We start from the raw sequence: 72,089 nt of genomic DNA, 5'->3' as shown, positions 1-72,089 counted from the left end.
GTGAGGTCATATGATACTTGTCTTTCTCTGATTGACTTATTACGCTCAGCATAATACACTCCAGTTCCATCCATGTCGTTGCAAATGGCAAGATTTCATTCATTTTGATGGCTGCATAATATTCCATTGTGTATATATATATATATATATATATATATATATATGTATATATATATATATATATATATATATCTTCTTTATCCATTCATCTGTCGTTGGACATCTTGGCTCTTTCCACAGTTTGGCTATTGTGGACATTGCTGCTATAAACATTGGGATGCATGTACCCCTTTGGATTGCTACATTTTTTCTTTGGGGTAAATACCCAGTAGTGCAATTACTGGATCATATGGTAGTTCTATTTTCAATTTTTTGAAGAACTTCCATACTGTTTTCCGGAGTGGCTGCACCAGCTTGTATTCCCACCAACAGTACAGGAGGGTTCCCCTTTCTCTGCATCCCCGCCAACATCTGTCATTTCCTGACTTTTTAAATTTTAGCCATTCTGAATAGTGTGATGTGATAGCTCATTGAGGTTTTGATTTGCATTTCCCTAATGCTGAGCTATGTTGAGCACTTTTTCATGTGTCTGTTGGCTGTTAGGATGTCTTCTTTGGAAAAATATCTGTTCATGTCTTCTGCCCATTTCTTGATTGGATTATTTGTTCTTTGGGTGTTGAGCTTAAGAAGTTCTTTATAGATTTTGGATACTAGGCCTTTATCTGATATGTCATTTGCAAATATTTTCTCCCATTCTGTCGGTTGTCTTTTGGTTTTGTTGACTGTTTCTTGTGTTGTGCAAAAGCTTTTTATCTTGATGAGGTTCCAATAGTTCATTTTTGCCCTTGCTTCCCTTGCCTTTGGGTTTGTTTCTAGGAAGAAGTTGCTGCGGCTGAGGTCGAAGAGGTTGCTACCTGTGTTCTTCTTTAGGATTTTGATGGACTCCTGCCTCACATTTAGGTCTTTCAGCCATATGGAGTCTCTTTTTGTGTGTGGTGTAAGGAAATTGTCTAGTTTCATTCTTCTGCATGTGGCTGTCCAATTTTTCCAACACCATTTGTTGAAGAGACTGTCTTTTTTCCATTGGACATTCTTTCCTGCTTTGTCAAAGATTAGTTGACCATAGAGTTGAGGGTCTATTTCTGGGCTCTCTATTCTGTTCCATTGATCTATGTGTCTGTTTTTGTGCCAGAACCATACTGTCTTGATGATGACAGCTTTGTAATAGAGCTTGAAGTCTGGAATGGTGATGCCACCAGATTTGCTTTTCTTTTTCAACATTCCTCTGGCTATTCGGGGTCTCTTCTGGTTCCATACAAATTTTAGGATGATTTGTTCCATTTCTTTGAAAAAAGTGGATGGTATTTTGATGGGGATTGCATTGAATGTGTTGATCACTCTAGATAGGATTGACATCTTCACAATATTTTTTCTTCCAATCCATGAGCATGGAACATTTTTCCATTTCTTTTTGTCTTCCTCAATTTCTTTCATGAGTATTTTATAGTTTTCTGAGTATAGATTCTTTGCCTCTTTGGTTCAATTTCTTCCTAGGTCTCCTATGGTTTTGGGTACAATTGTAAATGGGATCGACTCCTTAATTTCTCTTTCTTCTGTTTTGTTGGTGTATAGGAATGCCACTGATTTCTGTGCATTGATTTTATATCAATGTGCATTTGATTTTATATTGATTTTATATCCTGCCACTTGAATGAATTCCTGTATGAGTTTAGCAGTTTCGGGGTGGGGTCCTTTGGGTTTTCAATATAAAGTATCATATCATCTGCAATAGTGAGAGTTTGAATTCTTCTTTGCTGATTCGGATTCCTTTTATTTCTTTTTGTTGTATGATTGCTGTGGTTAGGACTTCTAATACTATGTTGAATAATGGACATCCCTGCCGTGTTTCTGAACTTAGGGGGAAAGCTCTCAGTTTTTCCCCATTGAGAATGATATTTGCTGTGGGTTTTTCATAGATGGCTTTTATGATATTGAGGTATGTACCCTCTATGCCTATACTCTGAAGAGTTTTGATCAAGAAAGGATGCTGTACTTCGTGAAATGCTTTTTCTGCATCTATTGAGAGGATCATATGGTTCTTGCTCTTTCTTTTATTAATCTGTTGTATCACATTGATTGATTTGCAGATGGTGAACAACCCTTGCAGCCCAGGGATAAATCCCACTTGGTCATGGTGAATAATCCTTTTAAATCTACTGTTGGATACTATTGACTAGTATTTTGGTGAGAATTTTTGCCTCTGTGTTCATCAAGGATATTGGTCTGTAATTCTCCTTTTTGATGGGGTCTTTGTCTGGTTTGGGGATCAAGGAAATGGTGGCCTCATAAAACAAATTTGAAAGTATTCCTTCCATTTCTATTTTTTGGAACAATTTCAGAAGAATAGGTTAATTCTTCTTTAAATATCTGGTAGAATTCCCCTGGGGAAGCCACCTGGCCCTGGGCTTTTGTTTTTGGGAGATTTTTGATAACTGCTCCAATTACCTTAGTGGTTATATGTCTGTTCAGGTTTTCTATTTCTTCCTGGTTCAGTTTTGGTAGTTGATATATCTCTAGAAATGCGTCCATTTCTTCCAGGTTATCTAATTTGCTGGCATAGAGTTGCTCATAATATGTTCTTATAATTGTTTGTATTTCTATGGTGTTGGTTGTGATCTCTCCTCTTTCATTCATGATTTTGTTGATTTGGGTCATTTCTCTTTTCTTTTTGATAAGTCTGGTCAGGGGTTTAACCAATCATGTTAATTCTTTCAAAGAACCAGCTCCTAGTTTCGTTGATCTGTTCTTCTGTTCTTTTGGTTTCTATTTCATTGATTTCTGCTCTGGTCTTTATTATTTCTCTTCTCCTGCTGGGTTTAGGCTGTATTTGCTGTTCTCTCTCCAGCTCCTTTAGGTGTAGGGTTAGGTTGTGTATTTGAGACTTTCTTGTTTCTTGAGAAAGGCTTGTATTCCTATATAATTTCCTCTTAGGACTGCCTTTGCTCCATCCCATATTTTTTGAACAGTTGTTTTCATTTTCTTTTGTTTCCATGAATTTTTTAAACTCTTTAATTTCCTGGTTGGCCCATTCATTCTTTAGAAGGATGCTCTTTAGCCTCCATGTATTTGAGTTCTTTCCAATTTTCCTCTTGTGATTGAATTCTAGTTTCAAAGCATTGTGGTCTGAAAATGTGCAGGGAATGATCCCAATCTTTTGGTACCAGTTGAGACCTGATTTGTGACCTAGGATGTGATCTATTCTGGAGAATGTTCCATGGGCACTAGAGAAGAATGTGTATTCTTTTGCTTTGGAATGGAATGTTCTGAATATATCTGTGAAGTCCATTTGGTCCAGTGTGTCATTTAAAGTCTTTATTTCCTTGTTGATCTTTGCTTAGATGATCTGTCCATTTCAGGGAGGAGGGTGTTAAAGTCCCCCACTATTATTGTATTGTTGTTGATGTGTTTCTTTGCTTTTTTTATTAATTGCCTTATATAATTGGCTGCTCCCATGTTCGGGGCATAGATATTTACAATTGTTAGATCTTCTTGTTGGATAGACCCTTTAAGTAGGATCTAGTGTCTTTCTTCATCTGTTATTACAGCCTTTGGCTTAAAATCTAATTTGTCTGATATAAGGATTGCCACCCCAGCTTTCTTTTGGTGTCCATTAGCATGGTAAATTGTGTTCCACTTTCAATGTGGGGGTGTCTTTGGGGCTAAAATGAGTCTCTTGCAGAAAACATATCGATGGGTCTTGTTTTTTTATCCAATCTGATAGCCTGTGTCTTTTGATTGGGCATTTATCCCATTTACATTCAGGGTAACTATTGAAAGTTATGAATTTAGTGCCATTGTGTTACCTGTAAGGTGACTGTTACTGTATATTGTCTATGTTCCTTTCTGGTCTATGTTGCTTTTAGACTCTTTGCTTGGAGGACCCCTTTCAATATTTCTTATACGGCAAATTCCTTTAGTTTTTTATTGTTATGTTAATCACCATACATTACATCATTTGTTTGTGATGTAGTGTTCCATGATTCATTGTTTGTACATAACACCCAATGCTCCATGCAGAACGTGCCCTCTTTAATACCCATCACCAGGCTAACCCATCCCCCCACCACCCTCCCCTCTAGAACCCTCAGTTTGTTTTTCAGAGTCCATCGTTTCTCATGGTTCGTGTCCTCCTCCAATTTACCCCCCTTCATTCTTTCCTCTCTTGCTATCTTCTTTTTTTTTTTTATCTCAGGAAACAACTGAGGGTTGCTGGAGTGGGGGTGTGGTGGGAGGGATGGAGTGGCTGGGTGATAGACATTGGGGAGGGTATGTGCTATGGTGAGTGCTGTGAATTGTGCAAGACTGTTGAATCACAGGTCTGTACCTCTGAAACAAATAATGCAACGTATGTTAACAAATTCCTTTAGTTTTTGTTTGTCCTGGAAGCTTTTTATCTGTCCTTCTATTTTCTCATCCAAGTACTAACCAGGCCTGACCCTGGTTAGCTTCTGAGATCAGATGAGATTACCCTGTTCAGGGTGGTATGGCCGTAGATTCTGTCCATTTTCAATGACAGCCTAGCTGGATATAGTATTCTTGGCTGCATAGTTTTCTCATTTAGTGCTCTGAATATATCTTGCCAGTCCTTTCTGGTCTGCCGGTCTCTGTGGATAGGTCTGTTGCCAATCTAATGTTTCTATCATTGTAGGCTACAGATCTCTTCTCCCGAGCTGCGTTCAGGATTTTCTCTTTGTCTCTGAGACTTGTAAGTTTTACTATTAGATATTGGGGTGTTGACCTATTTTTATTGATTTTGAGAGGGTTCTCTGCCTCCTGGATTTTGATGCCTGTTTCTTTCCCCAAATTAGGGAAGTTCTCTGCTATAATTTGCTCCAGTATACCTTCTGCCCCGCTCTCTCTTTCCTCTTCTTTTGGGATCCCAATTATGTTAATGTTGTTTCATCTTATGGTATCACTTATCTCTCGAATTCTGCCCTCGTGATCCAGTAGTTGTTTATCTCTCTTTTTCTCAGCTTCTTTATTTTCCATCATTTGGTCTTCTATATTGCTAATTCTCTCTTCTGCCTTATTTATCATAGCAGTTAGAGCTGCCCTCATTTTTAAAAATTTTTTAATTGTTATGTTAATCACCATACATTACATCATTAGTTTTTGATGTAGTGTTCCATGATTCATTGTTTGTACATAACACCCAGTGCTCCATGCAGAAAGTGCCCTCTTTAATACCCATCACCAGGCTAACCTATCTCCCCACCCCCTCCCCTCTAGAACCCTCAGTTTGTTTTTCACTGTCCACCGACTCTCATGGTTTTTCTCCCCCTCCGACTTACTCCCCTTCATTCTTCCCCTCCTGCTATCTTCTTCTTTTTTTTCTTAACATATATTGTATTATTTATTTCAGATATACAGATCTGTGATTCAACAGTCTTGAACAATTCACAGCACTCACCATAGCACATACCCTCCCCAATGTCTATCCCCCAGCCACCCCATCCCTCCCACCCCCCACCACTCCAGCAACCCTCAGTTTGTTTCCTGAGATTAAGAATTCCTCATATCATGGGTGCCTGGGTGGCTCAGTTGGTTAAGCGACTGCCTTTGGCTCAGGTCATGATCCTGGAGTCCCGGGATCGAGTCCCACATCGGGCTCCCTGCTCAGCAGAGAGTCTGCTTCTCCCTCTGACCCTCCCCCCTCTCATGTACTCTCTCTCTCTCTCATTCTCACTCTCTCAAAATAAATAATAAATAAATCTTAAAAAAAAGAATTCCTCATATCAGTGAGGTCATATGATACATGTCTTTCTCTGATTGACTTATTTCACTCAGGATAACACCCTCCAGTTCCATCCACGTCTTTGCAAATGGCAAAATCTCATTCCTTTTGATGGCTGCATAACATTCCATTGTGTATATATACCACATCTTCTTTATCCATTCATCTGTTGATGGACATCTTGGCTCTTTCCACAGTTTGGCTATTGTGGACATTCCTGCTATAAACATTGGGGTGCACGTACCCCTTCAGATCCCTACATTTGTATCTTTGTGGTAAATACCCAGTAGTGCAATTGCTGGATCGTATGGTAGCTCTATTTTCAACTCTTTGAGGAACCTCCATACTGTTTTCCAGAAGGGTTGCACCAGCTTGCATTCCCACCAACAGTGTAGGAGGGTTCCCCTTTCTCCGCATCCCCGCCAACATCTGTCATTTCCTGACTTGTTAATTTTAGCCATTCTGACTGGTGTGAGGTGGTACCTCATTGAGGTTTTGATTTGGATTTCCCTGATGCCGAGCGATGTTGAGCACTTTTTCATGTGTCTGTTGACCATTTGGATGTCTTCTTTGGAAAAATGTCTGTTCATGTCCTCTGCCCATTTCTTGATTGGATCATTTGTTCTTTGGGTGTTGAGTTTGATAAGTTCTTTATAGATTTTAGATACTAGCCCTTTATCTGATATGTCATTTGCAAATATTTTCTCCCATTCTGTCGGATGTCTTTTGGTTTTGTGGACTGTTTCTTTTTCTGTGCAAAAGGTTTTTATCTTGATGAAGTCCCAATAGTTCATTTTTGCCCTTGCTTCCCTTGCCTTCGGTGATGCTTCTAGGAAGAATTTGCTGCAGGTGAGGTCGAAGAGGTTGCTACCTGTGTTCTCCTTTAGGATTTTGATGGACTCCTGTCTCACGTTTAGGTCTTTCAACCATTTGGGGTCTATTTTTGTGTGTGGTGTATGGAAATGGTCCAGTTTCATTCTTCTGCATGTGGCTGTCCAATTTTCCCAACACCATTTGTTGAAGAGACTGTCTTTTTTCCATTAGAGCTGCCCCCATTTTTGATTGCACCTCATTAATAGCCTTTTTGATTTCGACTTGGTTAGATTTTAGTTCTTTTATTTCTCTGGAAAGGACTTTTCTCAAGCCCAGCTAGTATCTTTAAAATCATGATTCTGAACTCTAGATCCAACATTATACTAATGTCTGTATTGAGTAGGTTCCTGGCAGTTGGTACTGCCTCTTGTTCTTTTTGTTCAGGTGATTTTCCCATCTTGTCATTTTGTCCAGAGGAGAATAGATGAATGAGAGAACAAAATGCTAACAGGGTAATAACGTCCCCAGAAAATATACTCTAAACAAATCAGAAAAGACCTGAAACTGGGGGAAAAGAAAACGAAAAAACAAAACAAGAAAAAAGAAAAAAAAAGAAAAAAAAAGATAAAAACAAACAAAAACAGATCAAAACAAAAAAGTATAATATGATCAAAAATGATCAGGACGGTGCATAGATCAGTGCCACACCCGAGATTTGGGTGTATTTTTGTCTGTTAGAAGAAAGTGCCTTCCAAAATTTTAAAGAAAGAAAAACTTATATATGTACAAAAATAAGGGTTAATATGATGAAGGGATGGAATATGACTATAAAGATGAAAATTATAAAAGATTTTATAAAAGGAATAGATAAGATAAGAAGTTGTTTGAAAAAAGAAAGTAGCGGATTAAAAAAATAGAAAGAAAAAGAAAGAAAGAAAAAAAAAGCAAGAGAATGTGATCAAGCAGGAGGCTAGTACAAAGCCATACACTAGAGATTTAGGGTATATTTTGATCTGTTAGAAGAAACTGTATCTCAAAATTTTAAAGAGAGAACAACTTATATATGTATATACATGCCAAAAATAAAGGTACATACTATGAAGGGATAGAATACGACTCTAAAAATGAAAAATAAAAATGTTTTTTAAAAAAGGGATTGATAAGATGTTGGTTGAAAAAGGGAAATAGAAAAATTCAAAAAAAATTAACTTTGAAAGACTAAAGAATCATGGTAAAAAAGCCATGAATTCTATGTGCAGTATTCCCCTAGTGCTGGATTTCTTCCATTCTCATTGATTGGTAAACTTGGTCTTGGCTGGCTGTTCTTGCTGATCTTCTGGGGGCGGGGCCTTTGCCGTGGTTCCCAAATGTCTTTGCTGGAGGCAGAATTGCCTACAATCAACTGTGTGAACTAGCTGCAGATGAGCCAGTGGTTCAGGTCAGGTACTGGAGACAGGGCCAGATCTGGGTCCACAAACATCTATTAGGATCTAGGCTTTTCAGGTACTTCTGTGTCTGTAAGACCTTGCCATGGGCACATACACGGTGGTAGAGTCTAGTGATGTGTAAATGCACAGCTAGAGGGGTTGGCCTTAAGCAAATACATGGAATGGGGGTTACCTGCAAAGGTTTAGGCTGGTGTTTTGTGCTCACACAGCTGCAGAGGCCTGGGCTGGCTATTGGTGCTTTTCCTGGGCTCTGGTATGGTGGGAGCAGAAGGGGGCAGGGAAGGACTCAAATGACGGCCATGTGTGAATGCAAATAGGTGTGGTGTGAACACATGGTAAAATCTGCAGTGAGTTCATTGATGCTGTGCTGGCTATATGTTTCTTCAGAGATGAAAGCTGCTGGGTTCCTCTGCGGAGGTTATGGGAACCTCAGTCATTCAACATGGCTGGGACCAGTAGCTCTTGCTTTTATTCCTTGATCCTAGGTTTTATTCCTTGATCTCTGTTCATCTTAGCTTTACCAGTCTCTGATTGGGGTAAATTTGAAGTGAGGCCTTCATGTGGTGCCCCAAAGGCTGGGGAAGCTGGTTGTTCACCCTGCTCTGCCTTTTCTATTGAGGGGTTCTCTTTCTAGTTGGGGAGTTCACATATGGTGCTCAGTAGTGCTGGTCTGGGCAACGGAATGATGCAGGCAAAATGAAATTGTTCTTCCTAACCTTTTTGTGCAGTTATTCTCAGGTTTTCCCACTGTGTTCCTGAAGTTTCTTAAGTGGACTCCTGAGCTCTCCCAAGGATGTTTTTGTTCATAGAAAGCTGCCTAATTATTGATCTTTGTGGGAGGATGGAGGCTGGGGTCTCCTACTTTGCCACCCTGGTGATGTCCTAGAGTCTTTTTGTAATATGGTTTATTAAATGAAATCAGAATGTTTCTAAAAAACATGAGCCCTCTGCTTCCTAATAACTATAGTTAGAAGTATTATCATTGCTTGATCTTTGATTTCTACTAGTACCCAAAATTGTTGCTTGGTCTCATAAAATTGAATAAATGATTCTATTTCTACCCCAGAAATAGTCTTAAGAGCCTCAGGGCCTTTTTGTTGGCTAACCAAGCATACTATTTTTGTACTAGGTAATATCTGGAATGATACTTCTGACCTGTGATCTTATTAATATCCTCAGAGGAAAGATATCCGAGTTCCATAATTCTCTAAGCATCTGTAAGTTTTCTTTGTATAACAACTGGAATAATATGGACAAAATCATGTTTTTAGGGACTTGGATTGGCTTTGGTTCACAACTGTTCTCCTATAATAAAAACCAGAATGGAATATGTGTAAAGTTTTGCTTCCTCTGTACCCTTAATTAGCTGAAATATCTCTAGAAAGGGAACTACAAAGGGCAAAGGCAGGGAATCTTACTCTTTGCTTCCTCTCTATTCAATTCAATTTTTGATATATTTATAAGGATTTATAAATTAGGACACTTCCCTGGAATTATCTGAAGTCCCTTGTAAGATATGTCTGTAACCAACAATCTTTTTCTATAATCAAGAGGCCAGATAAGATAGCTTCCACATAAATGATGGATGAGTTCATGCTCTCATGGAAGTTATTCTTTCAGTGAAGAGGGAGAGATTAGTACACAGAATATGGTATCTTATAACCATGTGCATTATGACAGTGGTCTTTGATAAGCAATGGCTTTTGCCTGTAAAATTAAAAACATTCTCATTTTTTCTGTTATTTTAGTTTATTTTAGCTCTAGATTTTGTAGACATGCCTAAATATGGTTTTAGAAACCATGAGAAAATTGTGCTTTTAGAATATTAGCAGAGTTGACATGCCCAAATATTGGTAGAATACATTTTTATAAAAATGGATGTGTGTATAGCTTCTACTTTTCTCATGGTCTAAAAAGGGCTTTTGTAGGCTTGCCTCCTTTGTTCTGCTCGTCCAAGTACAGAGTAAAGATACAGGCCTCAGGAAGACAAAAAAAAAAAAAAAAAAAAAAAAAAAGGAAAAGGGCTGAATCTTTCTCCATGAGGAAGAAAAGGCAAGAGAGAGTCAGAGAACATGGCCAGAAATTTTGGGAGAGAAAGACAGAGAAGGGACATAGGATAGGACCAGGCACAGTGGAATTTTGAAGACTTATGTGGATAACTTTTGACTTCATGTGGAGTGGTGGAATTTTCCTTTGTCACCTCTTCAAGATGGCAAATTATATGAAAGTGTATTAGACTTGAATTTGTATTTGCTTTGAATGGAACATATGACAAAGACTTCTCTTTCTGAATTGCTATCTTACAGTTCATCACTTTTCTACCACCTTAACTATATTTTTTTTCCATGAGGACAAAAGGTGACAGGAGTTTACTATATTGGTCAGATTATTTGTTGCTGTCCATATAGCATCATCTGTAACTATTTGAGTGGTAAGAGTGCGACTCTTCTGTTACATTTTTCAATCAAAATTGTGGGTAGGGAGGTTAATTTGCACTTTGTTGTATAGACAAAGTTTTTGTTTCAAGTTTAAGGGAAATGCAGACTTTGTTCAATAAAATGAATATATGCTAAATAGTAGGAACTTTGTAATATTTGGGTCGGCTGACTCAGGAGTTGGTGAGTATCCTTCACCAGTATGTTCCAAGGGGGACTGAAAGACCACCTGGAAGGAGGAAGTAAGCAAACATTACTTAGAGGTCCAGAAATTTTAACGGACTCTTTCAAGATTCCAGTGGATCTCTTTTCCTGGTAAAACCTGGAAAAGGAAAGCAAATGGAACCAACTACAGACCTACCAGGGCACCTGCTTTCAGGGCTATGACTAACACTCATCTCCTCTTTCTGCTAGACATCTTAAATTACCTCCCTAGCAAGACTGCTGGTGGTGACTCATGCAAACTTCATCCCTGAGGGGTCTAAGAGTGGGGCACCATGTCCCTTTTCAGGCATATTTGCTGAACTTGTCCATTTTTATTCTCTCAAGTAAGCAAGAGAATACCAAAAGGCATAGAGTAATCACTTGGATGCTAAATGTATTCCTCCCTGCTCTCACTGGGTAAAAGCAGTTATAGTTCTCTCTCACGATCAAAATCAAAATCCCCATTAAGATGGTAACTTTTCTTCTTGCCTGCCAGAGCCTTGGTAAATGAGCTCAAAGTGCCCAGGTGACAGTGGTAGCTTTTTTTTAAAAGTTTTATTTTATTATATTATGTTAGTCACCATACAACAGCGGTAGCTTTTAATGCAATGAGATTCTTGCTGATTTCATTGGCAGAAGTGATTCCCCTTTTGGGGTCAGGATTTCCAACTATGCAGAGCTCAGAGCTCTAGGGATAGGTAGCACAAATTCCCCATTGGGTTACTAGGAGTGTTGGTTAGTAGGGTCAATTCTGCTTCCCCATTCTTTGGTTCCCAGACATATTTATTTTTCCTACTGGGCACACAGCCTCAGGTAAAGTTCTTTAATCCAAGGTGCATACTGCATCCTAGAAGATGGCATTGTATTATCACTGAGGCAGTGTTTCAGTTGTACCTTCAGAAGGTTGTTACATTCTGACAGTCAGGCTTTTCTAGGTCATATGTTGTAGAACATGACCAAAGAATCCCATAGACATAGGCCTACTTGCATACCTCCTTTGCTATAAAGTAGGTCCCTTGGTTTGATGTGAGGTTATAACGGATCCTGTGTTGGAGGAACAACAGTCTATCAACACTTAGATGGAGATACTGTCAAGAAAGTCAGCCCATACCCAGAAAAAAATATATATATATGTATTCTATTCTTGTCAGAATTAATTGCTTACTCTTCCAGAGTGAAGAAACCCAATGAAATCAACTTGCCATCATGTGGTCTGTTGGTTACCTCAAGGAATGATGCCACATCACAACTCTGTTAGTCTCTGTTCCCGGTAGACTGGACACTGGGCAGTAGTATCCAGATCAGCTTGGTAAAAAGGAGCCTGTGTTGCCAGTCTCATCTATAGCCTCTATCCCATGCCACCATAGCCACTTCATTCATGTGGTCACCATGTCAGCACTTAAGTGGCCGATGACAAGGACTGTCTTGTATACTTGGTTATTGGTGCCTCTTCCAGATGAGAAGCTTTTTGATGGGAGCACTTGCCTGAGGTACAGGATCTCTGGCAAGGACCCCTGGAGAGGGTGTGAACTCATTACTAGGAGGCCTTAGAAACATGAAAATGGGGCGCCTGGGTGGCTCAGTTGGTTAAACGACTGCCTTTGGCTCAGGTCATGATCCTGGAATCCCGGGATAGAGTCCCACATCGGGCTCCCTGCTCAGCGGGGAGTCTGCTTCTCCCTCTGACCCTCTTCCCTCTCGTGCTCTCTATCTCTCATTCTCTCTCTCTCAAATAAATAAATAAAAATCTTTTTAAAAAAAGAAACACGAAAATGTTTTGGCCTGGCTCAGTGAAATTGAAAAAGCAGAATTGCCATATTAAATAGTAGAGGAAGGGATTAAAACATTCTGGGAAATGGGGTTACTGGAGTGGAGTGTAATACACAGTAGTGTTGGAAATTCAGTGGTGCTTTCCTTTGTAGGCCAAAGCAGATGGTAGCAGGGTTCATTGATAGCAGTCAGAATGTTAAGAGATAAGACCACAAAACAGTAGAGTCCTTGAGGTGCCTGGGTGGTTCAGTCAGTTAAGCATCTGCCTTTGGCTCAGGTCATGATCCCAGGGTCCTGAGATCAAGCCCCGCATTGGGCTCCCTGCTCAGTGGTGAGTCTGCTTCTCCTCCCTTCCTCTGTGATCTTTCTCATTCTCACTCTCTCTCAAATAAATAAATAAAAATCTTAAAAACAAAACAAAACAAAACAAACAGTAGAGTCCAAATGGAGGTACTCAATTATCAGGAGGCAGGAGACACAATTATTGTAATAGGCAACAAGATTGGGTGGTCATTAAGGGTAGCTTACTCATAAAAAGTATGACAATGGTATATGGCACACAGTGTTCCTGAACAGTGAATACTCTACAGATGAGAGATGAAGAAAATTATTTTTCTTTGCTTATAGAGGTGAGGAATGCAGCTGTCTCCTTGGAAGGATAATGGGCATGGGTCCTAATTCCAACCCTTTTAGTATTTAAAATCTCAAAATTTGGCTTTTATGACCTAAGACTCTTCCAAGTTCTGAGCTTCATTTCTCTTGAAATGTAAATACATAATAAGAAAACACTCCAATCTTCCTGACATCCTTGGATGTAATCCAGAGCCCTACTGTGGGTATTCATTTAGTATAGGAGAAGTTTTGGTCATTTGGTATTGGAGAAGTCTTCTTATATTTTGGGTCAGAACAATTAGCTAGAAAAATGGCCTCAGAGCTAATGCTCATGGTATTTAGAGTTGCAGAATGCTTGGGATCTCACAGGAACACTGATAGAAGGGAAGTCTTATTCCCATTGTTCTATGCAGTTGTGTCAGATGTATAGATTTGCATAACTGCCACAATCAAGTTACAGAACAGGTCCATCACCACAATTTTCTCTTGCCATTTCCATAATGCTTCAGTTCACAGCAAATGAGGAATTTGAGATCCAGGAAATCTGATAATTTGAATAGTTCCAGGATAAGTAATGAAAGTATGTTTGGACTGATGTGGAGGAGAGATGTAGACTCATGTAGTTGTTAAATTCCAAGTCAGAGAGATCTCTAAAGATCATTGTTTATAGAAAATTACTTGGCACCAAGAAAGGTCAATTAGCTTATCTAAGATTAAACCATGAATGAAGGGTAACGTCTCCTAACTCCTTGTTCAATTGGGGATGAAGATAAGAAAGTAATAGGTGAGCAACATGAAGGTAAGAAAATAATAGGTCAGCAACATGAATTTTGAAAACTGGTTTCACTTCAGGGTTTATTGTTTAAAATTCTCTACATCTTTGATAGACATTGGGGAGGGTATGTGCTATGGTGAGCGCTGTGAATTGTGCAAGACTGTTGAATCACAGATCTGTACTTCTGAAACAAATAACGCAACATATTTTAAGAAAAAAGGAAAAGAAGAAGATAACAGGAGAGGAAGAAAAGGGGAGTATGTCAGAGGGGGAGACGAACCATGAGAGATGATGGACTCTGAAAAACTGAGGGTTCTAGAGGGGAGGGGGGAGGGGGATGGGTTAGCCTGGTGATGGGTATTGAGGAGGGCACGTTTTGCATGGTGCACTGGGTGTTATGAACAAACAATGAATCATGGAACACTGCATCAAAAACTAATGATGTAATATATGGTGATTAACATAACAATAAAAAAATTAAAAAAAAAATTCTCTACATCTTTTCTTAAATTAGAAGGTAGAGTGAACTAAAATTAATTTTAAGGTTTTTTCCTAACCATCTTTCTAAAACCAGTATCTCAGAATTGTTTTGTAGATAATAGGCATAAAAACAATAGAAGACTGAATCAAATATGCATAAGGCTAAATAGTTAGATGGTTTTTATTTTATATTATGTTTTAAAATCTTTAGTAGGAACTGGTTTACTGGAGATTTATAGTTCTCTCTGAAAAGTGAAATGTGGAAAATACTAAACATAGTGTTACTTAATAGAAATTTTATTCTAAAAACCAAAATGAAGTGAAAAGCAAGTTGTTATGAAATGGAAGCCTATGTGGGTTAGATTTTTTCTGAAGGCTAAATGTCAGCTCAACATTGAGTAACAGAAAATAGATCATGTGGCATCCATTTTATCTATTCATGCTCTGTGAACACAAACAAACATGGTTGGGGCTGCAATTGCTTTGCATGTGTTCAATCCAGAGTGCTTCCTGCACTTAAGTCATAATTTATATTTTATGCCCATGGCCATCTGTGCTCAGGACATCTTAACCTATATAGAGTAATATGGTTTGCAATGCTTTGGTGATCCTGATACTTCTAAATTTCATGTTAATTTCTGTTGGTGTCCATCAGCACATTTCCACTCCCACCCCCAACATAAACATTTATGAGCTTTGAAGGCCAGCTTCGAGTGGTTTTCGAAAAACAAAATTTGCTTTTTCAATCTCCTATCATTTTTTTTTACCTTTAAAAAATTGATTGAGTCATGTGATGCTTTTACACGGGATGATCAAAAATACACAAAACAGCCAAACTAAAGAAACTTTTGATTGACTTTTCCAAACCTACAAATGGCCCATAGGCTTTCCATTTTTTACTCCAAGCACAAAGTATTCTAGGTGGTGGTATTGCCTGAAAATTCCCACACAAATAATGAGATAAACTTTCCCATAGGCTTCATCACTCCTTGTTAAGTTCATATTCATGCATGGACCACAACTGGGGTGCATGCAGAGCTGCACTAAAATTCTGTTACATTAGGTCCTTGAAAAACCAAATAAAGCAAATTTAACCATATGTCAATGTACTTTAAAACATGTCTCTTCTTTCTTCACCCCTAACTTAGAATCCAGGCTTAAAACTAGTAGAATATGACAAGATTCACAGGCAAAGTAACTTCCCAAATCGCTAGACGTGTTTTGTCCAATTCTCCCAGTTGGAGAGCTATGTTTATAGTTCCATATACACTTGTTAAGTGTGTTCTATGTACCACATACCCTCTAAGGTATCATATAATTTCAGCCTAGTAACAGACAAATGCAATTCTCATTTGTGAAACTGAGGCCCTAGAGGTTAAATGCCTTGACTGAGATTATGACTGTTGAGATCCTCAATCTGAGGCAGAGCAGCTGTTTGAAGCCATATGTGTCTTACTCTGCATTTCCTTTCTTACCTACTGTTATGCTACAACCAGGCCAGAGGCCGGTGAGTCCAAGCCATTCTTCTGCTGTGGCTCAGTTACTCTAGATGCATTTTGCAGCACCATCAGGAGGCCATTTTCAGTTATTCTTTTCATTAATATCCACTACTCTATCATTATTAGCCTTTTGGTTTTATCTGGTTTATGTTTTTAACTACTCCTAGTTCAAAAAATTCATAAACCAACACAACATTTTGGCTTCAAAATACATAAGATGGTGCTTATTTTATTTTATTTTATTTTATTTTTTTTTTAATTTTTTTATTGTTATGTTAATCACCATATATTACATCATTAGTTTTTGATGCAGTGTTCCATGATTCATTGTTTGTTCATAACACCCAGTGCACCATGCAAAACGTGCCCTCCTCAATACCCATCACCAGGCTAACCCATCCCCCCACCCCCCTACCCTCTAGAACCAAGATGGTGCTTATTTTAAATAGATAACCAAAGCTTTCCAACCAAAAACCAAAACAAAATTACCATATACTTCTTGATTATAAAGAACTTAAATACTAGGCTTTTACTGTTTTGGGGTTCTTCTTTGGATGATTGTATAAAATATAAAGAAGTAGGGGGGCAGAGCAAGATGGCGGAGGAGTAGGAGACCTAGATTTCGTCTGGTCTCAGGAATTCAGCTGAATAGGAATCAAACCATTCTGAACACCTACGAACTCAACAGGAGATCGAAGAGGAGAATAGCAACAACTCTCTGAACAGAGAAGCGACCACTTACTGGAAGGTAGGACGTGCGGAGAAGTGAATCCAGGGCGATATTCGGGAGGATAGACGGCGGGGGAGGGGCCTCCGCCGGCCGCTTCTGGCAAGGGATAGAGCCGCAGAGCACAAAATCGGACCTTTTAGAAGTTGGCTCGGCTGAGGGACATCGCTGCAGTGGCTAAGCAGGGGGTGGAGTCTCCCGGGACAGTGTGGTCTCAGGACCCTTGGGGTCACAGAAAGACCGGGGGTGCCTGAGTGCGCCAGAGCTCCCAGGTATCAGAGCGGGGAAGCCGGCTGCAGAGACGGAGCCGAGGCGCGGGCTCTCAGCTCGGGGTTGCCATAAACTGTGATCCCCGGCCCAGTCGGGCCACTGCTCCTCCAGCAGGGACCCAACAAGCGGCAGAGCTGGGGAGACTCCCCTTCCTTCCCGGGGAGTAGCGGCGCGGGAGTGCACTGCAAGGATCTGCTGGGTTTGGAGACTCCACACGGGGTCGGGTGCCAGAGATAGCAATGCTCGGTCACAGGCCAGGTGAGCACGGAGTGCGGCCGGAGACCAGGGAGACAGGAGTGTCTGCTTTTCTCTGGGGCGCACTGAGGAATGGGGCCCCGAGTTCTCAGCTCCTCCGGGGGGAGATTGGGAGGCCACCATTTTTGCCCTCGTCCTCCAAAGCTGTACCGAGAGCTTGCAGGAACAAAAGCTCCTGAGAGCAAACCGGAGCAGCTTCCTTAGCCCGGACCGACAAGGGCGGGGCAATTCAGCCTCCAGCAAAGACATTTGGAAAGCACAGCAACAGGCCCCTCCCCCAGAAGATCAGCACGAGCAGCCAGCAAGCCAAGACCAAGTTTACCTATCAAGGAGAACGGGAGAACTCCAGCGCTAGGGGAATACTGCACATAGAATTCATGGCTTTTTTTTTTTACCATGATTCATTAGTTCATCAAAGTTAATTTTTGTTGACTGTTTTTTTTTTATTTTATTTTTCTTTTTCCCTTTTTCAACCAACATCTTATCAATCCCTTTTTTAAAAAAAAACATTTTTTATTTTTCATTTTTAGAGTCATATTTTATCCCTTCATAGTAGTTACCCTTATTTTTGGCATATATATATAAGTTGTTCTCTCTTTAAAATTTTGAGATACAGTTTCTTCTAACAGATCAAAATATACCCTAAATCACTAGTGTATGGCTTTGTTCTAGTCTCCTGCCTGATCACATTCTCTCCCTTTTTCCTTTTTTTCTTCTTAAATCTTCTTTCTTTTTTCAAACAACTTCTTATCTTGTCAAGTCCTTTTATAAAATCTTTTATAATTTTCATCTTTACAGTCATCTTCCATCCCTTCATTGTATCAACCCTTATTTTGTACATATATGTCTTTCTTCCTTTAAAATTTTAGGAGGCACTTTTTTCTAACAGACCAAAATATGCCCAAAATCTAGTGTGTGGCACTGACCTATGCACTAGCCTGATCATATTTGATCATATTCTGCTTTTTTTGTATTGTTCTGTTTTTGTTTTTATCTTTTTTATCTTTTTTATTCTCTTTCTTTTTTCTTTCTTCCCCTTTCTTTTCCCCTGGTTTCAGGTCTTTTCTGATTTGTATACAGTATATTTGCTGGGGACGTTGTAAACCTGTTAGCATTTTGTTCTCTCATTCCTCTATTCTCCTCTGGACAAAATGACAAGGCGAAAAAATTCACCTCAGCAAAAAGAAGAAGAGGTAGTACCGTCAGCCAGGGACCTACTCAATACGGACATTAGTACGATGTTGGACCAAGAGTTCAGAATCATGACTTTAAAGATACTAGCTGGGCTTGAAAAAAGCGTGGAAGTTATTAGAGAAACCCTTTCTGGAGAAATAAAAGAACAAAAATCTAACCAAGTCGAAATCAAAAAGGCTATTGATGAGGTGCAATCAAAAATGGGGGCACTAAATGCTAGGATAAATGAGGCAGAAGAGAGAATCAGTGATATAGAAGACCAAATGATGGAAAATAAAGAGGCTGAGAAAAAGAGGGAGAAACAACTACAGGATCACAAGGGCAGAATACGAGAGATAAGTGATACGATAAGATGAAACAACATTAGAATAATTGGGATCCCAGAAGAAGAAGAAGAGAGAGAGAGGGGCAGAAGGTATATTGGAGCAAATAATAGCAGAGAACTTCCCTAAGGTGAGGAAGGAAACAGGCATCAAAATCCAGGAGGCACAGAGAAACCCTCTCAAAATCAATAATAATAGGTCAACACTCCGACATCTAGTAGTAAAACTTACGAGTCTCAGAGACAAAGAGAAAATCCTGAAAGCAGCTCGGGAGAAGAGATATGTAACCTACAATGGTAGAAACATTAGATTGGCAACAGACCTATCCACAGAGACCTGGCAGGCCAGAAAGGACTGGCAAGATATCTTCAGAGCACTAAACGAGAAAAACATGCAGCCAAGATTACTATATCCAGCTAGGCTGTCCTTGAAAATAGAAGGAGAGATCAAAACCTTCCAGGACAAACAAAAACTACAGGAATTTGCAAACACGAAACCAGCCCTCCAAGAAATATTGAAAGGGGTCCTCTAAGCAAAGAGAGAGCCTAAAAGCAAAAAGATCAGAAAGGAAAACAGAGAACATACAGTTAACAGTCACCTTACAGGCAATACAATGGCACTAAATTCATACCTTTCAATAGTTACCCTGAATGTAAATGGGCTAAATGCCCCAATCAAAAGACACAGGCTATCAGATTGGATTAAAAAACAAAACCCATCAATATGGAGTCTGCAAGAGACTCATTTTAGACCCAAAGACACCCCCAGATTGAAAGTGAGGGGGTGGAAAACCATTTACCCTGCTAATGGACACCAAAAGAAAGCTGGGGTGGCAATCCTTATATCAAACAAACTAGATTTTAAACCAAAGACTGTAATAAGAGATGAGGAAAGACACTATATCCTATTAAAGGGTTTATCCAACAAAAAGATCTAACAATTGTAAATATCTATGCCCCCAACATGGGAGCAGCCAATTATATAAGCCAATTAATAACAAAAGCAAAGAAACACATTGACAACAATACAATAATAGTGGGGGACTTTAACACCCCCCTGACTGAAATGGACAGATCATCTAAGCAAAAGATCAACAAGGAAATAAAGACTTTAAATGACACACTGGACCAAATGGACTTCACAGACATATTCAGAACATTCCATCCCAAAGCAACAGAATACACATTCTTCTCTAGTGCTCATGGAACATTCTCCAGAATTGATCACATCCTAGGTCACAAATCAGATCTCAACCGGTACCAAAAGATTGGGATCATTCCCTGCATATTTTCAGACCACAATGCTTTGAAACTAGAACTCAATCACAAGAGGAAAGTCAGGAAGAACTCAAATACATGGAGGCTAAAGAGCATCCTACTAAAGAATGAATGGGTCAACCAGGAAATTAAAGAAGAATTAAAAAAATTCATGGAAACCAATGAAAATGAAAACACAACTGTTCAAAATCTTTGGGATGCAGCAAAGGCAGGCCTGAGAGGAAAATATATAGCAATACAAGCCTTTCTCAAGAAACAAGAAAGGTCTCACATACATAACCTAACCCTATACCTAAAGGAGCTGGAGAAAGAACAGCAAATAAAGCCTAAACCCAGCAGGAGAAGAGAAATAGTAAAGGGCAGAGCAGAAATCAATGAACTAGAAACCAAAAGAACAGAAGAACAGATCAATGAAACTAGGAGCTGGTTCTTTGAAAGAATTAACAAGATTGATAAACCCCTGGCCAGACTGATCAAAAAGAAAAGAGAAATGACCCAAATCAACAAAATCATGAATGAAAGAGGAGAGATCACAACCAACACCAAAGAAATACAAACAATTCTAAGAACATATTATGAGCAACTCTATGCCAGCAAATTAGATAACCTGGAAGAAATGGGTGCATTCCTAGAGATGTATCAACTACCAAAATTGAACCAGGAAGAAACAGAAAACCTGAACAGACCTATATCCACTAAGGAAATTGAAGCAGTCATCAAAAATCTCCCAACAAACAAAAGCCCAGGGCCAGATGGCTTCCCAGGGGAATTCTATCAGACATTTCAAGAAGAATTAATACCTATTCTTCTGAAACTGTTCCAAAAAATAGAAATGGAAGGAAAACTTCCGAACTGATTTTATGAGGCCACCATTACCTTGATCCCAAAACCAGACAAAGACCCCATCAAAAAGGAGAATTACAGACCAATATCCTTGATGAACATGGATGCAAAAATTCTCATCAAAATACTAGCCAGTAGGATCCAACAGTACATTAAAAGGATTATTCACCAAGACCAAGTGGGATTTATCCCTGGGCTGCAAGGATGGTTCAACATCCGCAAATCAATCAACGTGATGCAATACATTAACAAAAGAAAGAACAAGAATCATATGATCCTCTCAATAGATGCAGAAAAAGCATTTGACAAAGTACAGCACCCTTTCTTGATCAAAACTCTTCAGAGTATAGGGTTAGAGGGTACATACCTCAATATCATAAAAGCCATCTATGAAAAACCTACAGCGAATATCATTCTCAATGGGGAAAGGCTGAGAGCTTTTCCCCTAAGGTCAGGAACGCGGCAGGGATGTCCACTATCACCACTGCTATTCAACATAGTATTAGAAGTCCTAGCCACAGCAATCAGACAACAAAAAGAAATCAAAGGCATCCAAATCGGCAAAGAGGAAGTCAAACTCTCAGTCTTTGCAGATGATATAATACTGTATGTGGAAAACCCAAAAGACTCCACCCCAAAACTGCTAGAACTCATACAGGAATTCAGTAAAGTAGCAGGATATAATATCAATGCACAGAAATCAGTGGCATTCCTATACACCAACAACAAGACAGAAGAGAGGCAAATCAAGGAGTCGATCCCATTTACAATTGCACCCAAAACCATTAGATATCTAGGAATAAATTTAACCAAAGAGGCAAAGGATCTGTACTCAGAAAACTAGAAAATACTCATGAAAGAAATTGAAGAAGACACAAAGAAATGGAAAAACATTCCACGCTCATGGATTGGGAGAACCAACATTGTGAAGATGTCAATGCTACATAGAGCAATCTACACATTCAATGCAATCCCCATCAAAATACCATCCACCTTTTTCAAAGAAATGGAACAAATCATCCTAAAATTTGTATGGAACCAGAAGAGACCCCGAATAGCCAGAGGAATATTGAAAAAGAAAAGCAAAGCTGGCGGCATCACAATTCCGGACTTCCAGCTCTATTACAAAGCTGTCATCATCAAGACAGTATGGTACTGGCACAAAAACAGACACATAGATCAATGGAACAGAATTGAGAGCCCAGAAATGGACCCTCAACTCTATGGTCAACTTATCTTTGACAAAGCAGGAAAGAATGTCCAATGGAAAAAAGACAGTCTCTTCAATAAATGGTGTTGGGCAATTTGGACAGCCATATGCAGAAGAATGAAACTGAACCATTTCCTTACACCACACACAAAAATAGACTCCAAATGGTTGAAAGACCTCAATGTGAGACAGGAGTCCATCAAAATCCTAAAGGAGAACACAGGTAGCAACCCTTCGACCTCAGCCGCAGCAACTTCTTCCTAGAAACATCGCCAAAGGCATGGAAGCCAGGGCAAAAATGAACTCTTGGGATTTCATCAAGATAAAAGCTTTTGCACAGCAAAAGAAACAGTCCACAAAACCAAAAGACAACCGACAAATGAGAGAAAATATTTGCAAATGACATATCAGATAAAGGGCTAGTATCCAAAATCTAGAAAGAACTTATCAAACTCAACACCCAAAGAACAAATGATCCAATCAAGAAATGGGCAGAAAACATGAACAGACATTTTTCCAAAGAAGACATCCAAATGGCCAATAGGCACATGAAAAAGTGCTCAACATCGCTCGGCATCAGGGAAATCCAAATCAAAACCTCAATGAGATACCACCTCACACCAGACAGAATGGCTAAAATTAACAAGTCAGGGAACGACAGATGTTGGCGGGGATGTGGAGAAAGGGGAACCCTCCTACACTGTTGGTGGGAATGCAAGCTGGTGCAACCACTCTGGAAAACAGTATGGAGGTTCCTCAACAGTTGAAATTAGAGCTACCATTCGATCCAGCAATTGCACTACTGGGTATTTACCCCAAAGATACAAATGTAGGGACCCGAAAGGGTATGTGCACCCCAATGTTTATAGCAGCAATGTCCACAATAGCCAAACTGTGGAAAGAGCCAAGATGTCCATCCACAGATGAATGGATAAAGAAGAAGTGGTATATATACACAATGGAATATTATGCAGCCATCAAAAGGAATGAGATCTTGCCATTTGCAATGACGTGGATGGAACTGGAGGGTGTTATGCTTAGTGAAATAAGTCAATCAGAGAAAGACATGTATCATATGACCTCACTGATATGAGGAATTCTTAATCTCAGGAAACACACTGAGTGTTACTGGAGTGGTCGGGGGTGGGAGGGATGGGGTGGCTGAGTGATAGACATTGGGGAGGGTATGTGCTACGGTGAGCGCTGTGAATTGTGCAAGACTGTTGAATCACAGATGTGTACTTTTGAAACAAATAACGCAACATATTTTAAGAAAAAAGAAAAAGAAGAAGATAACAGGAGAGGAAGAATGAAGGGGAGTAAGTCAGAGGGGGAGGTGAACCATGAGAGATGATGGGCTCTGAAAAACAAACTGAGGGTTCTAGAGGGGAGGGGGTAGGGGGATGGGTTAGCCTGGTGATGGGTATTTAGGAGGGCACGTTCTGCATGGAGCACTGGGTGTTATGAACAAACAATGAATCATGGAACACTGCATCAAAAACTAATGATGTAATATATGGTGATTAACATAACAATAAAAAAATTAAAATAAAAAAATATAAAGAAGTTATCATTTATCATGATCTTGTAACTCTTTGGACCTCTCTCAGAATATGTGCCTGAGAGGAGAATGCTAATGATCAAATTAAACTCTCTTAATACTAGGGTTAAAATGAAGAAAGCATACATAGGCTCCAATACACATTGTCTTTTCTAGCTCCTAATAATTTCCCCTGTAGTATAGATTTCTGATAAAGCAAAATACAGGCTCTTCAGAAATGTGTCCATAATGGCAGACAAACTGGTATATTTCTTCCTGTAACTACTTATTCTTTCCTTCATTTATCCTTAAGCTCATTCTAGGCCCCTCCTCTCTATATATCCAAAGGCACAAATGCTTATGATTAAAGTGTAAGAGGCCAAAGTTCTTCTGAGGATATATATATAATTACACTTTTCAAGAGAGTTAGTAAGAGATGTAAAGTATATACTTAGAGCATCATGCAGACAGTTCTTCACTTAGTGAGTGGTTGTGTATCCTAGATCAATAATTATCAGACACCTATTTGGTTTTTAAGATGCAGCTATCTTGATATGAATGGAATAGATATTCTGTCTACTGATTTGTTTGACTCAAAGAAAGGCCTGTGTGCAGTGGCAGAACTTCTTTTCCAGGAACAATAATTCATATTTTTTGAGATATGATATCATATATTGCCCTAAGATTTATGCAAGGTGCAACATTTCCATTTTATGTTTTTATATGTTGCAGCAGTGAGATGGTTTATTTCAATTCCATTGCATAGTTGTCTCCAAGTACCACTTATATTTGTTTTAAGGGAGGGCCCCAAAAAGCCAAACCTAGACAATGATCTCCTGAATTGCACCAGCACAATTTAATACAATACCATTACATTGAAAACATTTACATGTACAGTTGCAAATCTACTTATTTTAAGCATAGTTTATATAATATTTTGACAGATAAAAATAGATGTTTAGAACCATTATATGTATCTGTCTGTTCAGTAGCAAACTTACAATAAATTATACATTATGCTGGAGTAAATTTTCTCAAAGACTAAAAAGAAAAAGTCACACTTTATGTTTAAAATACAATGCCTATTCATTATTTCCAAATAAATAAGCTAATAGCCATTACATTAGATTCACTTATTTCAAGCTTACATTCATTTGACATTCACATAAAATTCATTACTTTTAACAGTAGCAACAAAGTTGAATTTTACACTGAGTGTTTGAAAGCTTGTTGACTTTTCAGTCCAGCTACAAGCTTAATGTTTTGGAAAATATGTGTGGGGGAAAAAACACATTAAAATTACCCAAGAAACCATGTTATCATGTTACAATTATTGTAGAAGTATGAAAATAAAATATGTATTTTATCCTAACACATAGTTTTTAATATTTTGGACAAAGTAAACCCTCCCCCCTTTTATCTTTCTATTATTACAAAATGAATGGAATGGAAGAAATTTTCACTGTTAATATTTATTCTATTTCACTGGATTTAAATATGGTTATTGAACATATCTGAACATATTTGGACAACTGTTGTCCAGTAAAATAGTAAACTATAACATCTTCAAAGAGACTAAATCTCTGTTATATTCTATTACAACATGGGCGATATCGTCTATGGACGCTGGTGCCTAAATAGGTTGAAACAAAAATTCAGGGTGATGGGGTGCATAAAAACAATTATTCAGGTAGTGTGCTGGAGAGCATGGAACATCCAAAGGAGCAGATGTACCAGGAACTGCTGTCCCCAACAATTCACTTTTCCATGCCAAATGTTTCCATCATTGTACTTTGTCCTTCGTGAGCTTCCTGCCCTGGGTTCTTCTTTCCATCCATGTCTGAGAATCTTGGGATTCCCACAGCACTGGTTCCAAAAATGTGCTCCTTCCAAGTACTCCACTGGGTACTAGGCATAAAGAAGATTCTGAGCAAATAGATGAGTGAAAAGAATTCTCTTTTCATTTAAGTATAGATGATGTTCTATAAAGATTTTGAATGCAACATCATATTCTCCATCAAGTTTTGATAAAGCATTAAAATATGGGACATCACAACATGTAAAATTATTTAATTCATATTTAAGAAATTACCCTGTGAATTTAATTCATGTTTGATAATAAACAGATGCATTATTTGATGCTTTTAGATAATTAAAAATTCTTAAAAGAGGAATTCTAGCTTCCTGAACACAACTTTTATACTTAATGTTGAACACTGAATTAACTTCATTTTGTCTATGAATTGCAAAACAAATGTTTTTGGACAATGTGCTTTAGTTTAAATAAGTCATGTTGCCTTTCCTTATTGGATCAAATGCTCAGATAATTTTTTAGCTCATCAATTCACTCTGTTTTTGTAGACACAGCTATGGTTATTTCTATAATGTGACTACTGGGAAAGCATTTAAAATTCTAAAATGGATACAAACCATTGCATATTTATATACACATATGTATTTTTTAACTCCAGAAAAGGAGTAAAATAATATTTAATGACCAACCTCATGAAAGTTATGTGGACACCAAATGCTAAAATTGATGGCTTTTTCCCTTTAGGACTTATTTTTATTTTCTGATTTCTTCTGCATTTTAAAATTCTCTATAGTGGTGATTTGTCTAGTACCTAAGACTGGCTTTTGCAAAAAGTGCCACAGAATCACTCTCTTGACACTAAATCATTCTCATGAATGAATGAATGTTCAAAACTGAGAGGGTTTTGTTTTTCTAGTTTTATCAAGAGGTGCTGTTCATCTCTCATTAACCTTAATTGGTGCTACGCTGCTACCTCACCTTATATATGGCTCAATTTCACTTCCAATACCAATTTAGATGGGAAGCCAAGACATTACTTCTTTTATCATGAAGCAAAACTATATAAACTTCAGATGAAAGTGAAAACCCACTCTTCTTCCTGTCACTTTCTGCTTAATGGCCTTCTTGATTTATTGCTTTAAGGTTGCCTAATAATCATGACTTCCATCGTCCAGGTATGAGTCTCAATGCATATGGTAGCTATTAGACACACTCAAAGGAAGCAGTGCTCCTCTACAAAGATGGATTCTACTTTCCTATTACCTTGTACCTAAAGAAATGACACAACATGATATTTTGTGTGTGTTTGCTTTGTCTGTGCTCAGAATAATACGTGCCACTACAAAAAGAGAAACGAATTGCATATTCAGCAAATGTTCTAGTTAAGAACATGAAAGAAGGGATTAATCATCACATCAGGACAATCAGTGGTTAGTTTGTTGCACCATTCATTGGAGTGATGGCAAGTTCCTCTCGTGACCTCACTGTGACAGTAAACTAGACCCACTAGTGCATTAGCAGACAAGGTCTGGATCAAGTCCACCTAATTTCCTTGGCTCTTTCGTTTTGTATCTACTTCTTTTTTTTCAGAATAAATACTCTGTTTGGCCCTCTGTTCTTTGAGCAGGTCTTAATTCAATTTTGAATACTTAACAAAACTAACTAGAGTCAGGATCAAATGAGGATGAGAAATATCGATGAGAAAGCAAGCTGTTGCTTTCACAGATGCTTCCTTCTAGCTTGGCTTGCATTTTTGCAATTGCACTTTTATATGGATTTTTGTCTTCCTGAATGCTGTTTGTTTTTAAAGTATATTTTTTATATGCTGCAACCCAGACTAGCCTGCTGTAGTGCTCTGTTTGTGAAAGCAGTATTTTATTTGGATGGGGTCATTATGAGTTATCTTCAATCCCAGAGCCTTCTGGGCTAGAGTCAATGTCAACGAAGGCCTCCTTATTGGTGAAAGTGGTGCTGAGAGTTATGCTCTGTCGGGGCTTCACAGGTGCAAGTTCATCCAACTTAATGTTTTCATTTTTGACCAGAATTGTCTTATCCATGTTTTCTTCACTGTGCCTTGCGACAACAGCATCAAACACATCTAATTTGGGCGGCAAGATTCCACTTTCAAATAGGTATTTGGCTAGATAGGAGATGCAAATGTTGGATAAGAACGAGGTAACCATGGCAAGGGTTTTAAATGGGAATCTCTGATTATATATGCCATTCTTATCAGAGTAATAACCAGGGTAAAAGATCAAGGGCTGTAGGTACAGATATGGCTCCCCGCCGGTTATTCTCAGGAAAAGGCCAGACACATAACCTGTCACAGCCCCATATGTGTTGGTTCCCTTGACGAAGAGCACACAAAGCAGCTGGGGGAAGATGATGATGTAAACGAGGTCTGAGCTGAGGTACCAGAGCCCATACACGGTCTTCGTTAGTAAGGCCATGGCTGTAGCAGAAGCTCCAAACACAAATACAGTGATTCGCATGACCCAGATGATTTCCTTGTCTGATGCCTGCAAGAAATTGTGACAGTAACAGCTTTTCACATAGTGCACTGGATCATTTAGGTGAAGAATGAGATGTATCTCTGTGCTTTAAAGCTGGTGTAAAAAATTCCCCTGGTTCATATAGTTCAATGTGGCCAAAATTGCCTAAACCACATCGTAGGGAGCAAGCCATCTAGGTGGCCACCCTGGTGGGCCTTTGGGGGGGGGTTTCTGTGTGCCATGTGCAGGAGCACAGGCAGCTACACCTTTCCCTGAACGTGCACAGGAGAGGTGAGATGAACTAACATGCTTTCATAGGGGAAAAATAATGCAAGAAAGGATTTCACATAATTTTCATAAGGAATTAAGGACAATTAAGGAATAATTCCTATGTGGCTGTGAGGAGATATGGTCCACCCTTGCTTGCTTTCTCCTGGGAGTCTTACCATCTTTAAGTCTATCCACCTTAAAAACAAGTGGGACCATTTTGTTCACTATGACCTAGAAAAACTAGAGAAAGACAAAACCTTAGTGAAGGAAGAAGGTGAATAGGGGCTATTGGCTCCTCAGTGACACAACGACACAGGTGCCGTTCTGCACCTACTTGATTCAATAAGGTCAATCACACTGAAAAGCAATTTTCTTACCAATATAGACTTGGGAGTTCACGTGAAGAGTGGGACAGATGCTACACAAATGCCCAGGAAATAACTTACTCACTATGCTCTGCTTCAAGTTTCTTACCATATTTGATTAAACTCAAAGTTTTTCGATGTTTTAGGTTTCATGACTCTTTCATTAGAAAGACAAGAAATGTAAATTATAGCAATATGACTGTACCTCTCGAAAAATGCTAGTGTTGATTTGGTCCCTTCCATACCAACATAAATGATAACATGCATTAAAAATGTTTATGTACTGCTTAAACAAAATTCAGCATTATTTAACCCTGTGTGCTTAATCAAACTAGAGTCCAATTTTAATATAGGATATTAATAAAGATGTAATACTACAGACACAGTAAGTACAATGACAACAACAACAACAACAACATTACGTTTGGAAAAACCACTCTTACATTTTGTCTGAATGAAAGCTGGTAGATGTTCCGGGCAAACATGGAACTTGCTGACAAGATCGAAGAATCTGCTGATGACATAACAGCAGCAGAAACTGCACCAAGACCAAAGAAAGAAATGTACACAGGACAGAGGTACTTCAGAACAATGGGTAAGATCATGTCTGCTTCGTTTTTGTCCTTGGGACCTAGAGGCCCATATGAAGTCTGGTTCCAGTCTGTTGAATAGAAAAGACACATATAAACACAACCAAAGAACCATATGTTCTTTATTCATCTGGGGCTCATCCTATTTACTAGGAGCTTTTGAAATAAATTCAGAATGTATGAATAAGTCTAATTAAGGGAGAAGTCTATAATTCGGTCTAGAAATCTAACTAGGTATGTTGGTCTGAGTAGGTGGGAAGTCCATTGTCTTATATACAATTCTGGCTTCTAATGGGTTTTGGTTACACTTAGCCTTATTCATAAGACCTATTATCTATCTATCTATCTTCTATCATCTATCTGCCTATCAATCATCAATCATCTATCTACTTACTTATCTATCTATTACCTATTTCTATTCTGTAATTATGACATCAAATTGTACAGAATCATAGAAAAGAGTATGTCTTCAACCAGTTGGAGATGTGAGAGGACACTGTTTCAGTCCTTAGTCCTCAGTCATACATGCATTAATGTATAGACAATAGTGGAGCTATTCTCACCCATCCTCTTCCTGTATATAAACTTGGTTTTGGAGCTCCAAACATTATTTTTCTCCCAACTAAATTCCTTCTTGGATTGGATTCTACCTCCTGGAAACAGGAAGCATGATACGTAAAGGAAAGTCCTTGCTTTATCGAATAGAAAGTGCAGGTATGAGCCTGCACTTCAGGAGGATTTTGGACGTTGTTAAAAGGACTCAAAACATAAAAGATAAAAAGAGTCTCAAGGAAGCAGGAGGGCACGGGCACCAGAGATCCACAGGCAACTGTCTGCAGCACATCTCTGGCTAAGTGTGTGGGCCAGGCTGTTAAAAGCAATGAACCAGTTTGACAGTTGTGAAGATAAGGAAGAAATGGGCAGAGAATGGCAAGTGCTTGATTTTGTTAAAGCAAAAAGTAAAAAGAAGAATCATCATTGGATTAATTCAGTGGTTCGCAGACCTTAATGAACACTGGGATCTCTCAGGCATGCCTTTACAATGCAGAGTATACTGAAAGATTCTGATTGCATAAGTCTGAATGATGATAATATTCAGACAAATCTGGGAATTCACCAAATTATAGTTAGTGCAATAGATTAACCTTTGGAGTAAAATTTCATTACAGAGTATTACCAATTTTTTTATCTCACAAAATAACACCGTGAAGCTGATTTAGAAAAACTACATTCATAAATTATACAACCACACATTTTCATACAATAAGTAATATATGTAAATGTCTGAAAATGTTTTTTAAAACCACAAAGCCAAGTAAGCAACATGCAGTTTCTTCAAATATATAAATGGTTTTTTGAAAAAAATAGGCAAATGTGCTTTGAAGTTTTAAAATTTGAAACTTAGAAATTATATCTGATATTGATACTATGAAGAAAATAAGACACTGTATTTTTTTATTTCAGAAAGTTTGTCTTTTTATCATAATTGAAGGAATTGCATGATCAATTAAACACTGTCAGCATTATTTTCCAAAATTTTCCATTAGTTTTTTAAATGCAGCCAAAAATCTGTATGTTTTGATTTATACAAACCTGTCCATTAGTGGTCTAAGACTCACCAACATTAATATTATTCTTCTTCAACAGAATCTGAGATAAGCCACTAGTAAAATAGGCTATAAGATGATTTAGATTTTATGATGAGTTGGTCTGCTGAACTCTAGAATTAATAGAAGAAATTATATCTTTGAATTGATTTTTTTACAGATGAAATTCTGCATTGTACTAATCTATTTTTTTTCTTATTATTTAGAAAATGTCTAATAAGGCTTTATTGTAAAAGGTACAAAAATACCTTGTGCACCATGCAAGATGGAGAAAATCATGGTGAAAACAAATGAAAAAATAAGTTTATCTATGAATATATAGTTCTTTACTGTTTAGTTATACTATCATGTACTGAAGAATACAATGGAATCTTTAAATGTACATTAGTATAGCTCCTTTTTTATTTGCTGAACTTCTATGGCATAATTCCAGGACCAAATAGGAATGGTTTCCCTTGGATCCTATCACTTTTTTCTTCCCCCATTTTCCGCTACAGTTGTTCAAAGATATGCTTTGTTGAAGCCAATTTTATAGCATTCATTGAGATGTTATGGTACCAGAAATAACAACCAAGAATGTGTACCTAATCCGAGAAAAAAATAGAATTTACACTGGCTTTTTCAGTCTGCTGTCCTACAACACACACGCACACACACACACACACACACACACAAACACACACACATGAACACCCACACACATGCACAAGCATGAGTACACAGCCAGATCTGTTTTTTGATTGTGACAGAAATGCTATCTTTTATTCAAAGGCACACAATCACCTTTGTCAGTCATCTTTTTAAGTGCTTGTTTATGCTATGGATGAACAACTGGAATGGAGAATGTGAATATGAATATGAACCATGGCTGCTCTTGTAAAAGTTACATAATCCAAAAAGTAGCTCTACTAATTGAAAATCAAAATAGCTATGGGTGTATCACCTGTACCATCTTTACAAAACACAGTGGAGTGAAAGGTAAACTTCTTTAGTCTGTTTTAATGATTTCTATCTATAGGAATTCTTTGAATTTGGGTTAGTGTGATGTATTTTCATGAATGCTCTTGGAAGCTATATAGCATAGATATGTAAATTTCAGGAAAAATTAACAATTTCAATTAAATTAAGGGTGAGATTTTAAAAATGTCTTAGATAGAGGCTAACTAGGAGACAAACATCTCATTATGCTCTTTTTACCAATTTTGAGTAAGTTATTCTCTAAGTCTCAGTACCTTAAGTTTACCTTTACCTGCACATTTATTGATTTATTTCTCCAAGAAAGAAAATTTTTAATTAACAAACTATTAAAAATGTAAAGCAGGAATCTCCAGTTCAAAGTGATCCTTAGGTGTCAGTTAAATTTCTAAGCCAGTCGCTTTCAACTCAGGCCAACTTTGACCAACCAAGGGGCTTTAAAAAACACTGGTCTCTGGATCCATCTTAGATCATTAAAATAAAATCCCTGTAGGGTAGGATAGAAATAGGTTTTCTTTAAAGCATCTCTTCTCCTCCCCAGACGATGTCAATGTGCACCTTGACTGAGAATCACTGCTGACAGGATTACATATACACAATTCTTAAGTATATCACCATGGGGGGTATGCTCACATATATTTTATTAGTGGTGAGAGCAGTCAAAAACTGTTTGGAAGCACTGGGCTATAATACAATTGTTTGAATGCTATAATAAAAGTCTATATGAATACGATGAGAAATAATTAACTAAGTGGGGGTAAGAGGGCAAGTGGGGGAGGGAGGGCAGTGGGTGGTAATTAGTCACTTCAGTGAAGCCTCAGTGAAGCGGCAAGAGATATACCTGTTGATGCTCCAATGGCCCCAATGAGTATGGCTGGTAGAGCCATCACCAGGCACCCAAAAGCTGCCAAGAAAGACAACACTTGAGCATAGGTGGCTGAGGATGAAGAGAGGACCCGCTGGAAGTAGGCTTGCCATGGGATTCCACCCAGCATCTGCATGGGAACAACAGGGACTCAGAATGAATTGGAGGCAAACAACATCTATTAGGTATTTTTAAATAAGATTTTTTTTTTTACTGTCACATTCACAATAGTCATATGGATAGTTCTGATGTGCCATAAAGAGTCCTACATGACAAACATCTCAACTGCAATCATGTCATTGTCACATCTTCAACTGTGCAGAATTTCCTCAAGTTTTTTTTCTTCATCATTACGTAGCCCAACATTTCTATTTTTTAATTTACCTACTTCAAACTGCATTACAACTATCCAGAAGCCTTCAATCTGTTTTCATCTGGAGGTTTTAACCATCACAAAATTGTCTCAAAAAATTAAGATTCTGAAAGGAGGAATTTTAATTTGAATCAATAAAACCCAATAAATATTTCTGAACCAGGTAATAGGATGGTAGTGAGGGGAATGGTTTCTTGCTCTGGAGCAACCTGTTCATATCGGAGAGTCAGTGCAACACACTGTTTTCCAAAGTGGAGTGTGCAGAGTGCTCAAGACAATATAGACAATAGCATCAAATAAAACATTAGAATTTCTATTTATACTCTTTTTTACCTCATACTTATATGTTACATTCTTTTTATTAAACGATTATGTAATGTATTAGTACACTATGTATAAGTAATTCATAACTACATATATCTACATTGGGAGTGTGCTTAAAATTCTTATTGAGGATATGTATTCATAAGCATTTTGGAGACAGCGAACTATAATGTAATTTGCAGCCTGCTATAAGGAGGTATGTATGGGAAGAAAAATGAGAAAATTAATTATTCAGGAGTAACAGAGGGAGGAGGGAAAGTGGGACAAAGGATAACTGCATGGTAATCAGGAAAACCTACAGAATTGCATGGAGTCAGTCCCAAAGCATTGAGAGGGTGTCACTATATAGAGATGGAAAGAGAAGAGAGCCCCTGGCAGAGAATTCAGTGTGAAAAAGGAAGAAAGAAAAAAGAGCAATGAAACAGCTCTGAGACCACTGTGTCTTTGGCTTAATTAAAGGTTAGGGTGTGTGGGAGTGGCTAAAGAGGAGTCTGGGGAATACCTTCCACCCATGATTACTGCCATGGTTCTCTGACTTGCATACAGTCGGTGTTCAATAAATATTTATCATATGAATGAGTGAACTGGTGAATGAATCTTCCATATTACAATGTACTGAAGTTATTTCTTTAATTTCCTGTCTCTCACTGAGCTCTAAATTCTGGGATGTCTTGTTTATCACTCTCACCTCTGTGTTAATCAGCGTGCTTTTTACATATTGATTCCAGGATAATCTCTTCTGTATAAAAGCTATACATGTTCAAAAGTAAAAAAAAAGTAAAAGAAGAAATTCTAAAATTCATAATCCATGTGTCAAGTCTGTATTCTTCCAAAACTTTTCCTTTGGTTTGCAACCTGTTAATCAATACAGATCTTCCTTGACTTACGATGAGGTTACATACCAATAAACCCATCATGAGTTGAAAATATCTGAAGTCAAAATCAAAAATGCATTTAATACACCTAACCTAGTGAACATCATAGCTCAATCTAGCTTACTTTAAACATGGTCAGAACACTGACATTAGCCTATAGTTGGGCAAGTCATCTGACATAAAGCCTACTTTATAATGAAGTGTTGAATATCTTATATAATTTATTGAACACTATACTGAAAATGAGAAGCAGCATGGTGTATGGGTACAGAATGTTTTTCAGTGTATCCGTTGTTCACCCTCATGGCTGACTAAGAGCTGTGGCTTGCTGCCGCTGCCCACCACAATGAGAGAGGATCATACCATCTATTGCTAACCTGGGAAAAGACCAAAATTCAAACTAGGGTTTCTACTGACTGCTATTGCCTTCTCCCCACTGCAAAGTTGAAAACCTGTTAAGTCGAAACATTATAAGTCAGGACTGTCAGAATATCATTAACATTTTCTATGTTAATGAATATTCATTAATATTCAATGCCTGTATGAATTGATACACCATAATTTACATGCCAATCTCTCTGGACATTTAAGTCATCAGAGCTTTGTAAGTAAGGTAAAATCTGACCTCCGCAGACAAACAGAAGGCCTGATGGCAAGGTGGAAGAAGGGTTTGGACAAGTGAGATGCGGGTGGGCTGCCACATGGGGACTGTGAAGGGCCACCACAATAGGCCAGCTGAGGAATGCTGTCAGCGAGCAGGTTCAGGGTGGGGCTGGGAGATCCGTGGAAGGTGGAAGGTATCCAGAGCAGGACTCCACAAGTCACTTATGACAAGTAGAAGTTGAGAGAGACAGTTGGAAGATCAGAGACCCCTGGTGAAACATTTCGAGGCATACTTCTACATTTCACTCATTCGTTCATTCAACATCTATCATTTCACTACCACTTATGCTACATTTTGAAGAATGAATATGACTTAGTCATATAATTTTGGGGGGATGGAAGAAACTTTAGCAGTCATTGGATATAATGCCTTATCTTGAAGATTAATAAATCTGAGGACTAAAGTGTAGTGTAGGAGAAATGATTTTAGGGTCTTGATGCTTTATTTCAATCCCTCATTCACACAATGGTGTGATTATCAACAGACTGCCTATCTTCTCTGAGTGCCATAATCTCCTCCTTATAATCATAAACATAACTGCCATGCAGATATAATTTCACATACTTATAATATTTAACCCCTTTCTCCATTCAATTCATAATTATAAGCCATTCTAGAAAAATGTCAGCCAATACATTTCTTAACAATCCTTGGGAAAGAAGCCTTCCCCTCCACCCCTGGAAACAACTTGTTTGCATGTTTTCCTGCCTTCTTACCAGGAATTTCTCTACTGGGACAGACACATCTACTTTTAGTGCTGAAATTTAGTAAAGTGCCACAAATACAAAGTGAAATCATAAAATATTGTGAACCCTCAAAAAAGGAAACAAAAATGATTTCCCCTTAATTTTTATATAAACGTTAATCTATTTTTTATTTTGAAATTAAATACAGTGTTTTACTTTTGTAAGTAACCCCTCCAGTTAGCAAAATCACAAAATCTGGCAGGTTCTTTTGGTTTTCCAAAAGAAAACCTTTATTTCTTCTGTGCCCCACGTCTCACTACCGACACCTTCACCCCGATGTCTGCAAGTTCCTAAGCTGTCTCTGTCTTCCCAGCTCTTTTTTCTTGGCATCTTTCCTGAATGACACCTCCTTTCCCAACTTCTGTCTGCACTAAAGGGCCTTTGGCAATAATTTACTTACTCAGTAATTAGAAACTGAATGGGTTACTTATTTCAGAAGAACCTGGTTTTAATGCCTTAATCCAAAGTACAAATTAAAACTTTTAGATGGCTTGGCCTCAGACTGGGGAAGTCCCTGGGGGTAGGACATGGTATTCCTTACTTACAGCACAATAGAAATGTGGATACACCATACATCACCCTGTAGACATTCTCCCTTTAAGGCTTCACTCTCTCTCCACTTTGACACTAGTCAGCTACCATAGTAAGTGGCTCCATCCTTCCAACAGGAAGTAGTCAGTGCAGAAACAGACACGAGCCAGTAGGTGATATTTACATATAAACCTTAAATCTGAAAAATGCACTTGATTTTAGGAAAAATGAGATTGCCTTTCCCAGGTAAGGGCATTACTTACCAACAGCAGAAAACTATCAAGCCAAGTATAGACTTCAAATGATTCAATGGTCCCCAGCCAAGGCTTTTGGTATCTGGCATGCAGAGCAGTGTACCCAATGTCAGTAACTGCAGAATGCGACAGGGCGAAAGGGACGCTGATCCACTGCAACCAGAGAGGGACATGACAGAGTTAAGCTATGGCTTTTGCCTGTCTCATATACACAAGTTTTAGCCATGTGTTTACTTTCTCATAGACCACATAGTCGGTTGTTCTTCTTGTTCAGACAGAGAAGAACCTGGAATCATGTTCTCTGTGGGACGCCATGAAATACTGATTTACAAAAGTTAGAAGAACACATTATCCATGCCTGTGCTTAATTATACCATGTCATATCAATTATAGGGGCAGTCAGCCATACTTTGGGAAGAAAACATTGAATTTGAGAACATTATATCGATATATAAACTTTTAATGTTTTCCTTGAATTAGAGAAAGATGTCCATTTATTAAACTGACGAGGAAAGATCTGACTGAGAACTTGGTGGGTGAGACAAAACTTCAAGGGCAAGCCCAGTGCTAATAAAAGAAGGAAGAGAATAGGGAGGCCTTCTAGGTGGAACAAGGCAAACAGGAGAAAAACATACAGGGTGTGCACACAGATCTTTTGCATGACAAGGTGTGCTGGCATGGGAGTGGCTTAGGGAAATGGGAGAGATAAACATAAATATATGGCAAGAAATTTGAATTGCAAGCTGAGGGGTTTATATTTTGTTTTGTGGGCAACTGGAAGCTAGAGGCATTTCTTCTGAGTTGTAAAAAGATTTTAGTAGATTTCTTCTGCATTTTAATATTATAGATGTGAATAGTGAGCTTAGGAGAAGGAGGAGTTAGGAAAAGCAGTAGGTGCACTGATATGACCCAGATAAAGGCCTTAAATAGAGCCATGATACTAGAAATGGAAAGACATTGGTACCGAAAAGGGTTCTGAAGGGAGACTGAGCAGCCCTTAGATTAACAGTAGGAAGAGGTTAGAGAAAGAAAATGAACAGATGAACCTCAAATTTACAGTTGTGGAGCTCCAAGGATGGTGATAAAATCAACAGAATTGGAGAATTTGAGAGGAGATCATTTAAGGTGTGAATTGATTCATTAATTATGTATGCATGTATAGCCATTTGAAGCTTGGAAAACAAACCAAGCTTGGCCTTTTACTCAGTCAAGTCAATAGGCTCTTAACTAGTAACCAAGACAACTCGATTCCTCATTAGTTTAGTTACATTTTGTAGCAGAAAACCACTCTAACATCTATCCCCACATATATTTGTCCTATCATCTTTATACTTGCATGCTTGATTTATGCTCCTGTGTATTTTAAGTTCTGATCTCATGAAAAGCAATGAGAAATTACATATATCATCAATAAATAACTTCATCCCTTAGCATTGTCTTTCTTGGTATACCAAGTGCATCAGCTAAGAGATCTGTCATTGCCAAACCAAACTTGCCTCCAAGTTCTGAACAGAGATTTATTTCTGGAAGTTTATGGTGATACTAAGCAGAATTCTGAATTTCAGCACTGCCCACTTGCTTTTGACAATTTAAAAATAAGAAAGTAGGAGTAATTAAGCAAATTAAAATGACTCGAATTCAACTAAGATACTAGTGAATGAGATTCCATGAAATGCACATAGATGCTAAGGGAAAAAGGGGAAATGTGATCATTGCTAGCATATGTAAATTTATGGCTAAACTGTAATTTTAGTTGTAGTCAGTTCTTTTAAAATGCTCCTCCCATTATTACAGATACTAGAAAATAAAAAACAAAAGAAAAATGAGTATGAGCTTCGACTTCATTTTTCATTCCTAAATGTCTAGTGTAAGCATTAAAATAGAGTGAAGAGCGTTTCATTCTGAGAAAAAGAAGGAAAAAAGAGGAGGCTCAAGGGTGCTTTAATTATCCATGGGAAGGGAGTCATGATGTGCAGCCTTAGCTGCTTCTCTCTGTGGCCCTTCTCCAAGGGCACTGGTCCTATAGGCTACACAGCTGAGATAACATACATGTGTATGAATCCACTACAGTGCCCAGCATGGAGTACTCACACCATTTTCTTGGATATGTCTTAGGTGTTGGATATTATTATATGTATAATAATACAGTCTTCACATTTTAAGATGTTGAGTTTGCAAAGGCTCAATGTTGACTAAAATGTGTTCATAATACACAAAAGCACTTTTAATGTAATACAAATAATATGTCTCATAATTATACAGTACCTTTTACTGAATAAAACACACATATATTACCTAATTTAGTTTAGGATTTATAAGCAATATATAATAAATATCTCTAGTATCTTATATAATTAAACCTTTTCTTTGTTTTTAGGCACCGAATAGTGATGATTAATATTGAAACCCACAGTTTTTCAAATGTGATAATTTCTGTCTTATGAGAAGTCTTATGGATCACTTAAAATAATTCCAGGGGAAGGTTAAGAGACCAGTGCAGCGGGTACCTGGGTGGCTCAGTAGGTTAAGCATCTGTCTTTGGCTCAAGTCATAATCCTTGGGTCCTTGAATCGAGCCCCACCTCAGGCTCCCTGCTCAGTTACATTTTAACTCTGAGTAAAGTGTGTTGCCTTCAAACTCAAGGAAGAGCACACATAAGTTTCCATCAAACATAGGTATGAAGGAAAGGAAGCCCTAGACCTTTCTAAGAATTAAACTGAGGGCATATTTTCTGTCAAAATCTAACAAAATGATTACATTTTTTTGTCCAATTAATTCACTGAGAAATCTAAAATTTCAAATGGTACATGACTTACTATGTATTACTCATGATGGAAAATAACATTTCTATTAATTTTTGCTGAGTTCATATAAAATACCACATTACATTTTAGAAAGAAGGAGAGGAAAGTAAAAGAACAAAGAAAGTCTGTGAATGGCTCCACTTACCAGGCCTATGAAGATGCAGAAAAGCTGAACTACATCGGTGTAGGCCACAGAATAGAGACCACCCACCAGCGTGTAAAGAGTGGCGATCAGTGCAGAGACGATGACCGAAGCTTGCACGTTGACGTTAATGATCACGCTGATGGTGGCTCCTGAAGAAAGCGGACAAGAGAATGCTGTTGTCAAGGTACTCAAATGGATTCCATTTTCTGTGCAAGGATATATTGAATGATCAGTGACAGCAGGTATTTTCCTGTGTCATGTGAAATATATTGGATGATAACAGTTAATGTAAGTTTTCATATTAAAATCTTAAAATCTCTATAATTTGCATATGTATATACATATATATACTTATGCATATAAATACACATATGTTTAAAAATATTCTTTCTTTATGAAATTGATGCTTTGGTAACTTGTTTATGTGCGACACCCAAAATTCATGACATGACTTCAGAATTCCATGAAATATACTAAATTTAATACTACTATAAGAACTTGCAATAATTTTTACTAGCTATATGCATTATATTTACTCAAATCCTTGAGATAAGCACAATCACCCATTTTCCATTTTGCATTAACTTTGACCTCTGCTAGCTTTTTAAATTTATTTTTATTCTTTTAAAGATTTATTTATTTATTTTTGAGAGAGAGAAATAGAGAGCAAGCAGGGGAAGGGGCAGAAGGAGAGAATATCCAAGCAGACTCCCACTGAGTGCAGAGCGCAACTTGAGTTTCCATCTCATGACTCATGAGATCAGGACCTGAGCCGAAACCAAGAGTCAGACACTTAACCAACTGAGCCACCCAGGTGCCTCCTTGTTAACTTTTTTTAGATGACAGAAGGTATAAAGTACCAAGGTTTAAGATAATTTTGTTGAAGAAAATAGTAAAATTGGTAAATTTTATTCCAGTCCCACTGCTAAGACACCAATGTGTTGAAGGGCCCTAGATTTCAACATCATCTTTTTAAGTAATTTTCGTTACCAGAGTTTTAAACCTGCCTTAGAAATAAAATTTATGTTTTTCTTATGTTATGACTTCGTTTGTTTTGTTTGTTGGTGTCTATATTTCCAATGAGAATGTTAGGGAATGATCAATTGGACCATTATGGTTCTTGGATTTCCAGTTCAGAATTCACTTGCTGCTTTACAAACCCTTTCCCCATTGTTCTCAAAAGTAATATATTTTATATTGTTAAACACAGCAATTATAGGAATCTTAACATACATGGAACAAATCTGTGATTTTTTTATATCATTAATTGCAATCTTATGTTCTGCCACCGCTCCTCGATTGCATGCTAACTGTGTATGCAACCTACCACAGATGAAAATCCATTTTCTGAAAGAGCAGCATGAAATATTTAGATCTAAGATAAAAATATAAAATTTTTTTCAGGATTTTTTTTCTTAGTGCTTTGGATTTGGTAACAAAATTATTTTCTTGAGTAAAGCCAACTAATAAGATGAAAATTCTGGTATGGAATTGGAAGATGAAGGCAAGGGAAGGCGGTCAATTATTTCAATTATTTATAAGTGACTTTGGATAACTGACTGAGTTATTGTTGTATAGATATTTAACAAGCTTTTTTTCCCTGCAATTATTTACTTCATGTTGAAACTTTAGTTGCAATTCTTTGCCATTCTTCTTTTGGCCTGGTTTTCTTCTTTAATAACAACATTTCTAAGTTATATCTCATGAATTATGAAAAGTACTGCCTCTTTGGACTTCTGTTTAATTTTCTACCCATTAGTTAAAATTTTATTAATTCTATACCTCCAAAAGGTAGGGAGGGAGACTGTATAGAAGAAAGATCACTGAACTAGGATTCTAAAGATTTGGATACTGGTAAATACTACCACTTGGTTGCAACTCAGTGGTTTTAAAGAAGTTACCCACTTTTCCATCACTATTAAGATTAGGATCAATTTTTTCTCTAAAATATTTTCTTTTTTTTAAAGATTTTTTTTATTTATTTGACAGACAGAGACACAGTGAGAGAGAGAATACAAGCAGGGGGAGTGGGAGAGGGAGAAGCGGGCTTCCCATGGAACAGGGAGCCCGATGTGGGGCTTGATCCCAGGACCCTGGGATCATGACCTGAGCCAAAGGCAGATGCTTAACAACTGAGCCACCCAGGTGCCCCTAAAATATTTTCTAAATAATTCCATCATTTGTAGTGAGTAAAATAAGTTATACTTACAGATCTGCTATGAAATATTACTTTATTCATGCAACCATAAAAATAAATATACTATAAATAAAGTTATAAAAATTCACTGAGTCTGAGTTGTGAGAAGTGTAAACATACATTTTTTAAGATTTTACTTATTTATTTATTTATTTATTTATAGTGAATGGGAGTTTATTTATTTATTTAGAGTTGGGAGAGGGGCAGAAGGACAGGAAGAGAGAAATCCTAAGCAGACCCTGAGCTGAGTGTGGAGCCTGATGCAGGACTTGATCCCATGTCACCGAGACCATGAACTGAGCTGAAATCAAGAGGTGGATGCTTAACTGACTGAGCCACCCAGGCACCCCTAAATATGTATTTCTTAAAAAAATGCATGTGAAGGATGTTGTCTGTTTATGCCAAGAAGAGAGTTTAAAATTCTCTCCAGTTTCAGTGGTGAACTAAGCACATTCACAGGAAGGTAGTAATAGATCTTATATTTGTCTATTCTTAAGCATTCCAAGTCATTTCTAATAAACTCTAATTTTGAATTATGTCCAACTATTATCTTTGAAGAAAATATGTGTTAATTTAAAAATACACATTCTGTTTACCAGAACATATATTTCAAGCAATAGCAGCGATGATTCTATACACGTTGTTTGATATGTGTGTGCATCTATGTAGAGAGGGATATATATATATATATATATCTCAACATATTTTACATAAATATTGTCATATATTTTACATATATATTGTCACACACACAGACATAGACACACACATATACAAAAGCAACTAATTGCAACAAAGTTCAGAGTGTAGTTCAAGTTTATATTTCCAAAATACTTTAGAAATATTAGTTGGAACACCTGTGTGGCTCAGTTGTTTGAGTGTCTGAGTCTTGATTTCAGCTCAGATCATGATCTCAGGATCCTGAGTTCGAGTCCCACTTCAGGCTCCGCACTCAGCAGGGAGTCTGCTTCTTTCTCTCTCTTCCTCTGCCCCTCCCCATGCTCATGCTCTCTCTGTCTCTAACATAAATAAATCTTTTTTAAAAAAGGAAATATTAGTTTATTAATTCAATCCTCCCTTTAGGGCTCTGTTATATAAATTGATCTTTATTCCATGAGAGTGAACATTTTGTATTTTGTTAGCTATTCAGCCCACTCCCTTTTTAATATCTCAGCAGGCAGCTTGTTCTTAAAATCAACATTTTCTAGTGTTGAAACCAATGACAAATAAACTACCCATTGCTTGCTTCTTGGCTAATGAGAGCAAGGTGGGAAGGGAGGTGTATTTTTACACATAATTTCATTAGGATATAAGTGCAATGGTAATTGTGGAGTATTATTATATTGCACCAAAAAAGTGCAACATTTTCAACTGAGTTATACAGCATTTTATAGTTATCAAACTCTCTATCAAATCATCCATTCAGTTTACAGATGGAGATCAAGAAGGAAAGATTATATGAGAGTTTGAAAAAGAAAGGAGTGAAAGGTAACATAAACTAATATCTGATATTACAGAGGTTAGATATGATAATAATACTGAAGCCAAAAGACAAGTTTGTGGTCTGGAATAAATACCACAGAAGGACATTCATCTTATTTTACTTTTGCTTTGACTACTTGGGGTCTAGCTGTAGACTGAAGCCCTTTATCTTCATTTTTAAGAAGAGATGGAGAGAAACATACATAGATACCTTGATGTCAAACAGACATAGTTCACTGAGGAAGGTTGTGGAACTTCCAACTCTGTTGATCTTCAAGAAGGAACTCAACGCTCAGTGAAATAGTTTATATTTTCCCCTGACCAAAAGGCAGGTTATCAAGCCTGACTGAAAATCTCCCACCATCCCACTGAAATCTCTCGTTTTCTAAACCTTATTAAGTGGGCTGAGAATCATTGAGCCCAGGATAGGTGGTCCTTAGCATTTACTGGAGTCTCAGTTCATTTTCTAGATCCCTAAACATGTGTAGAACCCAGTACTTTAGGATTACATTGAGAAAAGAAGTAATATTGTTTTTCTTTTGAAGCAAGTAGAGAGGATTCACTCATTCACTCATTCATTCATTCGTGATAAGATTACAAGGCACAAGTCCTGCCTTCAAGAAATTTATAATCCCTTTTGTGAGGTTGGATTTGGGCATGATAAACAGGCACATATCATACAAAGTGACAAGTCCAGTGAAAACAAAATTCCAGGCGCCTAAGGAAGCCCACAGGAAAGGCATCCAGAAAGGTCAGGATTACTGGTCTGAGTAAGTGACATCTAAGAGAAGGCTGAAGGACATTTCCTGGTTAGCTAGGCAGATGTGCAAAAGGGCAGGGGGGAATGAGTCCAAAGTAGAGGGCATCTGGACTTGTACAGTGTTAGAGGCAAGAGAGGAGGTGAGGTCTAGAGTTCTGGGAAAAGGAAGGAGGAGGGGCGATGATGAGAGGAATCAGAGCTTAAGTCATAAAAAGCTTTATGCACTTAAAAGTTTGGAAAGGAACAGTGAAGGGACATGATCAGATTTGCATTTTAGAAGGATGAGTCTGTACTATGTGTAGACTAGAGGAGGAGTGCTGAACAACAAGCGGGGAGATGGTTGCATTCATCCAGGTGAGGGAGGCTGCAGGTGGCCTGGCCTGTGGCTTAAGGGAGTAAAGTTGGGTATGTGATGTTCCGTTAACCAGAGAGAGGCAGAGGTCCTTACCTAAGGCAGAGAAAATGGCTGCAGCCCAAAACATTTCTCCCATTAGTGCAGGAATAAATAGGAGCCCACCCATGCGTTTTCCATAGATCTGCTGAAATGGGTCTAACATGGTCACATATCCCTTGGAACGCATAGGCTTTGCAAAGAACAAACCACCTAAAATAAATTAAACAAGTGTTTATGAGAAAATAAAAAATTCATAAGATAATAGTTTTGCCAACTTTTTACTATGCTATAATTTCTCAAGGGAAATAATTTTTTTAGGACACTGATATGTGTGGAAGAACTAGTCTGAAATATACTGTGAGTACAGAACCAAGACATATTTAGCAACCAAACATGAACTTCTTAATACATTTGTCATTGTATGCAGCCAAAGGGCCATTGAATGGTGTATCTAAGGTATGTGGATTGAAAAACATGGACCAGTGTGGCTCTCACTAAAATGACTTTGTATCACCCAGCATAGCATTCAGATACTGATGAAGCACAAGATCCAATAAATGTATTTTAAGTGCAAAAAAAAAAAAAAAAAGGAACTCTGTTATATTATATTCTTGACCTTTTCTTAGTTTGATTTACAAAAAGAAATTCAGGTACAATTCAAGTTGATTCATTGTTAATGATACCTCTATACTATTTTTGAAAGAAAAAAAACATATGTTAAGAAATTCATAATTCTCTTGCCATAGATCAAGGGATTTTTTAAAAATCATACTCCATAATCAAGGGATCAAATAATCTTAAGCATTAGTGTTACCGATTTCTGGTAACATCTACTTGAGAGATTTCTGGTAACATTTTTTTTTTTTTACAATAGTTATTCACAGTTTGACTTGTTATTGCACTTGTTGTTTGTACTTCTGTTCTTTATGCTTTACTGAGTGGGTCACTAAGGTTTAAACTTTCACTTACCTAAAATCAGACTCAGAGAATATCCAATTGGTGCCTGAGCCCAAGCTAGACCATAGTCTGGTACATACACTGCTTCAGCTGTCCCATTGATGTAACCTCCTCCGACCCAGGTGGCTGAAATAGAATGAACAGTGAGGGAAAGACACGGCCATACTTAGCATACTGCTCAGTTTAACACAGTGGCCATTAGCCTCCTGTGACTATTGAGCACTTGAAATTTGGCTACTCTGGTTTGAAATGTTCTGAGTGTAAAATACACATTGGATTTCAAAGACCAAGTATGCAAAAGTAAATGTAAGCTGTCTCAGTATTTTTTTTTTGTATTAATTACCTGGTGAAATGAAAACATTTTCAATGTATTGAGTTAAATACATTCTATTATTTATATTTATTCCCTTAATTTTTAATGTTCTTTAAAGTGGTTTGTAGAAAATTTAACATTCCCTTTATGGTTCACATCATATTTCTCTGGACAGTGTTGCCCTGGGTCTTTTCTGAGTCTATTTAGTCATCAATATTTTCAAACAATATTGTTATATCCCAAAGTCTGACATTATATACAAAATATTATATGACTATTTCTATTCTCAATAATAGTATAACTTACGCTCCAGCCTCCATAACATGAGGTCAAGTGTCTTTATTTTAAGGGCCTTCTGTTTTAACTGTATTTATCTTCTCACATTGATCACAATTATATTCCTGGTACAGGGGAGGGGCAGGGGGAGTATGCGCATGTGCAGTTGTGGATGCATGTGCTTTTTTTTAAATTTTATTTTTATTAATAGGGTCACTTCTTAAACACCTTAAACATCTTACTTACTTTCTTAAAATGTTAAAGGAGAGATGACACTTTTGCTCCAAGGCTTCCTAAAGTGAGTATAAGTTATCTTTTCCCTCCTTCTTCCCAAGTCCCAACATGCACTTAGGCATAAGAAATAATTTAAATTTGAAATGTTGACTGCATACCCACTTGTATTCTTTGTTTTAATCTGGGTCTTTTAGTAAGATATTTGATATTTCATGGAGAAAAATAAGAAATATTATCTTCTTCAGGTATTATTTAATAGAATATCTGTAACATAATAGTTGAAGGAGGAGGTCAAGGAACAAAAGAAAAGACATGTTGGTTAAACAAGGCTGGGCCAAGAAGGATCTATAAACTCTACCATTTTCTGTGATAAGACAATATCATATTTGATTATTCCTGAAAAGCTAAAGTTAATGGAACACTTAAATCTTTATAGTTTATATCCTTTCAAGAGTATTGCCAAAATGTTAAAATCTCTTGTAGAATTTGTATAAAATTATGAGGAACAAAGCCTGGCTTACCAGATATGAGTCTGAATTCTAGGCTATATCATCCAGCTGGGAATAAATTTGACTCTGAAAAGTTATTTGAAATCTCACAGAATGTAAGTAAAATAAAAAATACGTACATGAAACTATCAAAGACAGGTAGACACCTATTGTATTCATGCCAAAATTTATCTGGCTTTTGATCCAAATACAAAGCAAAGAAGAGAATGTTGTGGGGTTAGTACTAATATTTAAAGGTTAACATGAAAAGACTTCCCCGCAAAGGAATTTTAGACACATTTAAATGGAAAGTTTATATACAAAATCCTAAAGTGGACAAATACACACTTAGCAGCCACTCTAATCTGCTTGGAAGCTTTTACATGGGTGTTAACAAAAAACAAATGCTATTACTTGTTTCTCTCATTCTAAGCCTTCCAGAAAATTTAAACAGGGTTTCCCTGGGCAGAAGACATGAACAGACATTCCCCAAAGAAGACATCCACATGGCCAACAGACACATGAAAAAATACTCAACATCACTCAGCATCAGGGAAATACAAATTAAAACTACAATGGGGATACCACCTCACACCAGCCAGAATGGCTAAAATTAACAGGTTGGGAAATGATAGATGTTGGCGAGGATGCAGAAAAAGGGGAACCCTCTTACACTGTTGGTGGGAATGCAAGCTGGTACAGCCACTATGGAAAACAGTATGAGGTTCCCCAAAAGTTGAAAATAGAGCTACCCTACGACCCAGCAATTGCACTACTGGGTATTTACCCCAAAGATACAAATGTAGTGATCCAAAGGACCCCAATGTTTATAGCAGTAATGTCCACAAGAGCCAAACTATGGAAAGAGCCCAGATGTCCATTGACAGATGAATATAAAAAGATAGGGTACACACACACAAACACACACACAATGGAATATTACACAGCCATCAAAAATTGAAATCTTGTCATTTGCAATGATGTGGATGAAACTAGAGGGTATTCTGCTAAGCGAAATAAGTCAATCAGAGAAAGACAAGTATCATATGATTTCATTCATATGCGGAATTTAAGAAACAAAACAGAGGATCATAGGGGAAGAGAGGAAAAAAATAAAACAAGATGAAACTAGAGAGGGAGACAAACCATAAGAGACTCTTAATCATAGGAAACAAACTGAGGGTTGCTGGAGGGGAGGGGGTTGGAGGGATGGGGTACCTGGGTGATGGACATTAAGGAGGGCATGTGATGTAATGAGAACTGGGCATTATAGAAGACTGATGAATCACAGACCTGTACCTCTGAAACCAATAATACATTATATGTTAATTTAAAAAATAAAAATAAATAAAAATAGAAATAAAAATAAAAAAATAAATAGGGTTTCCCCCCTCCACTGGATGTCTAACTAGGACTTGAAGAAATGATTCTCACAGGTGCAGAAGCAGACCTGATTTTCCTGCTAGGCAACTGGAACAACATGCAAGCAATGTTTTCATTGCATAAAGTAAATGGTCTTATGAGCACAAAGCTTATTAATGATCATTTTTCACTGTGCAGGTCTCCTCTCCCTTGTCCAAAACAAACTTGGTGACTGAATATCAACATTATAATATAGAAGTGAAGACTTGGTTACTTATCATGTTAAAGTCCTCCTATTTTTACCAGTCTCATCCCTTTTAGGCCAGAATTTGCTCTTCATGTCTGTATATTTCATGTCAGATTCACCAGTGAGAACAAGAATTCTTTCAAACTATATGCATTTTTATTTTTTAATCTTTATTCTTTGTCAAATGTATATAATTAATGAATCTGACAAGGTTTAGATAATATGGTTCAGATTTTAAATGAATTATTATATTGACCAAGATTCTTTTCAGTTCTGAAAGACTGAAAAAAATCTTTAAAAAATGAGCTAGACCATGACACTTCATATGAAATATCATGATTCAAGTTTTTCTATATACTTTAATAGACTATTACATTGAAAAAATCATTCTAGATGATAAAAGAACAAATTCTGAAATATTATCTTTATGAACACAATAGATATAACAGTAGAGTAATAGAACATTATAATGAACAATATTTACAATGAACAAAGACTTTGATATAGAGCAGCTCATTTATTCTTTTCAACAGTTTCTTAAGGGAGATCAACTTTCACTGTTTTTTGTTTTTCTTCTCATTTTCTTTGTACAGGAAAAACCTGAAGGGAATATAATCACAATGTTTTAATTCACTTCAGATGCCAGTATCGCATCTGGATCTTTAGGGTAGAGAAGAAATGTTTGTGGTATAATAAACAATGAAAATGAAGATGTAAAGTTGTGTATGGTGTTCATCAATAGGTGGATAATAAGAGAAACCACATCTGAAAATGTATACCAACATTTCAGTAAACATACATGCAGGTGGTAAGCTTATGGATGATTCTTACTGTTTTTGTACTTATCTAACTGTGCATATTAGCTATCACAGAAAATATTTTGCATGATACAATTTGCTCTATATATGTGTTTATGGAAAAACTGAGCAACAGAGGGTAAAAAAGAAAGGACCTCTTTACAAAGGAAGTGCCTTTATAAAGAAAGGAAGTGAATTCAGCTGGAGGTCTGCATGCAGTGCACCCTGCAGGGGCTTCAGGGCATGGCTGCCAGAAGACATGGGTTTGGTGCTGATTCTTGTCCTTGTTAACCACATAACTCTGTGTCCTTACTTAACCCCAGAGCCCTTTCACGGTGCACAAACATAAAGAGCTTCATGAAGATCATATGAAACCATATACAGTTGACAAAGAGTTAAAGAACATAAAATATGCATATCTGAAAAATAAAACCTATAGTCCCTAAACTATTCTAGAACATGGTAGGTTTCAGATGGCCAGCAGGGATGTAGTCTTCACAGATTGCTTTGGTAAACTATTCCATTTACAGATGAATTGTTTGAATAGCACATCAGGAATGAAATTGGGCATCATTTGGATATGATTTCTGATGGGATATTTTCCAGTGGGCCCTCAGAGTTCCAGTTAGTGTGGATTATATTGCTAATGTTTAAAAACCTAGTAAGAATCAGAAGTGAAATGTGTGTTGTTAGTGAATATTAAAGATATAATTTTAAATTGTTGTTTTTCAGAAACATTTTCCACAACCAAGAAGAATATAAAAGAGAAACAAGTCACCACTTAAACAGAGCCATCTCAGGGCATCAGACCGTCAGAGTCCAGAGGTGGTTTGTGAGGGAGAGGGCTGCAGATGCTGGCTGAGGCATTCCTGTTAGGACACGCCCTAGCTTTTCCCCTTTTATATCAAGGTTCATGGAAATCATTGTTTTGTTTTGTTTTGTTTTGTTTCCAGTGCTGTGGATTCCTAATATGTGATTGTCTTCCCCTGAGGGAATTAGTTAATTAGTTTATTAAATGGGAGAATTAGGTTTCAAGACAGGGCATCTATCAATTTGGAATTGTGTTGCCCCTAACTGATTTATTTAGTTGAAAACCATCATCATTTAAGACAACCCAAAGTCACAACTTTGTGCCTGTGTTAGTGAACATGAGACACTGACTTGATCACATAACTTGTAAGACTAAGACACTTTTCTCCACCTCTTTGTTTTTACTCTGTTCCCACCCACTGAACTGTCCAGATAGCCCAGATTTATTTCATTGATATTCTGTCCAGCGATTTATTATAAAATCATTTTGTTCAAGTACTACTGAGTTGAAACCATTTTATTTTTGTTTTAGATAAATGTAAAATTATTTTTAGAATATATAAGCAGTGAATATAAGGGATCCCCAAAGGACAAAGACTAAGTAAGGTATGCTTTATCACTCTGAGAAGCTAAGGAGGGGTGGGCAGCACAGAGCGGAGTTATCAGAACCTACCTGTCATGGTAAATCCACCCACCAGCAGACCAATGTCTCGGCCACCAACTATGATGGCCTCGCTGCGTTCTTCTGAGCTGCCACTGTTTTTGGTTCTCCAGGCAGCCCATATTCCAACCAGCAATATTAGAAGGTAGAACACGATGATAGCTATCAGTCCTTCCACTTGGAAAGTCATTTTTATTTAGGGGTCCAGATTCTTCCACAGCTAGCTACTTCATTAAGATTTCTGAAGAAAATACAGTAATACATTATAAACCAGCCAAGCATGCATAGGCAGCTGGGAATAAACCAGCTGGCTCATGAGAGATCCTGTGTCGCTTACAGACAAAGCACATTGAAATTACATGACACTACCAGTTGTGAACACATGCCCACTATTTTATTCTAATTATTATTTAACAGTTTAATATTGTTTTGAGCTTATAAGAAAAAGAAAAAAAATAGAAAATGCTGCTTAACAAATGTAACCACCGTCATTTTTTGTGTTTAATAAATTCTTTCAATTTAAAATTAACCTTGTAACTTGGTCAAGAAATCATTTACAAAGATTATGTACTTGGCTTTTGGAACTAACTTACATTATTCAGTGACTAAAGGGTAGTGTAAAACTACTCAGAATTCTAACAGTCTTACATTCATTCATTCATTCCTCTATCTCTCCTTTCAAACAATTTCAGGGAATGGTTCCAGAAGAAATGTGACATGCAAATATCTGGGGGAAAAATACTTTAGGAAAATCAGTTTCAAAAACACATCAATTCCAATTTTCAACAAGTGCCTGTGGTCCAAGTTACTGTAGCAACTAAAGATGTTACATTGTTTAAAGGGTGCACCCTCTTGGGCAGCTCTTCTTCCTCATCCATTGTTCTTTGCTCTTTTCATCTCTCCCCCACCCTTTTAATGATATATGCAAGAAAACGACTTAAAAATACAGAATTGCCTAAAAATATGAGGGCGTCAAAGGTAGTAAAAACAGAACTCTTAAAGAGACAGATGTCAAGTTTTAACGCCTGCACTTTCTGGAATTCTTGTTCTCTGTTATTTTTCAGCCCTCGTGACTATGGCTATTTCATGCACTCGCGTTCACACAAGCACGTTTCTGGGGGAAATACAAGTATTTGTGTCCGCAGGTGGGTGATGAGACCTTGGGCGAAAGAACTAGCCTCCCTCGGATTCAGGGGAAGCGAAAGAAGCGCGGGCAGGCTGGATGCGCTCCGCTTTTGTGAACACCGGAGCTGGGAAGTTCTTTCTTTCCCCGGCCCAGCCTGGCGGCTCCCCAGCTTCCTGCTATCCTTCCCGCGGCCGCGCGGCCCTCTCCAGCGCCCTGACTTTCCCGCCGATACACCTCGAGAGCCATGGGTGCCAGACAGTGGACCCGCCCGCGCATCCCCACCGAGAGGCGAAAAAGCCGCGTCCCTTCTACCTAAAAACGCCGATGGGGCGGCCACCGTGTCCCAGGGGGAGCGGACTCCGAGGCGCCCCGGATGACCGCTCTGTTCCTACCTGGAGTGGTCGCCGCGCGGGGAAGCGCTCCGCCGTCTGGGGCTCCTCCCGGGACCACAGCCCAGGCCCCGTGGGGGTTGGGGGCTCCAAGGGTGCGGAGGGCGGGGGAGGGTCAGGGGTGCCGAGGGGAGAGGGGTAGGGCCAGGCGGCGGGGTTCCAGTCCCCGGTCTCCCAGAACCTGGGCGCGCGCGGAGCTGACAGGTGTGTGAGCTGGGGCGGAGGGCTCTCGAGTCGGGCTAGGTGGCGATCGATCCCAGTATTGGCAAAAGTCCCCTTTATAAGGGTGGCCGACGGGGGCGATCGTCAGAGCTGGAGAGGCGGACGTCAGAGCAAAGTGGTGCTGAGGCGGGTGCTGGGGACAGTGCCCTCGCGCGCTGGGTGGGTGTGGGGGGTGCGGAAGGAGGTGGCTGAGGGACTGGGGCAGAGCCTGGGCGGTATCCCACGCCCTCGCGGTGCTGGCCCGGTCTCGGCCACTCCCTCTCCTTCCTCCGGGAAGGAGGGCGTGTTCCCAAGGGTCATTTCGCATTCTGTTTTCCCAGGATTCTAGTTGGAAGCCGGGAATGGAGAGGCTGGGAGGGTCTCAGCGCATCGTGTTTTCAGATGGAGCAGCTGGAAGTCCAACAGAGAGGAAGGGGCGAGAGTTGTCTTCCCAGACTTTGCCTGAAATGGTTTCTTACATCTCTTACTGAGTAGAGGGCCTCTCCCACTGCCTCCCATGGGCCTTGGGTGGAGGATGGTTCCGGCTGCCCTGGTGAGGGGGTTCTCTGAAGATATTTTGGGAAGGTTTCCAAAGTCATTTTAAATTCATGTCCCTTCCGCTTAAAAATGGGGTTAAAATGAAAGGCTCCTAAGAGTTGTCCAAAACAACAATGAAGTTATCACACAAGCCAGACAAGATAGTTTTCCTTGTAGAGCTAACTGGGTTGCTTGCCCACTAAAATATCCTATTTCAGCGTTACAAAAAATCTACTGTATAAGTTTAAAATTATCTACTATCTATCTATCATCTCTCATCTATCTATCTATCATCTATCTATAATCTGTCTATCTATCTATCTATCTATCTATCTATCTATCTATCTATCATCTATCCCCAGATATCTATATTTAATGCCTAGATTATTTATATATCCGTGGATATAATTACACATCGATAGCTCTATTTATATATCTAGATATATAGATATATTGATAGATATAGATATCTGTGTGTATCTATATACATCTGTGAGTGTATGGAAAAAGAGAGAGAAGAGTCACAAGTCACAAAGCCACAAGCCTCTCTGGTCATTTTTTTTTTTTCCATACTCTACTATGCCAGTCTATTGAACAATGGAATATGAAAATCTAGTAACTGATAGAGTAAGTAAGAGTATTCTGTAATTACTGGTCACCTCTCTCTAGGTAAAATTTTTTAGACCACTCCCCATTTTCTTATGCTGGGTTTGGAAATGAACTTTCAAATTTTTATCACTACTTCTTTGCTTTGTTCTCTGTACAAACAGTAACTGCATCCAATCACCTTGTTTGAGATAAGAGGTTGATGGAATTCAAACAGAAATTAGGACAAGGGAGAAGGGTCTGCATGGACAGTTCTTTCATCTGGTTCAAATAATTAGCTCACTGATTTTCTGGATAAGGTTTAGAAAGTCTTTCAATGTAACTCCCATTTTTACATGGAAGGGTTATGAATTTAAGCAATTTTAAGGAACTGACAGAAAACAGAGATGGAATTTCATATCATTACTCAAGTGCTTTTCAACAGAAACTCATTCATTCATTCATTCTTGATTTTGTTTTTGACAGTTATATATAAGTCAATTTCTGATTCTGGACTCTGGCCACGGGTTAATTTATGTCTTCCCTACCAGAATACCCTTATGATGGTGAGAAAAAGCTCGTGGTTGTAGCAGAGCAGATGTGGGCAATGAGAGTATATAAAGTAGTGCACAAGGCTAAGGTCCAGGAGGCTAGACTCAAATCCAAATAGGGACAAAAGAGGTGGCTGTCCTCAGAGAAACATCCCCAGGGCTTTAGGCTGTAAGAATTGGGAATACAGCCAGGACACAGAGCTCTCTGTGGGGCCCACCTAATCCACTTTAAGAAGCCAGATTTACCAGCCTCTAGATTCAGTGCCAGATCTGGGAAAGTACAATGACCTTGAAGGTGGCCAAAATAATTCTGACCTGGCAGAGCAGCTATTCTTCGTGACAGAAGGTACCAGTTGAAAATAACAACTGCTGATGTATTGAGTCTGCTTCTGTGGAGACATTTCCTCATTTGCTGAGCCCTTTGAACTCCTGCATCTTATCTAATGATGACGCCACTTGTGAATTTCTGCTCCAGGATGTACCTTCCCAGACACCCATTCCTATTTTGTCTTCAATAAGCGCCTCTTCATCCATCCACTCTCCTGAGAATATGGGAAATACATGGCAGTGGAAGCTCAATTGCAGCTTTGGAAGATAAAAAAGCAGATTTTGCCTTTTCAAATCATTTATTTATTTAACAGACATTTCCTAAGTGCCTTCAGTTCTAAGTACTGAGAAACATGGTGGAAAATTATATGGTCCCTGCCCTCAGGCAATTTATCATTAGTGAAAGGAAAGCAGGAACAAACAAGCAAAAGCTCTACTTGAGTATACTATTATAAATGCTGGCAAAGATATGTCATATCTGCACACACAGATTTTGCGGAAAACACACAAAAAGGCCTTAATCAGACCCAGGTATTCTTGTAGGAGGGGGAGATTTATTCATTCAACAGACACAATGTGAGGACCTACCATGTGCCAGGAATTAGGAGAGATGCTAGGTACATAGACAAAAACAAAGAGAGCTCTGTCCTCATTGAGCTTACAATCTACGACCTTACTATTCAAAGAGGGTGCATGGAACAACAGTGTCAAACATCATCTCTCTCTTTCTCTCTTTTTTCTTTTGTTTTTATAACTTTGGTCATTTGAGAAGGACATCACTTTTCATACACACATTGGTCATGACTTAGATATGAATGACAATGCATAATGAGATTTTTGGGGAATCCATTCTCCTTAAGTCATTATCCTTCATAATGTCCCAGTTTCCTCATACAATTTTATGTGAACCTTTCATAATTTCTAATTGATTATATTCAGCTTCAATTGCAATTTGGCCTGTCATTTGCAAACCAGGGTGATCGTCAGAGTCACAGAGTACTTTAAAGATTGTAGATACTAGGACCCCACAGCAAAAGTTCTGATTCAGTAAATCTTGGACAAGTGTTCAGAAATCTCTATTTAAATAGAGTATTTTTTTAAGAGTGACTAAATTCACAGAAAATTTGAATAAAAGGTATTTCCCCAATACTGCCCAACACACGCACAGTCTCTACTGTTATCAATACCATCCACACCCTCACCCCCACCCAGTGGTACATTTGTTGCAATGGATGGACCTACACTGACACAGCATTATCACCTAGAGTCTGTAGTTTATGTTAGATTTCACTCTTGGTGTTCTTTCTATGGGTTTGAACAAATGTACGATGACATGTATCCACCATTATAGTATCATACAGACTAGATTTATTGCCCTGAAAATTGTCTCTACTACAGTGATTCATTCCTTCTTCCTCACTAACCTGTGGCAACCACTAATCTCTTTACTGTCTTCATAGTTTTGCCTTTTTCAGAATGTCATATAGTTGTAATCAAATGGTATGTAGCCTTATCAGATTGGTTTTGTTCACTTAGTAATGTGCATTTATGTTTCCACTATGTCTTTTCATGGCTTGATAGCTCATTACTTTTTAATGCTAAATAATATTCCATTGTGTGGATGTGTCAGCTTATTTATCCATTCACCTACTAAAGAACATTTTCTTTACTTCCAAGTTTAAAAAAAAATATGAGTAAAGCTGCTATAAATATCTGTGTGCAGTTTGTGTGTGTGTGTGTACATAAGTTTTCAACACCTTTGGGTAAATACCAGGGAGCTTGATTGCAGGATCACATGTTAAGAGGATGTTTTGTTTTGTAAGAAACTGTCAAGCTGTCTTCCAAGTGTCGCCAGTAATTTTTACTTCTGCCAGCAATGAATGAGAGTTCCTATTGCTCCACACCCTCACCAACATTTGGTGTTGTCGATGTTCTGAAGTTTAGCCCTTATAATACATGTGTAATAGTATTATATTTTTATTTTAATTTGCATTTCCCTGATGTCATATGATGTACAGCTCATATGCTTATTTGCCATCTGTATATCTTCCTTTATGAGGTATCTTTTACAGCTTTTAGCCCATTTTTAAATCAAGTTATTTTCTTGTTGTTGAATTTTAAGAGTTCTCTGTATCTTTTGGATAAAAGTCCCTTCTCACATATGTGTTTTGCAAACATTTTCTTCCAGTCTGTGGCTTGTCTTTTTATTCTCTTAACAGTGTTTTTTGCAGAGCAGCAAATTTTTTTTAAAATTTTATTTATTTATTTGACAGAGAAAGACACAGTGAGAGAGGGAACACAAGCAGGGGGAGTGGGAGAGGGAGAAGCAGGCTTCCCACGGAGCCTGGAGCCCAAGGCGGGGCTCAATCCCAGGACCCTGGGATCATGACCTAAGCTGAAGGCAGACACTTAACAACTGAGCCACACAGACACCCCTGCAGAGCAGCAATTTTTAATTTAATGAAGTCCAGCTTATCAATTACCTCTTTCATGGATTGTGTCTTTGATGTTGTATATAAAAAGTCATCTTCATAGCAAGGTCATCTATATTTTCCCCTGTTATCTTCTAGGACTTTAGAGTTCTGTGTTTTACATTTAGGCCTGAGATCCAATTCGTGTTAATTTCTGTCAAGGGTATGTTTCTATTCATTTTTGTTTTTGCATGAGGATGCCCAGTTGTTCTAGGACCATTTGTTGAAAAGATTTTCTTTGCTCAGTTATAATGCCTTTACTCCTTTGTCAGAGATCAGTTGACTACTTTTATGTGGGTCTGTTTCTGGGCTCTATTTTTTTCCATTAACGTATTTATCTGCTCTTTCACCAACACCACTTCGTCTCATTGCTGTAGCTTTATACTAAGTCTTAGAGTTGTGTACCTTGAGTCCTCCAACTTTCAATATTGTGTTCACTGTTATGGGTCCTTTGCCTCTCCATATAAACATGAGAATCAGTTTTTCAAAATCTCCAAAATAACTTTCTGGGATTTTGGTTGGAATTTTATTGGCTCTATAGATCAATTTGGGAGGAACTGACATCTTGACAATATTGAGTCTTCCTGTCTTATCCATGAGCATGGAATATCTCTCCATTTATTTAGTTCTTCTTTCATCAGTTATGTAATTTTTCTTAGATTTTGTACACGTTTTGTTAGATTCATATCTGTATTATTTTGGGAGTGTTAATGTGTTATTGTGCTTCTCATTTCACATTCCACTTGTTCATTGTGTATATAGGTAAATAGGAAAGCAGTATCTTTCTTTTTTTTTTTTTTAAGATTTTATTTATTTATTTAACAGAGAGAGACACAGCGAGAGAGGGAACACAAGCAGGGGGAGTAGGAGAGGGAGAAGCAGGCTTCCTGCCAACCAGGGAACCCGATGTGAGACTTGATCCCAGGACCCTGGGGCCATGACCTAAGTTGAAGGCAGACACTTAACGACTGAGCCACCCAGGTGCCTGAAAGCAGTTTCTTTGTTTGTTTGTTTGTTTCTTTTTCTTTCTTTCACCTTCCCTGGTGAATGTGATAATCCGCTAAGTTTGGGGATCCTGTTGCATTTCAGGGTGGAAAAAGTTTTGAAGTCAAAACACACAACTTTAGCTGATATTTGCTAGTTATGGGCACTTCAGAAAATTATTTTGCCTTCTTTGAGTTTTAATTCTCTTTTCTCTAAAGCAGAAATAAAAACCATGCAAAGTTAGTGTTGATCTCCTACGAATGTGAGGATTAATTGAGACAGTATTTTTTAAAACATTATGTGCAACACATGTTTTCCCACTGGTATTCAGTATATAGTAGGTAATTGCTACCTAAGCAATAACTTCTGTTATTGTTGCTTGATTCACTGTTGAAGCCTGCTGATGTTCCACCCTCTGGTGGCAGTTAGGTATACAACTAATGTGGTGGATAAATATTTCTGCCCATTTCCTTACCTAATGGCAAAGAAATGTTTTGCTAATAACCTCAGGGCTGCTTCAGAAGTTCATATATTCCATGAACCACAGTACAGACTAAGGTCTAGATTGTACTTCTTGATCAATTTTTAACTAAATTCAATTTATGCTTTGGTAGGTAAGGCTGGAAGGACTGGTAATAATTCACTTTCGAGATACATGTGGAAGAGACATCCAGCTTCTTCCTCTGCCTGACACTCAGTCCTCACCAACAGTCCCCAAAACTTTTTAGTGACACCCTCTTCACCTTGTATAAGACTAACACCTTTTCATTTAGATCCAATTCAGACATGCTTCCAAGAGAAACTTCCATGATCCCTGTCTACACCCAGCCAGGGTGATGTGTCCCTCTTCCAGGTTGTTGTCCTATGGCACTTAACTACTATCTATTGATTGTCTACAGATCATATGTTGATTTCTCTTTTACCCTGTGAACTCTGGGAAGGGAAAGATCACATTCCATACATTCTATATAGTCAGCACTTAGCCCTGTGCCTAGAATACCACTAGTCAAAAACTTAGTTGAGCTAAACTGCCTTAATATTTTACAGAAGGAAAAATTGAGATTCAAAATAAAGGCCCGAGCACATTAGAATAGACCTCTATGTGCTGACAATAACACTAAAATTAATCACTTGGAAACAAATCAGTTAGATTCAAATGCAATTGCTCAGCAAATGCCAAGTTTTTTCTTCTGTCCTTACAGTAAATGGCATATGATGACTAAATCTTCATACTTTTAAAACAAGAAGTTATATGGGAATTATATAATTGTATACCCTCATCACAGTTTTTTCTTAAAAGTATAACAGTAATAATGTATTTTGGGGTCACCCTCTATTGGTGGTGTCAAAGTCATTTTGTGCAACCATTGCTAATATTCTTGTAGTAGCAGAAGATATTTTTTCTTCTTTTTTCCCCTGACATTTTATTACGAACATATTCAAATAAAAAACATTAAAGTTGAAACATGTATCAAAGTTAGCACTTGTATAGCCACCATTTAGACTGTATCAAAACATTTCTTTTTTTCATATCTATCTTCTATCTATTCATCAATTCATCTTATTTATTTGATGCATTGTGAAATAAATGACATAAGTAGAACACCCCCTGAGAAGTATATCATTAACTAGAGTTCAATAATCATTTATAGTTTTTTTTTCCTTTCCTATTGAGGTAAAATTTACATGCAGTGAGATGCATGAATCCTGAGAGTATATTAGCTGAGTTTTAGTAAATGCAAGAACCAGTGTAACCCAAACATTGATCAAGATATAAGACATTACTTGTGCCCCCAGAAAGTCTCTTACAACCCTTCTGAGTCAATCCTTGACATTGTCCATGAAAGGCAAATGATGTTCTGATTTTTATTCTACTATATATTAATTTTGTCTATTCTAGAACTTCATGTAAATGGATTCACACAGTATGTACTTGCATCCAAGTAGTTTTTTTTTTAAGATTTTTTATTTATTTATTTGACAGAGAGAGAGAGATAGCGAGAGCAGGAACACAAGCAGGGGGAGTGGGAGAGGGAGAAGCAGGCTTCCTGCCGAGCAGGGAGCCCGATGTGGGACTCGATTCCAGGACCCTGGGATCATGACCTGAGCCAAAGGCAGACGCTTAACGACTGAGCCACCCAGGCGCCCGCATCCAAGTAGTATTTGAGATTCATCCATTTTGCTTACTGGAAAGGTATTGTATTCCTTTTTTTTTTTTTAAGATTTTTATTTATTCATTTGCGGGAGAGACAGAGAGAGAACAAGCAGGGGGAGAGGCAGAGGGAGAGGGAGAAGCCGATTCCCTGCTGAGCAAGGAGCCCGATGCGGGACTCGATCCTAGGACCCTGGGATCATGACCTGAGCCGAAGGCAGACGCTTAACCATCCGAGCCACCCAGGCGCCCTATTGTGTTCCTTTTTTGCTGTCATTTTCCACCGTGTGAATATACCACAGTTGGTGATCTATGCTCTTATTGATAGGCAACTGGTTGTGTCCAATTTTTGACTAAGAACAACTATTTTTGTGGACACAGGTTTTTATTCCTCTTGTGTAAATGCCTGAAAGTGATATTTCTGGGTCACAGAAAATGTTTGTTTAGATCTTTTCCCAAAGCAGTGGTACTATTTTCTACTCCCACCAAGAAGATATAAGATTTTGCTTCATATTTTTGCCAGCATTTGGTGTTATCAGTCCTGTTTTAAAGTAATTTATTAAGGAGGGCACATGTTGTGATGAGCACTGGGTGTTGTACAAACTGATGAATCGGTGAACACTACGTCAAAAACTTATGATGTACTGTATGCTGGCTAACTGAACATAATAAAGAAATAAATAAATTATAAATTTTTGTGGAATCCTAAAAAATAATAATTTACATATATCCTTTTTTCCTTTAATTTTGGCCCTCTGTTATGTAGAGATACATCATTGTGGGCTTAATTTGCATTTTCCTGATGGGCTTAATGATTAATACTGTGTCTTCTTTTGGGGCACCTCACTGACTCAGTGGGTAGAGCACGTGACTCTTGATCTTGGGGTTGTGAGTTTGAACCCCATCTTGGGTACAGAGATTACTTTAAAAAATAAAATCTTAAAAAAATATTATGTTTTCTTTTGTGAAGTGTGTATTCAATTTTTTTCCCATTTGTGATGAGTTACTTGTTTTTAAAAAAATTATCATTTAGTTGTAGACATTCTTTATATATCTACTTATTGAGGATCAGAAGTTTTAAATTCTGGTTAAATCTAATTAATTATTTTCTTTAGTTTTATTAAAGTAATTGAGTAGTTTCTTTAGTTTCTATTTTCTTAAGTTTAGTTTCTTTCATTTTTCCAGGACTTTTAGCTCAAGTCAAAGAATAGTCTCCAAGATTTTCTTTGAAAAGCTTTATAATTTTAGCTTTTAAATTTAGTTCTGTAGTCTATCTCAAATTAATTTTTGTGTATGGTATCAGGAAATTTTGCATCATTAAAAAATTGTGTTTCTTCCCCATTCTCTCTTCTTCACATCTGTGTCTCCACATATATGTGTATAAGACTTTTTCAATTTGTACCACAGATTCTTAAGCTTCTAGTTGTATTTTTAGTTTTTTCTCTTTGTTTTTCAGATTGGATCATTCTTATTGAGATATATTTAAGCTCACTGACTTTTGAAATTTTGGGGGATCAATCATCTCCATTGTGCTTTTACCCTATCCAATGTTCTTGTAGTTCTGGAAATTCTATTTGTTTTCTTTAAATTGTTATCTTTGCTGAATTTCTTATCTTTCCAGTCAGCATGACATATTTTCTTTATGCAGTCAAACATAGTTAGAAATAGGTGTGCTAGAGTCCTGGTCTGCTAATGGCAGCATTAGGGTCACCTACAGTTTCTTTCCTATTACTATCTTTTCTACTGGAAATTGGTCACATTTTTCCATTGCTAATTATTTTGAGTAATTTGGTTTGTATCCTGATCCTGGACAATGTGAAAGGTAGATTTTGGATTTTGGTATATTCTTTCAATGAATTTTGCTTTATTTACATAATATTTTCATACTTAAATATTGGATTTGTCTCTTTGGGTTTTGTTTGTTTGTTTTTTAAAGATTTTATTTATTTATTTGAGAGAGAGAAAGAGAGAGTGAGTCCAAAGAGAGAACAAGGGAGGGGAGGGGCAGAGGGAGAGGAAGAAGCAGACTCCCCATTAAGCAGGGACCCCAAAAAGGGGATCAATCCCAGGACTCCAGGATTATGACCTGAGCTGAGGGCAGACACTTAACCAACTGAGCCACTCAGGAGCGCTTGTCTCTCTGTTTTTAAAACATATATATATATTTTTAAAGATTTTATTTATTTATTTGAGAGAGAGAGAATGAGAGATAGAGAGCACAAGAGGGAAGAGGGTCAGCGGGAGAAGCAGACTCCCCGCTGAGCAGGGAGCCCGATGCGGGACTCGATCCCGGGACTCCAGGATCATGACCTGAGCCGAAGGCAGTTGCTTAACCAACTGAGCCACCCAGGCACCCTATTTTGTTGTTTTTAAAATTTTTTTAAATTTTTAATTGAAGTATAGTTGACATACAATATTATATTATTTTCAGATGTACAACATAATGATTTGACAACTATATACATTACAAAATGCTCACCATAAGCGCAGTTACTATCTGTCACCATACAAAGTTATCACAGTATTATTGACTATATTCCCTATGCTGTATTTTTAATCTCTAAGTTATTTATTTTATAACTGAGATTTTATCTCTCTTAATGCTCTTCACCTATTTGGCTTATCACCTCAGCCCCTTTCCTCAGGCAATACCAGTTTGTTCTCTGTATTTATACGTTTTTTTCTGTTTTTTAAAAATTTGTATGTTAATTTGTTTCGATTTTAGTTCCCACATAGAAGTGAAATCATATAGTATTTGTATTTTATGTCTGGCTTATTGCAGTTTGCATAATACCTTTTAGGTCCATCCATGTTGTCCTGAATGAAAAGATTTCATTCTTTTTTATGGCTGGGTAATATTCCATTATATATATATACATACATACACACATACATACACCTCATCTTCTTTATCCATTCATTTATCAATGCATGCTTAGATTTCTTCCATATTCTGGCTATTGTAGATAATGCTGCAATAAACATAGGGGTGTATATATCTTTTCAAATTGCATTTTTGTTTTCTCGGGGTAAATATCCAGAAGTGGAATGACTAGATCATATGGTATTTCTATTTTTAATATGTTGAGGAATCTCTACATTGTTTTCCACAGTGGCTGCACCAATTTGCATTCCTACCAGCAGTGCATGACTGTTCCTTTTTATCCACATGCTTGCCAACACTTACATCTTGTCTTTTTTGATACTAGTTATCCAGAATGAGTGAGGTGATATCTCATTGGGGTTTTGATTTGGATTTTCCCTGATGTTGAGCACCTTTTCATGTACCTGTTGGTCATCTATCTTCTCTGGAAAAATGTCTATTCAGGTCCTCTTTGCATTTTTTAAAGTTTGATTGATTGTGTATATGTGTGTGTGTTGTGAGTTCTTTATAAAATTTCAATATTAACCTCTTATTGAACATATCATTTGAAAATATCTTTTCCCATTCTGTTGGTTGCCTTTTCATCAACTGTTGTTAATGGTTTCCTTCAAGATGTAATAGCTTTTAAGTTTGATGTAGTCCCAATTTTTTATTTTTTGTTTTTGTTTCCCTTGCTTGAAGAAACATATGTAATATATAATTATATATTATATATACACTTATATCATATATAGTTATATATAACATAGGTATATAATTTATATACACATATATAGTTATATATAATATATATAAAATATAAAATTATATATAATGAGCCAAAAGGATGATTATATATTTTTATATATATGTATATATATAATATATAAAAAATAGATTGTTATTCCAGCTCATGCAGTCAGGCAGAAAGCATAGTCGATCTTCTCTGCCTTTTTGCTCTATTCAGGCCCTCAGTGAATTGGATGATGCCCATCCATTTGGAGAGGACCATCCGCTATACTTAGTTCACCAATTCAAAAGTTAATTTCTTTGGAAACACCCTCACAGACACACCCAAAATTATCTGGGCATTCTGTGGCCAGTCAAATTGACACATATAATTAACCATCACACTTACAACTCAATAATAAAAACACAAAGAACTCAATATTTTAAATGGGAAAAGTATCTGAAGAGGCATTTCACCAAAGAATGACAAAGGAGCATATGAAAAAATGCTCTACATAATTAGGCATTAGAGAAATACATATTAAATACAAATTAAAACCTCAATGAGATACACACTTACTATAAGGGCAGTAATAAAGATAATAGCGAGTGTTGAGAAGGATGTGTAGAAACTGGTACCTCATACAATCTTGGTGGGAGCATAAAATGATATAGCCACTTTAGAAAATAGTTTGGCAATTTCTGAAAGCTTTAAATAATAATCATAACATATAACCCAGCAACTTCAGACAACTAAACTCAGGGATCAACACAAAGATTTATATCTAAATGTTCATAGTAACATTATTCATAATAGTCTAAAAGTAGATACTTGAAATATCCATAAACTAGTGAAGGAATAAACAAGACATGGTATGACCATACAATGGAATACTACTTAATAATGAAAGGAATGAACTACTGATACATCCTACTACATGTATGAACCTCAAGAACATTATAGTAAGTGAAAGAAAGCCAGACTGAAGACTTCATATTTGTGATTCCATGCAATAATAAGTCAATAGTGGCAGAAAGGAAATCATTATTTGCCTATGGCTGGTGACTGTTAGGGGGAATAAATTGCATATTAGCATGAGGGAACTTTTGGGTTAAATATTCTAAAACTCAAATGCAGTATTGTTGACCAACTCTGTATGTTTACCAAAAATTCTCTGAATTGTACACTTAAAATAGGTATTCTTCTTAAATACAGAGAACAAACTGACTGTTGCCAGAGGCGAGGTGGGGGATGGGTGAAATAGATAAAGGGGATAAAGAGTACACTTATCTTGATGAACACTGAGAAATGCATAGAATTGTTCAATCATTATATTTTACACCTCAAACTAATATAACACTGCATGTTAATTATACTTGAATAAAAAAAGATAAATTTCATCATATGTAAATTATACCTCAATGAAGCTGTTATAAAATTACTGATTTATGAAACCACATGATGAATTCCAATATCAGTTTGTTGAGTGTAATATGCCTTCAGAAAAGAGTACAGACTGTATGAGAGCAGTTACGTGAAGTTCTAGAGCTGGCTGAGCAGATCTGTGGTGAAGCATAGAGCACTAGTTCCCTCTGTTGGGGTGGGGTGGGCACTGGCTGGACAGGAACATGAAGGAAACTTCCCATGCAATTTGATATCTTGACAGCAGTATGTTAGTAGTTTGTGTATCTAGATTTGCTAAAATCCTTTAAATGTACACCTGAGACTTAGCTATTTCCTTTTATAAATTCTACCTCAAAAAACATAACCAAATATTGATATTCATAATGAAATGCTTATGGGTGAAATATTTCTATAACTTACTTTGAGATCCAGAAAAAAAAATAAGGTAGAATGATTGGTGGAGGAAACGATGAGTGATGCGTGAATTTGCAAATATCGCAAGATGTTAATTATGGAATCTGGGTGATGAGATGGCGCATGTTTACTACACAGTTCTTTCAATTTATTTATATATTTGAACATTCTTGTAATAGAATGGAAAATGACCCAATAGATACTGTTCCCAAATATTATTTGGTAAAGTTCATAAGCCAATTATATTTAAGGCCAACATACTCCTTAATATATTTGGTCAGTGTAGGAATCTTCCAATTTTATTGAGAAAGAACCACTTGTAATTTCTACGGAATTCTTGCTATCACCAGAGGTTTGTTCACTGCTATTACTTAAATCTTTAAGAAGAATTAGGATTGCCACTACATGTCTTTGTTTCCATTACAGATTCCAAATAAACCATGGAAATAAAATGACTGTTGGAGCCTCAAATGGCTTGGTGGTCTTCAGGATAAAATTTCAGAATCCTCTAACTGATCCCAGTTTTCTACTTTAAGGCCTGCTTGGTTTACAGAATTGAAGTGGCATCTGGAATGTGATATCTGGAATAAATATTTTTGGGACAATTATTTAATTTTGTTTTTCCTTTAAAAATTTTAACCTAGTGGCACCTCGGTGGCTCAGTCTATTAAGCATTGGGCTCTTGGTTTCAGCTCAGGTCATGATCTCAGGGTCTTAAGATTGAATCCCAGGTTGAGCTCCACACTCAGCACAGGGTCTGCTTGAGATTCTCTCTCTCATCCTCTGCCCCTATCCCCTACACTCTCTCTTTCTCAAATAAATGAATAAATGAAATCTTTTTAAAAAATTGTAGCCTAGTACCAAAAAATTATTAAGCTTGTTGGCTGTAATTCAAAGAAAAACATGTGAGTTAACTAAAATTGTATACTTGCATTACATAAAATACTTGACACTTTTATAAACCTTTTCTAGTCTTCTTGCCAAAAAGGTTATTTTAATGATTTCAGTACTACCTACCCTTAGAAGGATATAATTATATTTCATTCCACCCCTTTATATTTACTTGGTTCTTTGACATAAAAAATTTGCAGTGAAACTATGAAACAGAAAATAAAGGTTTCTGTTATACTTAATAATAGTATTTCTTTCTCTCTGTATATACATGAAACTCTATGTATATTTTATTATACATAGAGTTACTTAAAAGGTAGAAGGCTCTTATTTTTCAAAACTAGAGTATGTTACTTAGAAGGTAAGAGGCTTTTATTTTTCAAAACTAGAGTAACATTTTTCTTGCATTCTTTTGAGAAGTTTTTCCATTAAATTTAAATTATGCTCTTTTGAGAGAGTAGTTTTATATGTGCTTTTCATTGATTGCAAAACCTTCCATTTACAAAGAACACAGGAACATGATATATGATATATGTCAAATGAATTTAATAAACTATCACTAAAGCAACTGCAAAATGAGTCAGTGAGCTACCTGAGTACATTTGACCTTGACCAGTTTGTGATGGCAGTAACAACACCAGATTTTGGTCTTGATTACCAAAACATTTCTTATTATTACCAATATAATTTAAAATATGTTACCAGATTCACTTTCAGGTATCATCAGTAAGGATTTGGGGAACAGTAGGCAGTGCAAGCCAGTTTATAGTACTGAAGTCAATAGGAATTATAAGTGCCAAGAATATGGAGAGAAAGCAAGCTCTAATGTAAAAGAAAACCAATCAAATACAAATTCTACAATAATCATTATTCCAGTAGGAAAGAAATCAACATCATGTTTTTTCCAATGAAATTTTATTTTAGAATACTTTTAAATTCCAGAAAAACTGTGAATAGTAGAAAATATATACCACACTCAATTTCCCTTATTGTTAATATCTTACATTAGTGTGGTACATTTGTCACCATTAACTAATATTGAAACATTATTATTAATTAAAACCCATCATTTATTCAGATGTCTTTAGTGTTTACCTAATGTCCCTTTCTGTCCCAGGACCCTATCCAAGATGCCATATTACAGTAAGTCATCATATCTCCTCAGGTTCTTCTAGATTGTGACAGTGTCTCAGATTTTCCTTATTTAATGGCCCCAACAGTTTTATAGAGTACTAGTAAGGTATTTTATAGAATGTACTTCAACTGGGTTTGTTTGATTTTTTTTCCCCCCACAATTAGTCTGTGATTATGAATTTGGGGGAGGAAGGCCACAGAGGCCTAATATCATTCTTATATCATATCAAGGGTACATGCTATGAACATGAATTCTTACTTGGCTGAGATGGTGTTTTTCATGTATCTCCCTGAAAAGTTACTCTCCCTTCCCCTCCCCCTTTCCATACTATACTTTCTGGAAGGAAGTTTCTATGTGCAACCCACATTTAAGGGGTGGAGCCTTACACTCCAATTCCTTGAGAGGGAAATATTTACATAAATTTCTGGGAATTGTTCTGCATGAAATTATAGAATTGTCTATTCTTCCCAATATTTTCATTTATTTGTTTAATCATTTATTTATATTGGTGTTGTCTCATGGATACTTATTTTATGCTCTGGGGTTATGATCCAAAACCAAATTATTTATTTTGTTGCTTAAATTGTTCCAGCTTTGGAATTAGGATATTTTACAATTGGCTACTGTGTCCTTTTGACATACTGCCATTATCTTGTGTGTGTGTGTGTTTTAAAATTTTTTATTAATATATAATGTATTATTTGTTTCAGGGGTACAGGTCTATGATTCATCAGTCTTACACAATTCACAGTGCTCACCATAGTACATACCCTCCCCAGGGTCCATCACCCAGCCACCCCATCCCTCCCACCCCCCTCCACTCCAGCAATCTGCAGTTTGTTTCCTGAGATTAGGGTCTCTTATTGTTTGTCTCCTCTGGTTTCATCTTGTTTCATATTTTTCCCTCCCTTCCCCTATGGTCCTCTGTCTTGTTTCTCAAAATCCTCGTATCAGTGAGATCATATGATACTTATCTTTCTCCAATTGACTTATTTCACTTAGCATAATATTCTCTAGTTCCATCCATGCACGTTATTGCAAAAAGCAAGATATCATTTTTTTGATGGCTGCATAATATTCCATTGTATATATATATAACACATTTTCTTTTCCATTCATCTGTTGAGGGACATCTAGGCTCTTTCCATAGTTTGGCTATTGTGGACATTGCTGCTATAAACATTGGGGTGCATGTGCCCCTTCAGATCACTACATTTGTATCCTTGGGGTAAATACCCAGTAGTGCAATTGCTAAGTCATAGGGTAGCTTTATTTTCAACATTTTGAGGAACCTCCATACTGTTTTCCAGAGTGGCTGCACCAGCTTGCATTCCCACAAACAGTGTAGGAGGGTTCCCCTGTCTCTGCATCCTCGCCAACATCTGTCTTTTCCTGACTTGATAATTTTAGCCATTCTGACTGGTGTAAGGTGGTACTTCATTGAGGTTTTGATTTGTATTTCCCTGATGTGATGTTGAGCACTTTTTCGTGTGTCTGTTGGCCATTTGGATGTTGAGTATTTTTTCATGTGTCTGTTGACCATTTGGCTGTCTTCTTTGCAGAAATGTCTGCCCATTTCTTGATTGGATTATTTGTTCTTTGGGTATTGAGTTTGATAAGTCCTTTATACATTTTGGATACTAGCCCTTTATGTCATTTGCAAATATCTTCTCCCATTCTGTTGGTTGTCTTTTGGTTTTGTTGACTGTTTCCTTTGTTGTGCAAAAGCTTTTCATCTTGATGAAGTCCCAATAGTTCATTTTTGCCCTTGCCTCCCTTGCCTTTGGTGATGTTTCTAGGAAGAAGTTGCTGTGGCTGAGGTTGAAGATGTTGCTGCCTCTGTTCTCCTCAAGGATTTTGATGGACTCCTGTCTCACATTTAGGTCTTTCAACCATTTTGAGTCTATTTTTGTGTGTGGTGTAAGGAAATAGTCCAGTTTCATTCTTCTGCATGTGGCTGTCCAATTTCCCCAAGACCATTTGTTGAAGAGACTGTCTTTCTTCCATTGGATATTCTTTCCTGCTGTGTCAAAGATTAGTTGACCATAGAGTTGAAGGTCAATTTCTGGGCTCACTATTTTGTTCCATTGGTCTATGTGTCTGTTTTTGTGCCAGTACCATACTGTCTTGATGACGACAGCTTTGTAATAGAGCCTGAAGTCCGGAATTGTGATACCACCAGCTTTGCTTTTCTTTTTCAACATTCCTCTGGCTATTCGGGGTCTCTTCTGGTTTCATACAAATTTTAGGATTATTTGTTCCATTTCTTTGAAAAAAGTGGATGATATTTTGATAGGGATTGCATTAAATGTGTAGATTGCTCTAGGTAGCATAGACATTTTCACAGTATTTGTTCTTCCAATCCATGAACATGATACATTTTTCCATTTCTTTGTGTCTTCCTCAATTTCTTTCATGAGAATTTTATAGTCTTCTAAGTACAGATCCTTGGCCTCTTTGGTTAGATTTATTCCTAGGTATCTTATGGTTTTGGGTGCAATTGTAAATGGGATCGACTCCTTAATTTCTCTTTCTTCTGTTTTGTTGTTGGTGTATAGAAATGCCACTGATTTCTGTGCATTGATTTTATATTCTGCCACTTTGCTGAATTCCTGTATGAGTTCTAGCAGTTTTGGGGCAGAGTCTTTTGGGTTTTCCACATTAAGTATCATATCATCTGCAAAGAGTGAGAGTTTGACTTCTTCTTTGCGGATTTGGATGCCTTTGATTTCTTTCTGTTTGATGATTGCTGAGGCTAGGACTTCTAGTACTATGTTTAATAGCAGTGGTGATAGTGGACATCCCTGCCATGTTCCTCACCTTAGGGGGAAAGCTGTCAGTATTTCCCCATTGAGAATGATATTTGCTGTAGGCTTTTCATAGATGGCTTTTATGATATTGAGGTATGTACCCTCTATCCCAAAACTCTGAAGAGTTTTGATCAAGAAAGGATGCTGTACTTTGTCAAATGCTTTTTCTGCATCCATTGAGAGGATCATATGGTTCTTGTTCTTTCTTTTATTAATGTATTGTATCCCATTGATTGATTTGCGGATGTTGAACCAAGCTTGCAGCCCAGGGATAAATCCCACTTGGTCGTGGTGAATAATCCTTTTAATGTACTGTTGGATCCTATTGGCTAGTATTTTGGTGAGAATTTTGCATCCATGTTCATCAGGGATATTGGTCTGTAATTTTCCTTTTTGATGGGTTTCTTATCTGGTCTTGGGGTCAAGGTAATGCTGGCCTCATAGAACGAGTTTGGAAGTTTTCCTTCCATTTCTATTTTTTGGAAGAGTTTCAGGAGAATAGGTATTAATTCTTCTTTAAAAGTTTGGTAGAATTCCCCTGGGAAGCCATCTGATGCTGGGCTCTTGTTTCTTCGGAGATTTTTGATGACGTCTTCAATTTCCTTAGTGGTTATAGGTCTGTTCAGGTTTTCTATTTCTTCCTGGTTCAGTTTTGGTAGTTTACAGGTCTCTAGGAATGCATCCATTTCTTCCAGATTATCTAATTTTCTGGCATAGAGTTGCTCATAATATGTTCTTTTAGTTGTTTGTATTTCTTTGGTGTTGGGTGTGATCTCTCCTCTTTCATTCATGATTTTATTTATTTGAGTCCTTTCTCTTTGTTTTTGATAAGTCTGGCCAGAGGTTTATTGAGCTTATTAGTTCTTTCAAAGTTTCTATTTTCATTGATCTGTTTTACATTTCTTTTGGTTTCTATTTCATTGATTTCTGCTCTGCTCTTTATTATTTCTCTTCTCCTGCTGGGTTTAGGTTTTATTGGCTGTTCTTTCTCCAGCTTCTTTAGGTGTAGGGTTCAGTTTTCTCTTTGAGACTTCTTGTTTCTTGAGAAAGCCTTGTATTGCTATATACTTCCCTCTTACGACCACGTTTGCTGCATCCCAATGATTTTGAACAGTTGTGTTTTCCATTTTCATTTGTTTCCATTAATTTTTTTTAATTCTTGTTTAATTTCCTGGTTGACCCATTCATTCTTTAGTAGGATGCTCTTTAGCCTCCATGTACTTGAGTTCCTTCCAACTTTTCTCTTGTGATTGAGTTCCAGTTTCCAAGCATTGTGTTCTGAAAATATGCAGGGAATGATTGCAATCTTTTGGTACTGGTTGAAACCTGATTTGTGACCTAGGATGTGATGTCTTCTGTAGAATGTTCCATGGGCACTAGAGAATGTGTATTCTGTTGCTTTGGGATGGAATGTTCTGACTATATCTGTGAAGTCCATGTGTCATTTAAAGTCTTTATTTCCTTGTTGATCTTTTGCTTAGATGATCTGTCCATTTCAGTGAGAAGGGTGTTAACGTCGCCTACTATTATTGTATTGTTGTCTATGTGTTTTTTTGATTTTGTTATTAATTGGCTTATATAATTGGCTGCTCCCATGTTATGGGCATAAATATTTATCATCATTAGGTCTTCTGGTTGGATAGACCCTTTAAGTATGATGTAGTGTCCTTTGTCATCTCTTATGGGCTTTGGTTTAAAATCTAATTTGTCTGCTATATGGATTGCCACCCCAGCTTTCTTTTGATGTCCATTAGCATGGTAGATGGTTTTCCACCCCCTCACTTTAAATCTGGAGGTGCCTTTTCATCTAATATGACTGTTTTGCAGACAGCATATTGATGGGTCTTGTTTTTTTTTTTAATCCAATCTCATAGCCTGTGTCTTTTGATTGGGGCATTTAGCCCATTTATATTCAGGGTAACTACTGAAAGATGAATTTAGTGCCATTGTATTGCCTGTAAGGTGACTGTTATTGTATATTGTCTCTGTTTCTTTCTGGTCTGTTATTTTTTGGCTCTCCCCTTGCTTAGAGGACCCCTTTCAATATTTCTTGTTGGGCTGGTTTGGTGTTCACAAATTCCTTTAGTTTTTGTTTGTCCTGGAAGCTTTTTATCTCTCCTATTTTCCTAGTGACAACCTAGCTGGGTATAGTATTCTTGGCTGCATATTTTTCTCATTTAGTGCTCTGAATATATCATGCCAGTCCTTTCTGGCCTGCCAAGTCTCTATGGATAGGTCTGCTGCCAATCTAATGTTTCTACCATTGTAGGTTATAGACCTCTTGTCCCAAGCTGCTTTCAGGACTTTTTCTTTGTCTCTGAGACTTGTGAGTTTTACTATTACATGTCAGGTTGTTGACCAATTTTTATTGATTTTGAA

The 72,089-nt window shown here is 37.5% G+C and overlaps 1 protein-coding gene across 2 annotated transcripts; it reads right to left on the bottom strand.

The window, feature by feature from the left end:
- Positions 1-24,310: 24,310 nt before the first annotated feature.
- On the bottom strand, positions 24,311-51,809 carry SLC5A7 (solute carrier family 5 member 7). 2 transcript variants are annotated; one of them, XM_025868792.2, is made up of 9 exons: positions 51,659-51,809; positions 50,153-50,381; positions 44,965-45,078; positions 44,050-44,205; positions 39,163-39,311; positions 36,223-36,366; positions 32,423-32,576; positions 28,853-29,070; positions 24,311-27,801 (listed from the first exon to the last, which is right to left on the bottom strand). In XM_025868792.2, the coding sequence occupies exons 2-9, from the start codon at positions 50,328-50,330 to the stop codon at positions 27,175-27,177; spliced, it is 1,740 nt and encodes a 579-aa protein (XP_025724577.1). In that variant the 5' UTR covers positions 50,331-50,381; positions 51,659-51,809; the 3' UTR covers positions 24,311-27,174. The 2 variants fall into 2 exon arrangements, with proteins under 2 accessions (XP_025724577.1, XP_073753004.1); XM_073896903.1 differs by lacking the exon at positions 36,223-36,366.
- Positions 51,810-72,089: the final 20,280 nt, after the last annotated feature.

The sequence above is a fragment of the Callorhinus ursinus genome, unplaced genomic scaffold, assembly GCF_003265705.2.
Source record: "Callorhinus ursinus isolate GAN/ISIS: 27379988/994484 unplaced genomic scaffold, GSC_fseal_2.0 scaffold10, whole genome shotgun sequence".
In the NCBI taxonomy this organism is placed as follows: Eukaryota; Metazoa; Chordata; class Mammalia; order Carnivora; family Otariidae; genus Callorhinus; species Callorhinus ursinus.
This window is presented reverse-complemented; position numbering and strand designations above follow the sequence as displayed.

Coding starts and splice junctions, on each gene's coding strand:
- SLC5A7 (XM_025868792.2), bottom strand. CDS start 50,330: ATGACTTTCCAAGTGGAAGGACTGATAGCTATCATCGTGTTCTACCTT. Junction 45,079..50,152: donor GGGTGGATTTACCATGACAG/GTAGGTTCTGAT, acceptor ATTCTATTTCAG/CCACCTGGGTCGGAGGAGGT. Junction 39,312..44,049: donor AGCCATTTTCTCTGCCTTAG/GTAAGGACCTCT, acceptor CGCTTTCTTCAG/GAGCCACCATCAGCGTGATC.